Below are 71,021 nucleotides of genomic sequence, written 5' to 3'. Positions count from 1 at the left end.
TCTCCCCCCCTCGGTTTCCAGCTTCAGAAAAATACAAAAAAAACCCCAAAAAACAAAAAAACAAAAAAACAAAAACAAAAAACCTTTCCTATTTGATGAGTCATCGGGAACCAACGGTAAATGCAAAATGAAACGGCAAAGAGCGCGCTGATCGCCGCTCCCAGAGCTGCTCCTTGATAGACTGCTTGTGAGATTCAGAAGGACCGTGTCTCCGTCCCTGTGAGCTCTCACAGCGCAGCGTTCTGGTGAGTGACCTGGGCGGGGCCAGTAGGCCTTCTCAGGAGTCTCTTAAGGGTTTCTTGCTCCAGCCTGTGCTCTGTGCAAGCGAAAGCGGTTCCATCAGGGTTTATTAAAAGCCTGCCCCAGGGCGAGCACTGTTCTGGGAGCGGCTGGCAGTTGGAGCCGGGAGGCCACACTGGCAGCGACATCGGCCAGGTGCTCGGAGCAGAGATGGATCTTGCCCCGGTCAGGGCAGGTACGGGCAGACCGGGGCAAAATCCGCAAGCCCTGCCAGAGAGGTTTTAGTCAGGGCCCTTGTAACAAAGTACCACAAACCGAGTGGCTCAAAAAACATAATTTTTGCTCTCCCAGTCCTGAAGTCTCGAAGAACAAAATCCAGGTGTTTTCAGGGTCAGGTCCTCCTGGGGACTGCAGGAAGGCTCTGTCCCTGGCCTCTCTCCCTGGCAGGTAGATGGCCGTCTTCTGTCTCTTGTCTCTTCACATGGTCTTCCCTCCGTGCCCGTCTGACCCCACGTGTCCCCTGTCCATCCAGCCACACTGGGTCCGGCTCCCCGGTGACCTCATTTCAACTGGATTGCCTCTGCAAAAACCCTACCCCCCAAGAAAGATCCCATATGAGGTTCCGGGACTTAAGATTTTTTAACATGTGGACTTGAGGGGACCCCGTTCAACCCACAGCACAGAGCAAGGAGTATGGAAGTTGCTTCAGACTTAACAGGGACACCCTAAGGGACCCAAGCGCAGGATGGCGTGGCCGTCGCTCAGACTGCAGTGTGCGGGTGGACAGGCAGATAAACAGGTAAGAAGACAAGGGAGGCAGCCGTTGCATGATCTTATAAGAAACAGGTTTAAGGGGTGGAGAGAGGTCTTCTGGTTTGAAGCATTTATAATACATTATTATTATTATTTTTATTTTACCATTTAAAAATTTTTGAATGCCCATCTGTCTTGTCTAGAGACTTATCACATGAAAGCTATGCTATGGTGTTATCTCCCACAATAATTAGAAAATTTACAAAATACTTAAAACCCAGCGGAGTGACCTGAAGAGAGACGGGAGTTAAATCACGAGACAGGAACCAGTTTCTCAGGACACAAACGTGGGTGCAAAAACAGACAGATTTATTTTCCCGTAGCTCAACTTAATTCATCTACCTTTGCACCCGGTGGCTGAAAATTCAAGCTGGGTACTTCCAGGTAAACACCGCTGTGCTAGTTCTCTCTGTGGCCGCACCAGCATGCCACAAACTCTGGTGTTTAAAAAACAAATTTATCCTGTTATAGATTTGGAGGCCAGAAGTCCTTGACCAAGGAGCCAGCGAGCTTGATTCCTTCTGTTAGCTATAAGAGAAGAATCTGTCACAGGCCTCTTTCTTCAGCTTGCCCAGACAATGTGTTAGAGGATCAATTGATCACTGAAACTCCTGCGTTGAAGTCCTAACCCCGCAGGACTGTGGTGCTTTGTTATGGCGACTCTAGCAAACTGGTTTGGCATCTTCTCGCTTTTCCTCTCCACATTGGTTTCCCTGTATCTGTGTCTGTCTCCATGTCAGAATTTTCCCTTTTTACGAGGACACCAGTCATATCGTATCAAGGTCCCCCCCTAATGACCTCACGTGAACCTGATCTCCTCCACGCTGATCCTGTCTCCACAGGAAGTCACATTCTGAAGCACAGGGCATTGGGACTTACTTACCACATGGATTTGGGTGTCACAGTTCCACCAATAACACTTGTTATTTCAGCTTTAGGCACCTGTTAAAATAGTCGTTCCAAGCCACTCAAATCGGCCAATAAAAATTCCACAAGAGAATGTTTTATTTCCCTTAGTTACGGGGAGTGAGCATGTGACAACCGGGCGCTGAGTTCCTGTCACGCACGGACACCTGGACTTCCCTTACTTGCTCGCTCTGTTTCTACCCTAGAAAGCCAGCCTGAGAGTGTCTAGCTGGTCTGAAGAGACACAGCCTCTGGGTTCCCCTTAACGTCCACTTAGAGCAGGGGTCTCAAACTCAGCTCAGCATGTGGGCCGCAGAGCAAGATCACAGCCCTTCGGCGGGCCGCACTAGGTCTACAAAAGGCAACTGTTACGCAACACTTTTCTCACTGCAGTTGAAAACAAAAAAAAATCAGTATAACAAGCACAATCGTACATGCAGTTTACTCAGTGTCACAAAACAACCAGAAACTGTAGTTCACATCACAACTGCTGTTAACTAAGCTAATATCTAGCTAGGATGCTAGAGAAATGAAAAATACAAGTAGGCCCCTAGGCTTACTTAATTTTATCCAAAACATTTTGAACTTCGTGGATTAGTCTGCGGGCAGCACAAAATTGTTCGGCGGGGCCGCGAGCTTGAGACCCCTGACTTAGAGGGATGCCAGTGTGAGAATGCCGTGCTCCCAGCAGTGCTTTTGCTGTGGCCCCCACACACAGTCTTCTCGCTGGTGAGGTGAGCACAAGAGAGTGGCCAGGAACGGTGTCACAGGCGGCAGGGTTGGGTGGCAAGTCTGTGGACTCCAGCAGATGCCTGCAGGAGAGATCTACTTTTTAATTTTTTTTAAAAAATTATTTTTATTTATTTATTCATTTTAGAGAAGAGAGAGAGAGATAGAGGGGGGGGGAGGGAGAGAGAGAAGGGGGAGGAGCAGGAAGCATCAACTCCCATATGTTCCTTGACCAGGCAAACTCGGGGTTTTGAACCAACGACCTCAGCGTTCCAGGTCGACTCTTGATCCACTGCGCCACCACAGGTCGGTCGAGATCTACTGTTTGATTTTGGCTAACGTCCATCAGCCATGTCTGTCCCCAGTGTGAACACTGCTAGGTGACATTTTGGAGGTGTGGGCAGTCAGGCTTTGGACCGGACAGCCTTGGCCAATTCCTTGATCTCACAGCAGCTTGTGGCTGGTAACCCGCTCAAACCAACTAAGAAAAGCTCGTGATTCCTGTCCCCATGAGGATCCCCATGGAAAATTAAGAGAGATACGCTTGTCAAGGACATTTAGTCAATGTTAAAAATAAACAAAAACACAACAAAACAACAAGAAGACAGTGTGTCTTTTCCCTGTTGTACAATTTACACGAGCCTTTCCTGAAACCTCCATATGTCAGTAAAGCGTTCAAACAGGAAAGAAAAAAAAGACCCACCTTGCTTCCCCCCCACCCCCATTCAGTGTTTCTATATGAATAGCCTCTAATGAGGAAAGATCAGGATGATAAGCCATTTTGTTATAAATTCATTTTGTGACGTAGGGGAAGCTGATTAATGTGTTACCAGATGAGTGTCCTCACTGGTTAATGGATTTTATGACCTGGTTAAATTCTGTACCAACTCAATGAGGTTTCATTGCATGCGCGTTTGCTTAGTGCAGACGTTCACTTTGGAAATCTCACCTTATGAATATTTATTTAGCGGAGTTTTGCTCTTCCACACGTCAATGTCTGCTGCGCCCCTCTGTGAATTCTGATGCTCCGTGGAAACCCGTCAGACAGAAGGGGTGATGCCCGCTCGGTCCAGGCTCTGAATAGAGGTGAGGGCTCTGCTCCTCAGAACAGTGGCCTGGGAAAACACATGCAGAACCCCACCCGGGAGCTGGTGAGTGAGCTAGTCAGCTGACTCCTGTGGGGGGAAACAGGAATACCAGCAGGTGGGTAGAGGTGGGATTCTTAAAGAGCAGACCCCGCATATTACTGTTTACAAACTTATCTATCTTAACTGAATTTAACACTCAGTTTGCATGTATCCTGGTAGACATTATTGAGTGTCAATGCTGCCCACCGATTTCACTAAACACGTGACATGAATGAGCTCGTGTAATCTCTATACTGTTAATGATGCTAGGGTAGCCCTTTTACAGAAGATAAACATTTGGTTACAGATGAAGTAAATTTCCAAGCTCATTAAGCAGGGGTGAGGCTCAGCGAGGCCCTGTGAAGTCCAACCGGGTGAGCAGGTCACCATGCTTCGTACAGGATGGGGACAGGCTTGGAGCAGAGGCCATGGGTTGGGACTTAGTAACATGGGCCACCTAGAAGAAAAGAAAAAAATAATGTAATGATAAGTTACATTTCTTGAGAGTTTATTATGTGTCAGGGACTTTACATGTAAATACCCTGGTTGGTCCTCAAAATGAACTTTTGCAGATGAGGAGACCAAGGCACAGAGACATGAAGTAACTTGCCCAAGTTCAAAGAGCTACCAAGCAATGGAGCCTGAATTCCAGGATCACTGCCACTCAGGTAGATGCCCACTGGAGTCGGGGGCTGAGGTCAGGGTCAGGGCAGGAACCCTGAGCAGAAAAGTAGATCAGGCCCTGGCCAGTTGGCTCAGTGGTAGAGCATTAGCCTGGTGTGCAGGGGTCCTGGGTTAGATTCCTGGCCAAAGCACACAGGAGAAGCACCCATCTGCTTCTCTACCCCTCCCCCTCCCCTTCCTCTCTGTCTCTCTCTTCCCCTCCCGCAGCCAAGGCTTCATTGGAGCAAAAGATGGCCCCGGCACTGAGGATAGCTCCATGGCCTCTGCCTCAGGCGCTAGAATGGCTCTGGTTGCAACAGAGAGACACCCCAGGTGGGCAGAGCATCGCCCCCTGGTGGGCATGCCGGGTGGATCCCAGTCGGGCGCAGGCGGGAGTCTGTCTGACTGCCTCCCCGTTTCCAACTTCGGAAAAATACAAAAAAAAAAAAAAGAAAAAAAAAAGTAGATTAGACACAGGGACGAGTCTTCTTTTGAAAAGATGTCCTGGAGATGTGGGGGGGGGCACGGGGGAGGGGAGGATATATTCGGGAGGACACTAGAATCTATGTAAACACAATAAATTAATAAAATAAAAGAAAGAAAAGATGTTCCAGGGTCCCTCAGGAGCTGGGATGTCAGAAAGGCACTCAGGGACTGAGACTTATGGATCCTTCTCAAGAGCTTGAAATATGTATTTGATTTACCTTTTAGTTTATTATTTTTTTTGGAGAAAGACCCATGAGGAAAGGAAGTCTAACATGGCACACCGTGGCATGTAGTATGTAGAAAAGCTATTTGAACAAATGTGTAGTTCAAGGAAGCCACCAATTGTATCAATAGCACAGCCACGGTATATACTCTGCCAGCCACAAGCACATCTCACTGTGCTGCAACCACCAACTCAGGGGCCAGGGCCACCCCAGCTCAGCAATATGAAGGAATCATGGTGTGTCACATGCTTATGCTTGTCGACATCAAACCCTGCCATTCTCAGAGACATTAAGAAGTGAGTTAGACTCGTTCATGCTGTTACAAAAGGTAAGACTTCTTTCTTTTTTTCTTTTCTTTATGTCTGAGTAATATTCCATTGTGTAAATGCACCAGAGTTTTTTTTATCCACTCATCTACTGATGGAGACTTGGGCTGCTTCCAAATCCTCACCCGGATAATATTATGCTAAGTGAAATAATCCAGGCAGAGAAAGACAAGTATCACATGATTTCACTCATATGTGGCAGCTAGTGAACAAAATAAACTAACAAACAAAATAGAAACAGACTCATAGATAAAGAGAACAGATTGACAGCTAAGGGGGGGGGGGGAGAGGGAAGGCTGGATAAAAAATGTGAAGGAACTAGAAATAAATAAACTCATAGCCACAGCCAACAGCATGGTGGTTACCAGAGGGAAGGGGGTGGGGGAGGTAGAGGAAGGTCTAAGGGGGATAAATGTGATGGGAGGAACTTGACCTGGGGTGGTGAACACACAAGACAATATAGCGATGGTGTAGTGTAGAACTGAACACGTGAAACCTGTATAATTTTATTAACTAATGTCACCTCAATAAATTCAGTTAACAACAACAAAAAAGAAGTGAGCTAGAGAACAAAAAGTGAAATAACTTTAGAAATGATGACATGTTCAACAGAATAACTATTAAGAAGATCGTTCAATAAGGTACATTGTTCTTCAGAGAAGAGTGTAATTGTTCCAGAGCTCAGAGTAACAGGAGGCAGGACCTGCTGCCGTCTCTGCCTCACGAAGCAGGTCATTACCGAGGGACGATCGGGCAGGATTTCCCGGGTGTTCTAGCAGTTTCTAGTGAAGACCTTTAAAGACCAGGTAAGCAAGTAAATAAGCATTCAAAGGAATGTTATGTATGTTGCTTTCTTCACAAAACCTGTATTTGATGGAGAATTTTTTTTTTTTTTTTTTTTACTTAAAAAGAACAAAAACCTAAAGCAGTCGGTCTACTAATGACCGTCATCTTGCGTGGAACTTCCAAGTTCTCACAGGCCGTTCTAGACTCCTTGGAAATAAAACAATGAAAATTCTCTGCTAGAAGTTCTTGAAAAGACCGGCAAGTTTTGAACACATCGATCTGGAGAGAGAAGAGCCGGCCTGGGTGACGGGCGGATGGAGACATCGGGGGTGCGTGCCTCCGTGTGTCAGCAACGGGTTCCTTACGTCATGATTTCTCTTAGTGTGCATAGCAGGAAAGGAAAGCCATTCTCCCTGTCCAGTGGCAGAAAACACACAGAGACGTTAAGTAAATTGCCTAAGGTTAATAGACCTCGTTGGCCACAGAAATCCTCACCTACGTTCCTCTGAAGGTCATTCTATTCCCAGCATAGCGCACACTTCTCAGTTTCAATTAAAAAAAATGGCTTTAGACATTGTTTTTGAACTTTTACAGATGGGTTCAAACAAAGAACGATTAGAAAAAGCTGAAAGCAGAGTGGGGTTTCTTGTAGATCGAATGGTAATGAGATAAAAGGGCCTCCTTGACTCATTTTTATTCTCTTGGCAACAGCAGCTTCTGACACGGGCTCTGACAGTAGCTCAGGTTCTCGCTGGAACTTGACTATCAAGTTCATGAGAAATTCTGGGAATGAGATAACCAGGCTGGGAAATCACCACGTTTTCTCTTGCTCACAGGGAATAGACGGGGAAACGTCCAATCTAGGCAGAATTTCCCAACGGAATGCCCCGACCCTGTCCCTCAGAAACCTCATGATGGGGAAGGATAGGACAGTCCACTGTGGCCAGTGACACATTTTATGCACTTTTGGGCAACAGATTCACGAGCAACGTCACAAATAAATCAGAAGATGGGTCCAAATAGGGGTGAGGAATATTTATAAAAGGCTTTCTGCGTCAGCTAACATCCAGGCCCTTAAGAGTGAACTCAGTCCTCCACGTGACCCATGAGTTAAGAATGGACATTCTCATTTGCATATGTAATTAAGCAAAGCCTCAGGGCAGTCAGGGAGTCTGACAGTATGGTAGTGCTGACACCCAGTTATATTCACATCTGTCCCTCTTGCCTGGGGAGGGTGAGAGTTGAGGGTGAGGAGATGTCTGAGCAGGTGTCATCATGGGTAAGAGTGAAAACACCAGAGATGTTTTGCCGGAGGAGCAGAGTCTCAGGATACAACAGATGTCTGACTCCCAGCTGGGTGAAATAAGATAAAAGCACCAATGCTTTGTTCAGTGAGGATCCATGCTCCACAAAAGCATTCCCAGGCAAGTAGACTAGTCAGTAATGGTGGAAGCAGGGTAGCTTAGGGAATGGGCAGGTGGACCCTGGAGTCCAGCGGTCTGGGCTTGAGCCCTGCTTGGCCACGTGCTGGGTCTGTGAGCTCAGGCAGACCCCTGGAACTGCTGCTGTGGTCCGCTGAGAGGCAGACTCCAGGAGGAGACTGGACAGGGAAGAACATGTTTATTTGGGGTATGGATTAGTATCAGACCGAAATGCTATAACACAACACCACAGATTGGGTGGCTTAAAGAACAGACACCTGTCTTCTCAAAGTTCTGGAGGGAGTCCAAGGTCAAGGTACCAAGCAGTCAGGTTTCTGGTGAGAGTTTGCTTACTGGCTTTCAGATATCAGCTTTCTCACAGTGTCCTCAATGGGGTGGGGGGGAGGAGAGAGAGGAGAGAGAGAGAGAGATCTCCTTCTTTCTGCAAGGCCACAGTTTTATGGGATTAGGGCTCTATACCCTTGTGACCTTATTTAAATGTTTACTTGTCTCCTGAAGACCCTACTTTCAGATACAGTCACATGGGGGACAGAGCTAGCTTCAACACATGAATGAGGTGGGGGCAGGCATAGTGCTGAGCAGGGAGGCAGTCCGAGTGGCCAGGAGAGCCCTCCGCTTTCACCAAACTCATCCTGAGTCCATCACCCACGAGAGGAGCCCTGCATCTCACTGGGATGGGGGCGGAGTGCCCCGCCATGCTCCGCCACCGGACTGGGAGTAGCCCGAGGGCAGTGTGGTTTTAGCAAACGTGGTAATGGGTGCGAAGGGGAAGCAGCTGGGACCATCAGCGAAGTGTGCTTCTCACAGCATGGCATATGAGCAGTACACGTCCCGGGCTTCTTCTGTGCACAGACAAGAAGGTACCGGCCACAGTGCGTAGCTCCGAGGACTCTCGGCAGGATTAAATGAGTCCATATAAAGTGCATGGCTCAGTGCCTGGCACATGGGAACACTCAATACGCATTAGCTCTTATTAAAATGCACTTCTCCTACACCTGGTCTTGGGGTGACAAATGTAAAGAACTGTAATTGCATATTCATCTCAGGTGGTGTTTGTTGATCATCAACATCCATAGTTCAATTAAATATACCATTGGTTTTATTACTTTGTAAAAAAAAATCTTCCAGAGCTAATCACTGTGGATGTTTCAGAAGGTTATTGCTCTATAAAAGGGATAAAGTGCTCCATTTTTCTGCCTCCAGGCTGGTGACGGTAATATGCAATTGCAGTTGCGTGGGTGATTTATATGTTTCTAGTTCAGTTTGAGCTACCTTAAAATGACAAAGTCTCCAAATTCAATGGGAAACGTTTAAGCCATCTGGCCCGAACTCCATGCTCTACTTGGACTTCCCAAAGAAATAATGCTTTGTCCTCTCTTGACCCATCGGCGCGCAACGAAAACCCCGAAGGGTCGTGTAGGACGGTCGGGTCCCTGATGGCAGTCACAGCCCCTGTCCTGCAAGTGGATGCCGGTACCTGTCTCATCTTCTTCATTTCACGAGCCCAGGCCATTGCCTTATCCGCCTGTCTCTCCCCCGGGCCACCCATGCCTTTTTAATTAGTGCCATTGACAAGTGTCCCCCCCCACCCCCAAGGCATCCCAATTCCAGTTCGCCTTCTGTTTCTCACCTGTGACCCGGATCGCCAGGGACAGCTTCCCACCAACTGGGAGATCTCCCTTCTCAAGGCCGTAGAACACCATGTTTCAAGCCTTGGGTTCAGAGAAAGTCCCACCCAGCTGTCCAAAGAGTAACCCTTTACACCCTCAAGCCAGACCTTCACAGGAACCTAAACATCTGAGCTCTGCAATTCTCCAGGCTGAAGCTTTCAGGATAAACATTTCGAGTAGTATTTTGTGAAAAAAAATCAAATTCAAAAGCAAAGTGTTTTCCCTAAAAAAAAAGTCAACTGAGCTCAATGATCCTTCACACACTTCCTATTCAGAGAGTTCTCCAAGTCCTTTAACACCCTGTGGATATGCGTGGTCCTCCCCACTTCTTAGGGAAACGCACCGGCCCTGTGCCTTCCTTTATGGTCTCTTGGAGCGTGCGGAATGAAGTGTTGTTACAGCCTTCAATTTGTCCTCGACTGATGGAGCTCAAGCTTGCCCTGAAGACGCACCGAACGTCTTCAGTGTTATGATATCTTTATTTTAAACAACCGGTAGAAGAGCCAGGGGGCAGGAGGTGGAGGAGAGGAGGAGCCTGGGAAAAGGAAGCGCAGACATCTACAACCTCACCCGCAAACCCCTGAAGTAAAAGGTCTCTCAATAATTGATAGTCTTCTTCGTGTAGAGAAGCGTTATTTGTTTTTACATATGATAATTATATACTCTTTTGTGTGTGTGTGTGTGTCCTGCATTTTCCAATTAACATTACAAGCATTTTCCCATAGTTTCATGGAGCTTTCTGATAAATCTTGCGTTCAGACTGCGCGATGCAGTTATATAGCAATGCGTGTCTGCGTCACCAGTTCCCGGACCAGATCCTGTCATCCGATATGGAGCTTGTTCCTATTTGATGTGTGTATAAGTTTTACAAATACTGTTACAACAAGTAGCTTTGGAAGGTAAGACTCGCCATGGTTGCCCTTTTTAAACATGTTCCTGTCTGAAAGGACAGAAAACATGTTTCATCCTTAGGATTAATCCTAAATGTTAAATGTCAAAACATTTAAGCATCGCTCATCTCCAGTATGTTGAGATGTTTAAGAATTTCCGTATGACCGTATCTTGGCTAGCTAGACATTGTCGTCAATGTCAATGGTATCCCTGCTTCAATTTCAACCTTTCTGGCATTGCTGGTGGTTGTGTTTAATGTTAAATTGGTTACAGAAATGATTGCTGACCCAGAGGCTTAGAATAGTAACCAGTAGAGGGTGTTTTCCCCAGACCAGGATTGGTTCCTGACCTTATGCCAGAGGCATTGATGTTTAAAAAACATTAAGCAAGATCTCTCATTCTCTCTCTCATTTTTTTATGATAAATCATCTTTTACTTTCTTTGTATAAAATATAGCACATATATCTTAGCAGACACATTTGTTGCTTTCAATATCACTTTTATGATACCAGTAATACAAGAACACCTTAATGCGATCTTTGTTCGAAAGTCTTTGCTTCTGGTATTATAATTTCCTGAAGAGAGATGTATTGCTGCAGAATTAGTCAGCAAATGACTCTAGTCATTGTTAAGAACCTCGATACATACTCTTCAATTGCTTTGTAGAACATTTTTTTTACCACTTGAACTTGAAGTCGTATCATCAAGTTCTACTGATAGATCCTTTTATTTTCTTTTAATTAATTAATTTTTTAATTAAGTGGAAGGTGAGGAGGCAGAGAGACAGACTCCCACATGTGCCCCCAACTGAAATCCACCCGGCAAGCCTTCTGTGGGCTGATGGTCTACCCATCTGGAGTGTTGCTCTGTTGCTTGGCAACCAAGCTACTTTAGCACCCGAGGCAAAGCCATGGAGCCATCCTCTGTGCCTGGGCCAACTTTTGCTCAAACCATTCAAGCCATGGCTGTGGGAGGGGAAGAGAGAGAGAGAGGCTGATAGATCTTTATTAGTCTTAAACATTACACGTACATACAGCTTATATATAAACATTTAATAATTTGATAGATGAAGCAGTCACTCCTTTTCATTACAGTTAACTTAAAATACTTCTAGAGCAGTGGTTCTCAACCTGTGGGTCGCGACCCTGGCGGGGGTCGAACGACCAAAACACAGGGGTCGCCTAAAGCCATCAGAAAATACATATTTATTATACAATTCATTTTTAAATAAAATATGCATTTCCGATGGCTTTAGGCAACCCCTGTGTTTTGGTAGTTGGACCCCCGCCGGGCTTGCGACCCACGGGTTGAGAACTGCTGTTCTAGAGTGTTTGAGCAAGTATCTTTTTATTTTCTTTTTATTTTTTTGCTTATTTTACCTTTTGGAAATACTGTACACATATTCTATTCTCCTGTTTAATTATGAGCCTCAATGAAAAGCCTCATTATTCCGCTTATGCATTTCCTAAATTTGACCACAGCCTCCCTTGGTTTCACACTTTTTGAAATGTAGAGAACACACTTCACAGGCGCCACGGAGGAGGGCACCTAGCTCTCCTCTGGTCTGTGGTACCAGCGTGTCCTGCTGGTGTTCCAAGCCCAGCCCCTCTGGTTTTGTGTGTGGTTTTTCTCATGCGGACATTTCTCAGTTACAGAAATTTTTCCTGACCCAGAAATTCCAGACTTGAAGCGCCGCCCACTGTGCCAGAAAGCAAGCAGAAGGGCCTGTTGCTTGCAAAAAATATTTCAGTGAAATCTAGCATCTATCGGTCAGGGGCCCCAGAAAGTGCTCACAACAAGTAGGCCTGCGTCTTCTGAAAGGCTCGGGCGTCGGAGACAAACACGAGATGCAGAATGGGGAAAGACTTCCCTCTTCAACGTTTCTGCTAAAAGCCCCAGACTTACATTCCCTCGCCTCGTGCTCTTTAACACCTGGCCCGGTTGAGAGAAAAGACAATGCATGCAAAGCGACTTTCCACTGCCTAGCGTTTCCTCGGTGCTTAGGGAAGGGTCACACATCGAGTAGCTTGAGCATGGCCGCTGAATAACTGTGGCCACAAGCGAGGAAGTCAGCCTCTCTGAGCTTTAATTGGCTTCTGCGTTGAATAAGGGGCCCGGATGATGCGATGCTGGCGAGTTCAGTGACTGAATGGAGTCCGCACAGGCAAACCGCTCAGGAATACGGTCCGGAAGGGGAAAGTGGCTGTGGGACCCGCATCGGTTGGTTCATCTGGACCGTGTGGCAGGGAGCGGGAGGCGCTGCTGGACAGGAGAGGAGAGACACGGAACCCTCCGTCTCGGTTCCATACCCCATTCCCACATTCTCAGAATCAGCAACAAAGAAATGGCCTTCCAACAAAACACATTCTATTTCTTTCTTTTAATCAAGTGAGAGGCAGGGAGGTGAAGAGACCAACTTCCACATGTACCCCAACTCAGGATCAACGCAGCAACCCCGGTCTGGGGCTGATATTCTGCCCACCTGAGGCTGCTGCTCCATGGCTCAGCAACTGAGCTATTTTAGTGCCTGAGGCAAGGCCTTGGAACCATTCTCAGTGCCCAGGGCCAACTTGCTCATTTGAGCCATGGCTGCAGAAGTAGAAGAGAGAGGTGGTGGGGGGGGGAGGTGTGGAGAAGCAGATGGTCGCTTCTCCTGTGTGCCCTGACCAGGAATCGAACCTGGGGCTTCCACATACAGGGCAGATGCTCTACCGCTGAGCCAACTCACCAGGGCAAAACACACTCTATTTCTCTGCCAGGCTGTGGTCTCTGCCAGATAAAAAATACCAGGAGTGTGTGCAGAGTACAGCCGGACTGCAGGGATGGACCCAAGGAAAGGATTCAGAACAGAGAAAAGTCATAGCCAAGACCCTTACTGGGAACCTGCACGCGCTGTGGGTCCTATCACATCATCCCACCTCGGGGCTCCACACTCACTCCTCTCCCTGCCGAGAGCATCCTCCCGCCCTTCCCGCCGCTGCCCCTTCTCATCACTCAGACCTCGGTTCACCACCTGTGTCACCCAGACACTGTCACTGTCACTGACAGCCCCATCTAGGGGCAACCCTCCTCCACCATGGTCACATCATCCTGGGATGCGGTCCTCACAGCAGGAACCGCTCCGACAATCAACGTGTGTGAGTGTGAGTGTGTGAGTGTGTGTGTGTGTTTTCTCATTTTATATTCTGCCCCCCCCCAAAACTGAAATTCAAGCTCCGCGACATCAAGAGCTCCTCTTCCTCATTCTTCCCCGTGTACTGACGCCTGCCACGTGGTGACTGTGTACACAGTTGTCGAGTGAGGAAGGGAATAAATCAGGGAGGGGCCTTGGGGAAAGTGCTATAGAAACGGGGCGTGGCAGAGGCGTTCCTGAGCAAGGGACAGAAGGCCGCGTGGAGTGGGAGGGGCCAGGAGGGGTCTGCGGGGAGGCGTGTTACCTTCAAGTGCTCTCTCTCTCTCTCTCTCTCTCTCTCTCTTTAATAAAGAGCAGACCCACTGTTGAGTGCTTTCATGATCGTGTTTAAACTCTGTACAGGCGCTGCGACTGCTCCCTGGTGTGCCGGGTCTGCCCTGTCCTCGGTGCGCCCCTGGATTTAGAAGCAAGTCCGCCCCCTCGCGGTGTAGACTGCGATTGTGTTAAAGGAAGGCCGGTGGGGGAACACCACATCTCTCAATACCTGCTAACTACTGACACCGATATCTACTAACCATTCAAACAGTCTTTCAGCCACCGTCTGTTGAGGCCAGTGCCGTGTGAGGTGCAAGCTTTGTCTGGTTGGGGACTTGGGGTCAGAAGTGACCATAACACACAACGCTGAGGCTTGCGCCACAGACAGTATTTTATGCAGGGCTTTGGGGACGCCACGGAGGTTCCCGGTGCCGACTCGGAGGCGCGGAGAAGCTGAGCCCGAGAGGTGGCGTATGGGCTGGGCTCAGAGCGCCACACAGGCCCCTGCTGAGCGGCGCGGGGAGGAGAATGTTCTGAGCAAGTCACGCAGGTATAAAAAGTCCGGGCTGCTGGGGAATCCAGACTAGCTTGTCCGGCACTTTCTGAGGCTTGAAATGTGGGCACAGCGTGGAGGAGCTGAGAGAGCGCCAAGTACCAGGAACATAAAGCTGGGCCAGCTTACAAGAACCGGGAAGCAAACATGCCTTCCATCAAGGGGCAGCCATCCAAGCGTGGGTAGGAGAGACCCTGTGAAGACCACGGTCCGCACGGCACGCCTGAACTCCGCGGACGCGGGCATGTGAGGATGCGGACCACAGGACCTCCTACGCCCGCTTTCTGCCTTGAAGGTCCCGTCTCTTTATTAATAATCACCATGTATCTTAACCTCGAAAAGCCATCCATGCTTATTCACAACGGCCTAGAGCTCATCGCAAGCGTGACAGTGAAAAGCTTGAGAAGGTTTGAATGATAAGATTGCCAAGGACACAAATAATTCCTTCGCGTTCGGAACCCTCTCAAGTCTACCAGCCTCGCCCCTGCTCAGAGCAAGAGCCCACGGGTTTTCAGACTCCACACGGAACCTTCCGACGAGGAGGACCCCAGCGCGGAGTATCCCAGAGGAGAGCTGTCTTTCTGTACATGGCCGTCCGGGTCGGAGTTGTCAGCAGGAAGGCCCCTTGTCTCCCGTGTGGTGAGAACCACACACATAAGGTACCATACCTGGGCGTGGGTTAAATGCTGCCCAGGCAGGCACAGGGGCCAGAGCAGAGCGGCCGGAAGACAGAGCTGTGTGACTGGCCGATGCTGGCCAGAGCACGAGACAGCCCTGAGCTCAAACCCCAGCCTCAGTTTCCCCCCCATCCGAAGAATCACTGTCAAGGTTCAAGGAGACAGAATACACCGAAGACATTAACTCTTGTGTCCAGCAAGGTCACGTGTACAGTGAATCATCAAATCCTCCTAACCTGAGAACAGGGTCTCAGTTTCTCTCTTCCTCTCACTTCCATTTCCCTCTTGGGGCCCCAAAAGGTATAGATCATATGCCTATGACTACCACCTCATCATCACTGCCTGTGGGTTGTGAATCCGGTTAAATTTAGCTAGCCTCACAAGACCTGAGGTTTCTGACATAGCAACACCCCAGGACCTCAGAGGATCCATACAGCAAAGTTTGTTTCTAGCTCACATGAAATCTGTGGAGAGACAATGTCCCCCTACGCCACTTGCTCCCACTCTCTGTATGGCTGCTGCACCCAGAATGTCCCCAAATCGTTCTTGAAACCAGCTCCCTCAGGGGCCCCCACCCATACCCTCTCCTGCATGTAGTCTCAGAAAACACACTTTCAGACACTCTCGCCATGTCTACCATGATAAGGTATAGTTTTCAAAATAATTCTAAGTCCACTCTGCCTCAGCCCTGGTTCCAGACCACAACAGCCGGACCGAGCCTCTCCCACCGCGCAGATCACGAGCAGCGTGGCGTGGGATGTGGAAGATAGGTTTATGTGGCTACCCCCCCACCCCCCTCCGCCCCGACCTGCACCATCACGGCGCAGAGGCTGACGGTTCCAGAAACGAGATTTGTAGACAGAGGGCTCGGAGCAGAGGGAACAGGGCTGCAAGGGAACCCTCCCGTTTCCTCGGCTAAGGACATCACGAATCGGTTACAGCTCAGAGATTAGTCCTCTGGCTTCTGCCCAGAACGACTTCACGCATTGAAGGTATGCGTCTCAGAGCAGCTTGTGACTTCACATCTTGGCAGGTTGAAAAGAGACCAAGAAGAAGAAAGGAAAAGGGAGAAAAAGGGAAAGGAGAGGGAGGGAGGGAGAAAAGGGGGAAGGATGAGAAGGGAAACAGACCAAACTTTCCTCTCTCTCTCTTTCTCTCTCTCTCTCTCTCTTAACTTAGGAGAAGTTAAAACATTTCAGACCTTGCCAGGAAGTTAAAGGTCACCTCGTTCTATGACCTTCTTCAGTGAAGGGAGCCTGAGGCTCAGAGAGGTGAGGCTGTGTGTCTGAAACCACACAGCGATCTCACAGATGGGCTAAAAATATTGTGCACACGCTCACAGCCCCATGTCGTCTAGACAAACAACAGCTGAGAGGAGAAGAAGGTCTTCCTGGGTGACTATCTCCCCCAATGTTTAATGAGAGAATCCAGCCGCCTGTTTGTACAAAGTTCCTTCATTTCAGTGAAGAGAGGAAAAAAAATAGTGTTTGTTTGAGCCTCTGGCCACCTTCCAGGGTTGGGGATGGGGGCATGGCAGTGAATGGGAGGGAGGCTCCCAGCTGGGGGAGGGGCGATCTTGGCTCTCCACAGAGAAATGCGAAGCAATCCTTCACAAAAAACAAACAAACAAACAAACTATTGAGAAATCCATCCAGGACCATGAACAACAGCCAGTGCCCAACTGCTGGCCAAGGATCAAGTACGAAGGTGAACAAAAAGCCAATGAAAGGCCTTCCTTCATTTCTCTTTTTCTCCCCAGCCTTCGCCTTCTTCTCTTTCTTTCACAAGCCCTAAGGTGGTTTGTTTTTTTCTGATATCTGAGCCCCTAGGTGTTGATAAATCCCACATCTGTTGACCAGGAGTGGGGGGCGGGCCCACCGTGCAGAGACTTTGTGTGTAGCCAAGGACTTTGCCAATCCTTTCTTACTCCCTCTGCTCATTAATTAACAAGTGGGTTTTGTTCTGAACAGGTACAGTAGGTGGAACATGGGTCTGGTGGTTAAATAAACCCAGCTTAGAATTCAGACTCTGTCCCTCTTTGGCTGTGTGTCCCGGAGAAGGTGTTTCGATGTCTCCAAGTCTCACGTTCCGCGGCTGACCGCAGGGACAGAGCATGGACCACGGGGACGCGTGAGGGTGGGGGTGAGATGCGTTCTGTCGCCAGTTGTCTGTCAGTGAGAGATTGTCAGAGATCACCTCCCTTTCCTCCCTGGTGTCGATTTCTATGCACCAGATAAAAAGATGCTCTGTGCATTCATGCACTGAGTTTTGATAGTATGGGCCAGGCACTATTCTAGACTCTGAGGATTCAGGAGTGAACAAAAGACACACGTCACCACCCTCAGGGAAATGGGGATCTAGTGAGAAAGATCAGTAAGCCAGCACCAGAGGAAAAGCTGTGTGACGGAAAGGGCTTTGCCTGTTTCTTACTGCTCCATGCCCAGTCCCGTGAGCAGTGGCTGGCACATAGTAGGTGCTCAGGTCACACCCATGGAATGATGAAACAAATTACATATGGCACGAGGAAATTGAAATAAGGGAGAGCATTTAAAAAACATTGAATCTACAAATAAATATATATCGTAAGTCATAATCAGTTATATGAAGAAAAATAGAGTAAAAGAAGCGGAAAGTAGTGTCGGGGAAGTCCTTGCAGGGGGGGTGATATGTGCATAGACCTCTGAGCCATCACGGTGAACCTTCACGAACCACTTCATTACCAAGCACAGTCCTCAGGGTTCACCATGTGTTCCATGACTCGGGGCTTATCACTACCACTTAATGTTGATGACACGAGGCTCGAGGAGTTAAGGGATCTGTTCATGGTCACGCAGACAGAAGAGAGGCGGACATTTAATCTCAGCAGCCTGACTTTGGTCTGCGTCTGCCATCATGGGGGAATCCTGTCTCGGCTTCTGCAAGAGGGGATGCCTTCTCGAGCCTTGGACCCTCCAAATCCAAATTACAGCGCAATCTTCTGTGTGTTTCAGAAAGAGCTGTGACACTTAGAAAACAATTCAGATTCCTGAGACCCAGCATCATCCCTGTGGATGACAGCCTCCTGGAAATGCAGTCCGGTTATGCGTCTTAAAAAGGCTCCTCAGTGACCTGTACACACGCCCATCACTCAGCACACTGGTGGGGCGGGGAGGGTGGACGGGGTCTGAGAAAACCTCGTGTAGTCAGGACTCCACTGAAGAATAAGGGTGGTGGCCAGTGGTGGAATGGAGACAAACGTGGATCACATGTCTTCTGTGTCCTGAGGTGCCTTCCCCGATCCAGGTGACCAGGCCACCATGTCCCTCCTCTCTGAGTTCACCACTCTGGCAGGGCCTGCTGGCCAGACATCCCTGTCTCCTGCCCGGGGCCGTGGGCTCCTCCCAGACAGGGAATGTGTCTGAGCCCGTTGTCCCTGTCTTACAGATATCAGGGGCCTCATGCGATGGATTGAAAGAAGGCCCATACACCAGGATTTCGGGGTGCAGACCACGAGGCCCGAACTATGAAAAGGGAAGACAGAATGGAATGATCTGGGCAGGAGAGACACTGAGCAGAGACGAGCCTGACCCGGCTGGCCCCGTCTCTCAGACACCTGGTATTAATGGACCTGTGTTCTTCATACCTCTCTCTCTCTTTCTCTCTCTCTCTCTCTCTCTCTCTCCAGCCCCTCATGGTCTCTAACTTGCCTTTTGTCTCTGTGATTATTTTCATTCTAGAGATGCCATATAATCGGAACCCTATGCTATTCACCCTGTTCGTTTCAGTGGGTCTACTGTTTCCCAGGTCCGCCCGGGCCCTGGCACCCGTCAGAGCAAGGTTCTCCTGGTGAACAACACCGCATTGTGCGGACGGACCGGATGTGTTTACTCAGTCATCCACTGGGGAACTCTTGATTTGCTTTTACCATTTAGTGACCGTGAATAGGTCTGAATTTTAATAAGTATATGGGCAAGGCTAAAATATCTCTTGAATTTGAAAACTCTTTTTAAAGTTTCTTCCTGAAGGTTGCCATAACCACCTCCACTTCCTGGGGGGTGGCAGAAAGTAAGCAGGACATTGCACATTGACAGAGGGGAGAAACTGAATTTTAAAGGAGTACTTTTGTTGAAAATGGGAGAAATGGCAGCTAATTAAAAAATAGTCATTTCTATCCTTGGGAAAATAGTTAGGGTCTTCTTTATGAAAACAGGTACATTTCCAAATGATTAGTAGAAATTTTTTTTCTATTCAAATGACCTTTAATTGGCATCTGTAATGTGTGAAGAAAAAAAGAAAAAAGAAAGACCAAACTTTTCTTTTTCTTCTTCCTTTTGTGTGTATTTCAGAAAAACATAAAGACCTTTATTATTCAGGTAATTGTCTCAAAAATTGTGTTTATTGATTGCTTGGATTTATAGGAAAGTTTATGTTTAGAGGCACAAAGAAAAAAAAACATCATTAACTTTAAAAGCATTGGCCTTGACATTCACAGCGGGCGGATAGAGCTGATGGAGGGCTCTAATCCCAACAGTGAGGCCTGAGTCACAGAGCCTTTGGCTGTGTCCACAGAAAGGGCATTAAAACAACAAGAAATGCTGGTCAGGGCACACAGGAGAGGCGACCATCTGCCTCTCTCCCTCTCCCTCTCCCCTTTCTCTCTCTCTTTCCCTCCCGCAGCCAGTAGCTTGATTAGTTGAAGCATAGACCCCACATAGGGTTGCTGGGTTTATGCAGGAATAAACCCAGTGGGGTTTACTCCCCCAGGGGGGGGAGTATGCAGGAATCTGTCTCACTATCTCCTCTCCTCTCACTTTAATAAAAAAAGAACAATAAATGCACATATATTACATGCCTGTGTGCCTGGCTGTGTCACCCACCTTTCAGATACACAGTAATTTCTTAAATAAAGTCTTATTCCCTTTTAACATACAAGCCAACCGACCCTCTGAAATGGTTAATCAAATGTGCTCGTGTTACCCATGTTTTAAGTGGTGATGTCAAGATTCAAAACCCAGCTTTCTCACTGGGAAGCAGATAAACAGATGCATGGGGGGAGGGGTGTAAATCGCAGCTGAATTGGATACTTGAAGTCCAAATTAGAAGTGGGTACAATCTTTAATTGTGTGGAAAATGTAAATTGCTACTGAACATAGGACTTCCAAATCGCAGAAAGTGGAAATGGAACCTGCCACGCGTTCTTCTTTGAACTTCGCGTTCAGTTTTTCCCGTGTGGCCTCAGCACACTCTTTCATGTTTGATGAGTCATCTAAGAGGTCTTGTGGGGCTGCCAGGGTTTGTGCCCACACGAGAGAAAGTTGGCCACGCTGCCCCGTCTCCAGCTTGTTTTCTGAGTGTCTCTTCCTCCTGTGGTCTGCTTGGGCTATAAACTATACAGGAAAAGCTTCACAGTGTTCATGCCTGTATTTTACTTACGGGACAAAAGATGTCTGCAAAATCGCTTACTCGCCATCACATACGATCAGATGATTGGACTGAATCTAGTCGAATGCCTTAGGTCGAAAGAATGGAAGTTACAGAGCCAGCCCTAGGACATATAATGACCTATAATGGGCTCGTGAAAGCTTGCCTCTCTATTAATCTCCTTTTCAAACAGGACCGAAGGTCCATTCGGTAGGTGTTCTGTCCATTTGGTTGTCAAGGAACAACCAAGTGTAGGGCCTCCACTCCAAAGAGGCCCCCCAGTGAGCACGCCTCCCCGCCCGGATTCAGCTCCTTGTGGGGTCCTCCCCCGCACCGAATCGGGGCTGGTCCCACGGAGACAACGGGAGGGGCCACTTGTCTCCTGTGTAACCCTTGCGACCTCTGCTTTGGTCTTTTGGAGCATTCACTCTGGGTGAATCAAGCTACCACATCCTCAGTGCCGCCACCGACCCAAAGTCCACCATGCCGAGAGGAAGAAGCTGGAGTTGGCCACATGGAGAATGAAAGAGGGGACAAAGGCTAGGCAGCCCCCAGGTGTTTCAGTCACCTTACCTGAGGCATCAAATATGTCTCCAAAGAAGCCATCTTGGACACCCAACCCAGTCTAACCTTCAGACAGCTTCAGCCCTAGCCACCACTTGGTGATAATGAGGTGAGCACCCAAACAAGACCTTCCCAGTGTTTCCCACTCCCCCCCTCTACAAAACTGAGAGATACTAGATTGCTACATTAAGTTTTGGAGTAGCTTCTTTTTAGTTTTATTTTTTTATTGAGAGGCAGAGAGGCAGAGAGATAGACATGCGCCCCAACAGAATCCATCTGGCAAGCCCCTTACTGGGCAATGTTCTGCCCATTTGAGGCTGCTGCTCTGTTGCTCAGCAACCAAGCTATTTTAGTGCCTGAGGTGAGGTCATGGAGCCATTTTCAGTTCCCAGGGTCAACTTGCTTGAATGCAGTAGAGTGTCAACCCGGTGTGTGGATGTCCCAGGTTTGATTACCAGTTGGGGCACACAGGAGAAGAGACCATCTGCTTCTTCTCCTTCCTCCCCTTCTCTCTCTCTCTCTCTCTCTCTCTCTCTCTCTCTGCTCTTTCTGTGGCCATGGCTCAAATGATTTGAGCAAGTTGGCCCTGGGCATTGAGGATGACTCCATGACCTCGCCTCAGGCACTAAGATGGCTCAGTTGCAGAGCAACAGAGCAGCGGCCCTTCATGGGCAGAGCATCACCTGGTAGGGGCCTTGCTGGGTGGATCCTGGTTGGGGCACATGTGAGAGTCTGTCTCTCTGCCTCCCTGCCTCTCACTTTACTAAAAATAAAAAATAAAAATAAAATAAAAATTGAAAGTATTAAGAAGTAAGTTCTGAGTTCTCACCTCCTGTGAAATTCAGAGAGAATAAGACATTTTTGCAAGTTGACTATCTTAGATTGGATGCCTGAGAAGCCGAGCCAGAGATGTGGGTTTCTGTATTCTTGGGCAAGTCAGTTGCTGGGAAGGGGATTGCAGGAGATATGGGTAAGGCAGTAGAGGCACAGGAGAAAGGAGAGGACTATTCTCTGCCGGAGCCATGAGAGCTCTGGAACACGGCTTGTACCATGGAGACCAGGAGTCTGGGCTCCACATCCCACGTCAGTCCATCGTTAGTCACAGGCAGTCCCCAGGAAGGTGGAGGACAGAGCAGACATAACATCCCAGGCACCCTCAGCGAAGGCAGCTCCTGCCAACTCAAGGATACTCATCAGCAAATAGTGCTGGGTGAGCCACCTCTTCTGGGGGTGGGCTGGGGACCCTTCCCAGGTAAATGTGATCTAGCTGGGACACTCGAGCAATGGCTGAAGTCTCACAGATGCAAGTAGATGGGGAAACAAAGGTAGTGGGTGTGTGCTCTTCGGTTCAAAACCAGTCTGGGTTTGTCTGCCAGAGTCCTAAACGCTCTTACCCACTAACCCGCATACCCAACAAGTTTACGGTTTCTACCTACTGGAATTTATTATTTTCCCCCAAAACAGACTTAAGTAAATATCAGCGCATTGAGCATCATTCACAAGGAAATTGAGGTTCTGAGAATGTGAACCTAAGGCCACGTGGTCAATAATCAATCAGTACAGTCAAGATTCACCCCCAGGTCTCCTGGGTCTAATTACTTTTTTTTTTGTCAGGTTACCTAACAGGGAAATTGGGGGGAAATGGGTCTTCACAGCGGGGTGACAAGCTAAGGCCGTTTCCTACATCAAAATACTCCATAGAGCAACTCCATCAGTGCCTGTGGCTCGGGCCTCCCGGTCGGCCGTGTGGAGAGCACTGTTGTGTTGCTCTGGTCTCTAGCTCAAGTCCAGGCTTCCTCAGCGAACTTCTGTGAAGACGGAGCACGCTTTGTCACGGCCCAGCTGCATCTGGTCTCAGTCTTTCGCTGGAAGACGGTCTGACCCCGTCAAACCCCGTCTGTGCGCCCCCACATCCCGGAGGCCCAGCACTTTCCTCCTGGGCTCTGCTAACCAACAGCTGCTCACGTAGGACTGCTTCTCCTCTTTACCCTACACTGCACGGACTTGATCGTAGCCGGGCAAGGAGGTCAGAGACTCCATTCCACTTCTAACAATCAATGAGTCGGCCATCGAGGGCAAAACCTTTCATCTCGGGGTCTGAGGTTCTGCCTCTGTCAAATTAGTACTATGCCATTTCCTATTTAAAATTGTCCTGCAGATTAGAAGAAATATATTCAAAGTCCCAAGCACATAGCTGGCGTGCCGTACACGATGGGTACTTTTATGTGACAGACACACCTCCACAGGAGACGGAGAAACACGAGTGCCTGCTAAGTAAGCTGCCACCGTCGGAAAGCGGATGCCACGACCACGGCGGGCTGCTACAGAGCGAGTTCGCAGTGTGTTGAACCCATTTGCATGCCCAGCAGACAAGTCTCTTGCCTGCATGCCCCCTGCCTCCCCCCACTCCCCATCATCACAGTCTTAATTCCTCAAGGTCTCCTTGTCCTGAATGCCCTGCTCGGGTGACATCCATCACCCTCCATGGCCCAGTTCCCTAGCACATCCTCCAAGAAGCTTTGTGGTGGGCAGAATAGGGGTGCTGGGGCCCATCAGTTCTGATGATCTGGGCCATAGCTCTGCCAATGACCTCTGGGAAGACTGTTGACCTGTTACTACTCCTGAGAAATGGCATTGGGAGTGACATCTCTGTCATCTCTCATCTTTTGTTTGTGACCCTCAGTGACAACATTCCCCGTCTCCAGGATAACTATCCCTCGAATGTGAGTAGCAGTCCTCTCTTTCTTTAAAAGCAACAGGGCAGGTCCAGTTCTTTCTCTTTTCTTCTTTTTTTTAGTTGTTTTTTGATTACTTCTCATATGTGTCTTGACTGGAACCAGTGACCCCTTGCTCAAGTCAGTGACTTTGGACCTTGCTCAAGCTGGAAACCCTGTGCTCAAACCAGCATGCCTGCACTCAAGTCGGCAACCTGGAGGCTTCGAACCTGTGCCTTCAGCATTCTGGGTTGATGCTCTATCCACTGAACCACCATTTTGTATACCTCGGTTTCCTCCTCTGTGTAATAGGGCTAGTTGTTCCTAAGTTAAATGAGAAAGTACTGGTCAGTTTACAAATCTCATTTTCCCTGTCTTCCTGGCCTCTTCCATGTTTTTTTTTTTTTAATTTAAGCCAAGAACAGTTAATAACTATGAAGTTCTGGTTGCTTAATTTTCTTTTATTTCCTTGGATATAAAAGAAAATACAAAGTCCCTACTCTGTGCTTAATAACATGTTAAGCACAGAGAAGGGGCTCAAAAGACAAATACAATTTTAATGAACGTCTGAACGCATGGTCGTGATCTCTGACTCCCCCCGGAAGTGGCAGGCACCTGGGCATAGGTCCCTTCTTCCTACGTCTCCCGTTAGTCTCCTGGAACAGAAAGAGCAAGCACCCTGTGCTCAGAGGCACAGTGTCATTTCTGCTGAACTAGCAGATTTTCAGGCTGTGAGTGATAACTGGTGTTAACAGGATTTCAGCACTATCTGATTCCTGGGAAAAGGGGAGAGGGCAAGGGTTATCTTGATTCAGAAACATCACGTGCCATGAATATTCTAAAACTAAGAGCTGAGGGTTTTGCTCAGGTGCTCGCCCAGAGGACCCCACCTGGAGCCCAGCAGGTTATCCCTGGGACTGGACCCGTGCAGGCAGGAACCTCCCTCCCTCTGGTTGGCATCTCTCTCTCTCTGTTAGTAGAATCGGTATTAGGTGTGTTTGGGGAGGGACCAGGTGCCCAGCTCGCTCCTGAGTCATGGCCTCCGGGCCTCTACGAAGGCAGGCACCGGTCAAACACAGGGCATCCTCTGAATGGGACAGTGTTCAGGTGACATCCAAGTGCCTGGGCTAGGTCTGGAGCGATGGTTTCTTACTTCCTGTACCTTACGAAGAGACGTAGCCATAGAACCCCAACCCTTTATCCATAGTTGACATCCATGAACGTGCCCCGAGTCAAGACCCTGCGTTCCCAAATCAACAATTATTAAATTCACACCCACTGATCATTTCACACTGGACAGCCCCCTCCCTACCGGTGCGGCCCCAGCAGCCAGACTAGGTCCTCGGTCTGAGTCCTTCCTTCCGCCGTCCCCACCTGGCGCCTCTCGCCCCAGCAGCCAGACTAGGTCCTCGGTCTGAGTCCTTCCTTCCGCCGTCCCCACCTGGCGCCTCTCGCCCCAGCAGCCAGACCAGGTCCTCGGTCTGAGTCCTTCCTCCCGCCGTCCCTACCCAGCGCCTCTCGCCCCCACACTCCCTGCCCCAAGCCAACACTCCCTGCCCCGCCTCCCACCCCCGTTAGGGTCCAGGCATTCACAGGTATTGTGCAAAGACCATCCTCTTGGGAGTTGAAAAACTCACACTGGGGTCTCCACTTTGTCACCAAATTCCTGGGCCGCCTTGGAAACCGGATTTACCCTTTTCTGGGACCCTCCTTTCTTCAGCTCTCCAACTGGGGTGATAACAAGGAAGCGCAGTGCAGAGCGCCGCCTCCGGGGGAGCCCGCTCCGGGATCTCTGCCTCAGCCTCCGGGGAGCTGGCTGTTAATGACAACCCTGCTGGGCTCTGGAGAGGACGGCCTTCTCTCTGCTGTCCGGGCAGGGCCTGGGGCGGCTGTGGGCCGGGCTAAGGCCAGGCGGGGCTGCAGGTGCTGAGCCAGGACCGAGGTGACTCACTGCCCTGACTGCCAGGCTGAGAACTCTGGCCCTGCCCTCTGGCTCGGGCACACGCACCTGTCGGGAGAGAAGACCTCGGGCCCCAGGGAAGGAATCTGTCAGGCTGAGTAGGGAAGGACTGTCTCTGAGTCTGGGCCTGTCCGTTTGCATTCTGTAAGAGTTGTGCAGAGAGAAACAAAGTGCGAGCGCTCAAGCTCTCTGCGGGGCCTCCAAGGCCCGGCTTACCCACATCCATGCGAAAGTGGGCACGGTCCTTATCTTCTCCGCCCCTGTGTCTGCCTTTTTGATCTTGGCATAATGACTCCTGCTTCCTGAGGTTCCGCGGGGAAACAGTCCCATCAGTTCCTGTGTGCAGAAAACAGTTGATTATGTCCATCTCACTCCTCTGCCTTAAGTGTACACTGTCAGGAAATGGCTTTATTTTGCCCATCTGTACTTTTCGTTTTACTGTAATGAATATGTTTTTGCTTTCGTGAGGAAAAAAAAATCCAATTTATTTAATCCTGTAAAAGGCTGACTGAAGGCAGACGGCACGAGAGAGAAAGCCCAGGCTCCTCCGACAGCCCAGCTGTTCGGGGCCGAAGCGGAGCTGCAGCGGGCCCCCTGCTTCTCAGAGCAGGTGTCCTGGCCCCCGGGCCCTCACGCTCTGCTTTGCGCTTCTCTCCTTTTTGATTATCACCCTTGCGGGTTAAATCTTTCTCCTTCAGGACTCCAAATTAAGAACTGATTTTTTAAACATACACATATCTGCGTCTCAAAGCATATGGCAGGTACGTCTATAAATGCGTGCTGGGCTTTCAAGAAATAGATAAACAGACACCAGCTTAAGCAAAAGGCCGTATACCCTCTTAGTCAGCTTTTCAGAGAATCCACAAGGCGGGGGACACAGTGATTTCGCCGTTATCCTTTTCTATTCTAAGTGGCTCTGCGGAGGCCCACTGCCACCTGGGGCGGCACAGTCCCAAGGTCATTCTAAAGGCCAGTGCTTTAAACTCTTTTTATTGTAGGATTTTCCCAACTTGATTGTAGGTTTCACCCATCTTTATTGTACGTTTTGCCCGCGGCTGAGGTCAGGAGGCTAGGCAAGCCCTCTGAGTCACAGGTGCATTGTAAGGAGCTTCTGACGTGCTATCCCCTGCTTCTCCAGTCTTGACATCGCCTTGCTTTGCCCACCTGGAGGTCACATGGTGTTAGAACCCACACTCAGGTGCCCGCTGAAGTCAGGAGCGGGTGAAACTGCCCCCTTGAAGAATAACAGTGGTTCTCAGTGAAAAGAAACCTTACAATGTAAATAACAATAAATCTGATGACCACAGTGAAACATTAAAAAGTAAGAAAGAACAATGAAGAAAAACAAGGCGAAAAGATGAACATAGTAGCCATGTAATTTCTTTTTTTTTTTTTTTTTTTTTTTTTAGTAACAAAGGAATATGGATTCTCCAATGAGTGCAACACAGACAGCTAGCTAGTTTGAGTCAGGGCCAAGTTAATTATATTAAAAAAAGACAGCATCTCCAGAATTTTCTCTTTTCTTTGTTTTTTTTTTTTTTCTTCAGTGAAATCTTTTAAGCTCCTTCATATAGAGACATATTACGCAATGTTAACAACCATGAAAAACAATACAAAATGCCCTCAATTTAACAAGTAGAAAAATATAACTAGTATATATATGGCAATTGTGAATCTAATACTGTACAGAAGTAATTTATGGATTTTACAAATAAATTATAGTTTAAATGCCCTTTTAAAATTACTTTTCCCCCACCCCTAGACGCACACGAGAACTTACAGTAGGGAAGGTTCCGAGCCTAGCTTATTGCAAATCAGTGCCAGTCAAATGTCCTGCCCACAAGCTCAAAGAACTTCTTGTTTGGCTCGTGGAAATATTCGTGCAGTTTACTGAGGAGTTTGGGGTCCACGTGGGGGTGCGCCCGGCCTTTGGACTCGTGTAAGCAGCGGTCCCGGCCGCTGTCCCGCAGGCAGTAAAAGCCCTTGGTTTTGTTGAAGTAGAAGTTCGAGGCGTTGATCTGTGGCGACAGCTTCAGAAACCTCTCGACCTTCTGGATCTCGGGGAAGGGGTCCCTGATGAGGCGGTCGCCGTCCACGATGTGGATGTGGCGCAGCGGGAAGAAGCGGAGCCAGTTGCGCAGGTGCACGTGGTAGAGGCTGCGATTGAGCGCTTTGTAGTCCACGTTGAGCCGGCCGTCGCGCACCAGGAACTCCTCGATGGACGGATAGGGCTTGCGCTTCTGCACGTGGTTATACAGCACTTGTGTGTAGTCGGACAGCACGCGCTCGGACGGGTCCCGCAGGATGAGCAGCAGGCGGATGGCCGGGTTCATGCTGTGGACCCGCTCAGGCACTTGGGGCGATGTGAAGTACGCGGGGGTCTTCTCCACGGTGAGCTGGTGCGGCGCAGAGAGGGGCATCTGGCCCAGGTACCAGCCCAGGCCTTGGCTGTAGTGCTCTTCCCAGTCGAAGAAGTGCACCTCGTTCTCGGCGGCAGCCACGTCAGGGTGCAGGCTGAGCATCTCCAGCAGCGCGCGCGTGCCGCCCTTGCGCACGCCGATGATGATCGTCTGCGGCAGCTGCTGGGCCGAGCCGTTGGGGGCTGCGGCGTCCAGGGCCTCGTCCTGGACGGAGGCCGCTTTGCGCACAAGCTCCGGCTGGCTCTGCAGGGCCCCTGGCGCGCCGGGGCGGGAAGGCACTAGCTGGAGCTGCGCCACCAGCAGCACTGCGCCCAGGAGCAGCGTGGCCATGCTGGACACCGCGGTGGCTTCACTGGGCCGGACGTCGCTGGGTCATGAAGCGTCGCTGCAGGAAATGCCTCCGGATCAGTGACACATGGGTGTCGGGGGCAGCCAGTTACTAGGAAACAAAGTAGGGAAAATATTAAACCCCAAAGCCACAGGCTTACTGGAGCTGACCAAGTCTATAGTCTCGGGCAGGGCACTCATTTCCTTGTTCTCTCTCAGTTTCTGGATGCTATAAAGCAGAGTGGTGGCAAAGTTTCTGTGCGGGGCCAGGCAGGTGTGGTTTAGGCTCCAGGGACATTCTGTGGCAACTCCAAGTATGCTGTTGTGCTCGAAGCACCCAGAGCCAGTTCACCAATGAACGGGTGAGGCTGTGCTCCAACAAAACTGTCGTGTGGACACCGAAATCTGAATTTCATATCATTTTCATGTGTCCTTAAATATTTTTTTCTTTTTCTTTACAACAATTTATGTGTTTAGTTCTCTGTGCAAACAACAACAACAACAAAAATAGATTTGTCCCAGAAGCCAGAGCTGGCCAAACTCTGCTATATGGAAATGGTGGGAAAGGTATTCTGGACCTCAAGAAACATCAGGGAAACATCTACCTGCCATCTCCAGGCAGAGGGGCGAGCGATATAGGAGCAGACATTCCTCCTGCCTGCCATCCAACAGGGGGTCCTGATGCAACGGGGCAGGTGAACCTGCATCGTTCAGTTCCAATTCTCCACCCCACCCTGCGTCCAGTTCTTGCTACGGCCTCACTGTGAGGGGAATGTGCTTCCTATCAATCTGATTTGGGTTTGCGGGCATGTGGGCAGAAACGATAATTTGTCAGTCCCCAGTCTGGGCATTCAGAGGCCTCCTGTGTCTCTATGTCTCTATTGACCCTCTTGCCATGAGAATAATGAGCCCTGGCCATCCTCTGGTCCAGGAGGAAGAAGAGAGACAGGTGCAGCAGAAAGAAATGGCTCGTTAGAAAGAATGCCTCAGAGAGGCTGTTAGCTACTGTGCTCGGGGGTGGTTTATATAGCAGCACAAACCCGGGAAAAGTTAACTGATGTAACCTGACTGTAGGCACCGACACGTTACGTGTTTAGATTGTATTTTAGGCGGTGTACCATGAGGGCAGGGTATGTTCAATCATTCTGCTTGAAAGAGTTGGGGAAGGCTTCCCAGTGGAGGAAATGTTTGAAGTGGGGCTAAAGGGATAAACAGGAGAGGTTACTAGAAGGAACAGAAACCTTTCATGTGTGCAACGCCTTACTTTTTATAAAGGAGTCCTGCAGTCTGCTCAGTTGACCTGCCAGCACGACCTGACAGTGTAAGGTAGGAAGGTAGGACAGTTATTCATGGGAGCCTTGCCCAAGGACACCAACATTCAGCTCATTTCCAAATTCAGAGCCCCCATTCAAAACTCTAAACCCAGGGCTCTCTTTCCACAAACAGCCTCCTTTATACCTTCTCTTCTTCACCCATCTGGGACTTAAAACCCCTCAGGCACACGGGCGCAGCTGGGCAGATAGCAGGGGTCCCCAAAGACACGAGTCATGGTCTGCGTTCTCTGTGTGCTGATGAAAAACAATCTGTGTTTGATCCTCTCCAAGAACTAGGAGATTGGAAGCTGTCTTTTAAGAAATCCCTGTCTAAACACAGGGGTGGCTCGGGGACTGTGGGATTTACAGAAGCAATAAAAATGTTCTGCATCCAGAGGTCCTCTTTAGATCAAGTTTAAAATTCTCTTAATTAGTTTAAAACTTGTCCAGAATGTATAAGCAAAGAACCACATCCAGAGCTTCCGTTTTAATGGTCAAACCAGTTGATCTATTTCCCTTAAGTATCGACGGTATTAACAGTTTGGGGGGGAAACATATATACAAGATCAAGCAATTAAATGGGTGGAAAGGTTTATAGAACCGCAGGATGCTGGAGAAGAGATGTGCAAGCTCAGGTGGCATAACTGTTTTGGAAAAAAAAGAAAATGTGCAAAGATGGCTGGCCGAACAAGATGTGAATCAAGGTTGGCCCTACTGATTGGATAAGCTCAATTTAATGGGCCATTTGCTTTAGTCAATTGAACATTTCAGTATGTTTCAGACAAATTCCATTTCCTTCTCAACTGCCCATGTGGGTCAACAGAATGGAGCAGCGGTGACTGCCTTGTATATGTTTTTGCGTGTGTGCGCGCCCATGCATGTACACGTGTGCTCTTGTCTGGGTGTGTGCGTGTGTGAGCCCGGGTGTGTGTGTGCACCTGTGCAGGGGCGGGGGGGGGCAGTGAGCGAGAGTAGCTCCTCTACACTGGATCCCCCCCCTTTGCTGTGGGTGGGGCTGTCTCCATCTCACTGCTCTGTACTCGGACTCAGGACACATCTACAGGTCCCTGTCCTTCAACACCTGAGTGACAGAGTCAGAGACCAGGATCTGAAAGTCACAGTGTCTGAATATTCTTCCCACTCTAAAACAGGGCCTCCTGGTTAGCACACTGCGCATCTGAGATCTTTATCCTGGTGGGGAAAAAATATATTTTTGCTAAAGGGGACTTACCAGCCGTCACAGAGAGAAGAAACTAAATAAAGTGTGTCCTTTGAAAAGTAGAAATATAAATAAATGGGGCAGCTAGAAGTTTAAAAGCTTTTCATTTCTACTTTAAACTTTTGAAAAATGTGTTTATTTATTGTAAGCCTTCTACATTCGAAAAATGCTTACTATTTGAGCTATATGGAAAATAAAAGCTTAGTTCACGTCTCATACACATTCAGAAAGGAACAGAGAGAGAGAGAAGCACATATATATATATCATATATATACTATATATCAACAGAGGTATATGTACAATGTGCACATATGAAACTTCAGCTAAGTCATATATACGTATATATATATTATACATACACACATATAAAAGTATATCTAAATGTTAAGTATAAAATATATTACACACCCACACACAATGGCCAGCAAGAACCAACTTCTTCTTGTGGCAGCCTGGAAACTTTAATTTCTCAGTGGCAGAGACAGAATTTCCAAGCCTCTTAGTAACACTCTCAGAGAAGCAAAGCTCTCCACACTCAGGTGAACGTGTAAGCCAGGACATCTGAGTCACACGAATCTTGACAATGGGATTGATTGTCAATATCAAAACAAAAGAGAGTCCCTGCCTTTCATTTTATAGGTCAGGAGGCCCTGAGATGACTTGCCCAAGGTCCCATAGTGAATCCAGTCCTAGACCTTGTGGCTCCTGAATTCTAGTTCTGTCTGTCTGCTACTCCTGCTGCCTCCCAAGCATGTCCTCATCACATCAACTAACGGCAATGGCTTTGGGGCCTTAAACAGGAAATGTTCCCCCAAACCTACCCAGCAGGGACAACCCCCTGGCCAAAAACTCCAGAATCAGCTGATACATGAAAAACATAGGGTCAAACTCATTAATTTCTTCTCAGCAGAAGAATAAAAAAGGAATTACAGAGCTACGGAGTCAGTCTCCTTCACTAGGTTTGACTTTAGTCAGAGTGCCCTGACCTCTCCTGTCTCAGTCACCTCATCTGTACAATGATAATAATTCCACCCACTTCGAACGGTTGCCTAGAGACCGTGTATCACCGAGATACTGCATATCAATGAGCACTGGCCAGTAGAAACACAATAGGAGCCATGTATGCACTTTTTTCATTTTCCAGACATTTATTGAGTGTATGCTCCATATCTGACATCTTAGCTAAGTACTGAGATGGACTTCCCATTTTCACCAGGGCCTCCTCCCTGCCTGCACCATGGCAGTCACGCGGCGGACCAACTGCATTGGCAGAAAATAGAACACAGTCTCAGAAGAACTCAGCTCCTCACAGGCAGCCAAGGGACGAGCACGAAGGTGACCCCAACCCTTCCCAAAGGCGACAGCAACCACTATGTCCTCGCATGTCTCTGCTCCTTAGTCAAATCTGGCCTTATGACAAATCTGGTATTATTATTGCTTCTATTATTAAATGTTAAAATGACCCACATATGCACTCTAACATTTTCCAGGAGCCATGTTCAAAACAATGCAGTGTACAGAGGATATACAATAGAATTGTACACTTGAAACTGATGTAGGTTTATTAACCAATGTGACTCCAATAAATTCAACACAATGAAGAAAATACTTTATGTAGCCCCATATATCCAAAATGTTATCACTCCCACACATAATCATCACATACGATTAAGGGAGGTATTCTGCCTTTATTTTGCAGTAAGGCTTCACAATCCAGTATTTACATTTATTCTTACAGCACATCTCAGGGCCACATGTGGCCCGTGGCAGCTGCTGTGGCCAGCACAGAGACCCGGAGCTATGCTGGGGGCCCCAGTGCTCTCAGAGGGCGGAAGGCGCTCTCTGACGAGCAGGAATCCCTCCCCACTCACAAACCAGGAGCTTCTGGAACAGGAAGAGGACCAGGGAGGCATGTTCACCTTTGCAGACATCACAAAGATAAATTTGTTATTCTCTCTCCAGCAGTAAACCTTTGGAGCGTCTGAGTTATGAGCAGGCAAGGACAGGGACAGGGCGCTGGACAGCACCTAGAGCCCAGGGCACGACCCTCGCCAAAGCGATGGTGGCAGCCGCCATCCGTGGCATTAGCTGCCAAGTGGACTCCAAGCGGGCGCCTTTGCACAGAGGGCCCTGTGAGGCTCAGTGCAGGTCCTGCAGAGGACCGGCATCCTTACGAGCAAGTGCGGTCTAAGAGAAATGAAGTCAGCAAACAGTCCAGGCACGCAGGGCCAGCCTTCCCCCTTGCCCCATCTCCCACTGGCAATGCCCCGTCAGAGTGGCAGTAGGCACTGGGCTCCTGGCGGTGAGCCTCTGGTCCCGTTAACTTGTCCTGCCTGGCACCGATGTTTTGATGAGAGGCAGAGCTTCTTAGAAGGCCCCAGACTCCCAAGGATGAACAAAGTGAACCCTGTCTTTCTCTGTGCAGGTGGGCGAAGAGGCCTCAGAGGAAAACCGGTCCCCTCTTTGTTTACGGTGCTCCCCTATATCAGGAAGGCCATGCCCTTTGTCCGTCCTGCACTGATAAACAAGCCCTGGGTCTCAGGGACTCTAAACAGCAAGTCTTCCCCATCAGCGGCACCAGGCTGCCTTGGGGATGTCGACCACATACCAGACGTGGGGGCCTCCAGGGAGGGGCCGTGGTGTTTTCTCGGTGGAGGTTCCCTTGCGCTTGGAATTAAATGCAAACTCCTTCCAGGCCCCGGCGGGACCTGCCGCCCTTCCAGCCTCCATGCACTCCTGCAAACCCAGCTCCGGCCTCCCTGACCTCGCTGCTGCTCCCGGCATGAGGAGCTCCCGCCAGCGCTGGGCACTGGCATTCGCTGTCCCTCCCTTTTCAGGAGGCAGGGCCCCGGGTTCAGAGGCCTGGCTCTTTCCTGCTGTTCAGATTTGATTTCAATGGCTGGCTGCTCCGGCCAGGGACCCCACCTGCTCACTTCCCATCACCTTCTTCCTCACCGTCCGCTCACAGCCTGCTTGTGCTGTCGGGAGCCGGAGGCGTCTGCCTCCCTCTGTCTGCTTCTCAGCTGACGATGTCCATTCTGTGCTGGCTCCTTGGCAGGGTCCAGGCTTCCCTGTTATGCTCCCCGCCCCCCCAGGGACTGGTGTGATTTCCGGGACACCGTTGGGGCCAGAGATCTTATCTGCCGAGTGGACGTGTCAGATGGAGTGGCCAGTGAGGTGAACGTCCGGAGGTACCGAGAAGGACTTTCAATCGACCCAAAGGGAAACTCAATAGTGTGTCGAGGAAAACAACTGCATCAAAAGGTACTGAGTGTGTCGTCCCTAGAGAGTCGAGCAGAAACCAGAGGCAGACATGGGGAAGTGGGACAGGACGGAAGGGGGAGGGGGAGCTCAGCCTGTCTAACGGTCATTGGATGAGGCCACCTGAGAATCTAGAAAATACGTTAATTAAAAAAGGAGGGGAAGCAGTAAAATAAGCGTGCAAAAATATTTTAATTTCGTCCTTAAGTCTTCGTATTCCATGATTCACATCGTGACCCAGATTTCAAATGTAATTAACTACAAGACATCCTCCGAGTCCCACCCCTGGAAGAATTCACGAGTCAAATGAAATACCAAGAAGTATGTCACAAGAGGGACACTTAACCGTGTTGGGAACAGTGGTGTCTGTGCGCCATCGACAGAAACACCACCCCAGCCTTCCGCACCAGGCCGTGACACAGCTGTCACCAGCCAGAGCGCCTCCGGGGGAACAGAGAGGATCAGAAAGCTCAACCACACACATCCTTAAAGGGATTTAACCGAAGGGTCGGAAAGGATGAGATAACGTACAAGAGGGCCCACCAAGTGCCCGGCAGGAAGCGCTCACCTGTAAAATCACCCCTTCCAGTACTTGCAACAATATACGTGGGCGGGGGTTACTCTCATTTTATTTTACTTTTCTTTTTTTAAACAATGGGAAGGTAGCATACGGGTAGTGGCAAAACAAAGTCGTTTTTGCACTTGGGCAGATTCGGGCTAGAATTCTTATACTTAACTGACCTCCAATAGGTTTCTTCCCCATCTGGGTTCAATGTGCAATTAGGCAAAAGGAGCTAAAACATACTTTCTACAAATGCCTTTGTGATTAAGGGGACCCTCCACAGCACATAGGCAGTGCGGGGGCCTTGCTCCCCAGGACAAACAGGAAAACATGCTGTTCAGGTTGAATGACCTTCCCAAAGGTTACAGGCCCCGGGAGGGTGAAGAATAAAATTCCACAGGCCATCTCTAAGGCACGCTGCACGCCTTCTCCTCTGACCGATGACGCCTCCTGTGGGCGCAGGGGTGCCGGCAGGCAGGGGAACGTTAGCGGGCACGTGATGGGCTGGCAGAGAGGACCAGGACCCGAGCTATTCGACTGCGGCGCCATGCAGAGCCGGCCTCTCTGCAGGCTTCCCGGGGTGCGGAGTGATTTAGTTTCCCCGGAATGTACTGAAACCTGATTAAAGACGGTTTAAACAACAGAACTGTCACTCCCCTGTCCAGAGACATCAACAGCGTAAGATCACGTGTTCACCTTCAAGAGTCCCGCGTCTTCACGTTCTCCGCTGCACAACTACTTATGCACACTTTGCAGCGGCATCAGATTTCCCTCGTTGGCAGGTCCTCTTGGAAACCAAGAAAGAGGAAACAGATTCCCCTTGTGCCTGTCAGTCCGAGGCAGGCAGTGCGCGCTCAAGCCTCGCATACATATTTATTTTCTGGAAATTGCTTACACATGACACTCTTTTCAACAACAGCTGACATTGGCTTTTGTTCGGATTTACTTACGGTAATTGCTGTGAGGTAGGATGGGTGGAAAGAGTTCAGAGTAGAAAGGACTCAAGGTCAGTCCACAAAACGTTCGTAAGTTCCCCTGGACCACATTTACTATCTGAGACAGGAAGTGTAATTGGCCCCCTTTCCCCTTGGAAGAAAGGGTGGGACCCGCCCGTGCCCTCCTCTGGCCCTTCTACCTCCCCTGCGGCCACATGGGCGGTGCTGGGAGGGTCCATGTTTACAAAAGGGGGACTGGAAAATGAGGGTAACTGCAGGACGGAAGGAAGGAGGCACCCAGGCAAGCCAGGGAGGGCAGCTCGGTGGGGGGACAGGAGCAGGGCTTTGGGGCCAGGAGAAATAAATCACAGTGTGGTTTCTGAGCCTCTGAGAGCTCCAAGGACACAATGGCCCGCGGAGGGGGGGGGGGCAGGCAGCTTGTCCCACAGGGAGCCGGAAGTCCACCGGGCAGCACTCTTCTCCAGGTGAGGTGAGCGGTCAGGGCAGAGGATCAGGCTTAGGAGATGCAGGTGAGAGGTGACTTAAGCTTCCCGCTCAGGAGCTCTGGCTGCCCCGTAACAACTGCCCAGCCCTACGCTTTCCAAACTCAGACCTCAGACGTGCACTCCAGTCCCCTGGAAATCCCCATCAGCATGCGGACCCTGACCGGGAGGTCCGGGAGAGGCCCGGTGTCTGAGTTCCCAGCAAGCTCCCGGGGAAGGCGAGGGCCCTGTGCTGGGACCCTCGGGGCACCTGTGCCCACTTGGGTTTGGTTTCTGACCGCCTTGGCCGTGAGCCGGGGTGGCCGATTTTCCTTCGGTTTTTGTTTCTTACTGTGGTTGGGCAGTTTGTTTTTAATTGCAGGATAAAAACTGTGGTAGAGGGATCAGCCTGGCCACCAAGGTGGTCTTGTCCTCAGAAGGGGTGGAGGGGGATGTAGGGCTTCATAGAGGAATTAGAGCCCCCAAGCCTGGCTCAAAGCTCAGCTCTGTAACGTAAAATCCTCCAGGCAGCGTTGAAACCGGGAGTCTTAGACCGACTGCACCGGCCGTGGGTTCCCCGTGTGAGGATTAAATAGAGTCGTCTATGTGCGTGCTGGGGATATGACCACATCGCCTGGCCCATGGCAAGCCCTCCAGTCGTGGTTGCTATTTTTGTTCCTGAAAAAAGAAAAAAGAAAAAAAAGAAAGCAGTGTGGATGGACTAAATGGGATCCAGGGACAATAATTAGCCAAACACATTTGTTCTCGGCCCAAAGTACTGCAGTGGTTTAGCCAATCAAAGGCTCAAGGAAGGAGGGACAGAGACCCCTGGACAGGGTCCAGGCTCGCTGCTTAGACGGGGTACGCAGTGGGCGGGTCCTTTGTGAACGTCGCTGCATGAATGACGGGCAGGCAGGGGCCCGCGCCAGTGAGAAATCCGGAGGAGGAGCCCTCTCTCGTCAACATGCCTGGTCTGCGCCGCTGTGCACGCAGGCGGCGGTGACCTGAATAAGTCCTTGGGGAGAGGCAGGATTCACGGCCCAGGCAGCCCCCGCGGAGCGCCGTGCAAGGAGGGCGGGAGGGCCCCCCTTGTTCCTGGGAGCAGCTGAGTGGAAAGGGGGGTCGTGCCAGCTGACAGGGAGCAGAAGCCACTGCCTCCGCTCAGGCCAGTGCACGTGGCTTCAGTTCCCGCTCCAGGTGAGCCCCAGCCTGCACACAGGTGCCCTCTGCCTGGGGGACCCTCCCGGCCGGGGTGGACAGGTGACATCACTTCACGGATGGAGATTACTCATGAATTCCATGCATTTCCCCAGAAATGACCAAGAGAGACACATGAGACATTGGAGGCCAAAGGGCCATGAGTCATTACCTTGTCATGCCCTGATCCCTGAAGAAGGGAAAGTGGAGGTAGGCAGAGAACAGGAACCCCAAGGTCCAGGCCGCAAGGGGTGAACTGGGTCAGAAAGCAGGGTCTCCTTGGACCTGGACCGCACAGCATGGGAAGCTGGGCTTCCTTTGTGTTGGGGTAGCAATCATGAAGCAGTTTGCTGCTATCAAGAATTATGTACAAACCAGAGTATGCTCTCCTTCTGGGTTGGCAAGGGCAGGCGAGGACTGGTCTCATCTCTGGGGCCAGACTGTGTGGACTGCATGTTTGTGTTTTCCCAAATGCGTGCATTGAAGCCCTCATTGCCCAGCGATGAAATCTGCAGGTGGGGGCTTTGCGCGGAAGTTAGGGTTAGGTGAGGTCTTGGGGTGGGACCCTTGATGAGATGAGCATCCTCATTAGAAGAGGAGTGGAGACCAGAGCGCTCTCTGCCCGGAAGCTCAGAAGGAGATGACAGCCATGTGTGAGCCAGGAGAGAGCTCCCAGCAGGGACTGAGTCTGTTGACATCTTGATCTTAGACTTCCCAGACTCCAGAAGTGTGGAAAACTAAATCCTGTTGTTGTCTGAGCCACCCAGTCCATGGTATGTTGTTATGGCCACCCGAGCAGACCAATGCACAGCCCTTAGAAGAAATAGTCAAGTGTCTGTGTGTAAATCTTTCAAGGGGTCATGCTTGCCTGTCTCCTGGATTCGGACAGGTGACGTCAACTTACAGAGTTGGTTTGCTGGTGCAGCCAGCGGCCAGAGGCAGTGTATGTGGGCTGTCCAGCTGCTGATCGCTCTGCAGATGTTGCTGGAGGTGAGGGCCCAGTGCAATCTGAGCTTTTGCTTTTCTAAGACTCAATCATTGCTATTTACGTGAAAACTCCTGATTTTTATGAATGTAATAAATGGGTGTTCATTGCCACGTAAGAAGAACTGGAGGGGAAAAAAGACCAGAAGGCAAGTCTGCAGAGACTGATGCCTGAGGTCGGTGCTCTGCCCACAGGTGTTCACTCAAACGTGTACCAGGCACCCACAATGCCTGGCAAACAAGGCTGCACAGAGTTGCTGGGGATTCAGAAATAACCCAGTCTCTGTCCCCAGGAGCACCCCGTAAAGCGGCAGACACTTAGGCGAGGAAACCAAGCCTCGTGTTTAGCGGGATACAGATCTAGCCGCAGCCCCACGCCAGCCCTGAGCGCAGACCGAGCTGGTGGAGGGGCAGGGAGAGCCGGTCTGATTCCCTGGGAAAGGCCATCATGTTCAGGCACAACCTGGGTGGAGACTCGAGCCCGCTGGGCCAGAAGCCCACAGGGATGTGCACGCGAGCAGAGTCTGCAGCAGGAGCAGGGCTGGCAGGTGTGGGCACCTGGCCAGTGCTGAGCGTGGCACTGGGCACAGTCTACGGGAGGCAGGGGGACATGAGGCTGTGCCGGCTGGCAGGACCACAACCTGAGATTTAGATACACAGGAGACTGTCGGAGCGGTTGTGGAAAATACAAAAATAAATAACAGTGCTTGCGAGAATGAGGAGAACAGGGAACCCTCAGGCAGTGTTGGTGGGATTGTTTTTGTTTGTTTGTTTTATTGATTTTAATTTATTTTGCTTACATAAATTCTAGTGTCCCACCGAATATATCTCCCTCCCCCCTAATCCCGAATTCTCCTTGATTCCCCCTTTGTCCCCTCCCCCCAACATCCTCCCCCTTCCCCTTCAGTATTTGCTGTCCTGCTCTCTCTATATCAGTGGTCCCCAAGCCCCGGGCCGCGGACTGGTACCAGTCCGTGGGCCATTTGGTACCGGTCCACAGAGAAAGAATAAATAACTTACATTATTTCCATTTTATTTATATTTAAGTCTGAACAATGTTTTATTTTTTAAAAAATGACCAGATTCCCTCTGCTACATCTGTCTAAGACTCACTCTTGACGCTTGTCTCGGTCAAGTGATACACTTATCCGTCCCACCTTAAAGACCAGTCCATGAAAATATTTTCTGACATTAAACCAGTCCGTGGCCCAAAAAAGGTTGGGGACTACTGCTCTATATAATGCCGTGAACTGGTGCAGCCACCATGGAAAACAGTATGGAGGTTCCTTAAAAAATAAAAACTGAGCTTCCATACAACCCAGCACTGGATAATTTATTACCACTTCTGGGTATTTATCCAGAAAAAGAAAAGAAAACAAAACAAAAACACTAACTCAAAAAGATACATGCTGTGTTCTTTACAGCAATATTTACATTAGCCCCAACGCAGAAGCAACCGAGGTGTCCATTGCTAGACGAATGGATGAAGACGTAATAGTTCACACAACTGAGTATTACTCAGCCATAGGAAGAATGAAATCTTGCCATTTGCATGAATGGACCTAGTGGGGATTCTGCCGAGTGCACTAGGTCAGGGAGAGACAAGTACTCTCTTGATTTCCCTTGTACGGAGACTCTAAGAAAACAAGACAAATGAGTAAACAACACAGCAACAGAGCCACAGATACAGAGAACAAACTGACGGTCGCCGGAGGGGGTCATGGGGTGAATGAGAGGAAAAGAGGAACAGTGGAGGGAAGAGCACCTCGGCCACGGGACACAGCCCTGAGCTCGAATCCCAGCCCCGCCCTGTCCGGCTGCAGGTCGGGGCGGGACTGGGAAACCGTGGAACCCACAGCTCAGCCGTGGCTCCAGGGCTTGTTTCTGTCTCTCCTTTTGGAAATGCCTGTCCTTGGTTTAACCTGATTTGAAAGCATACATGTCAGGGGTCCCTTAGTATATACATGCAGCGTGACAGGCACCGGGGATGGGACAGTGATCAACACATCCCTGCCTGCAGGGTGTTGACAGGAAGGAGGCCCAGAAGGCTGGGAACACGGCACCACAGATGGTGTGGGTATTACGGTGCCCACATCGGCTCCTTCTCTGAATGAAACCGTTGCAGCTCACGTGACAGGTTAAAGTCCAGGGCCCAGCCTCCTCCCCTCCCCCCCACACATGCACGCACGACTGTGATGTCTACTTGTCCCTAACTGGAAGATGCTTAAAGACCACATCCATGTTGACTATTCCTAAAGCCTTCAGCTCCAAGGTTCTGCAAAATGACTTAGTATTTCATTTCCTTCTGATTCGAGCACTAACTGATCTAGAATATATTCGCCTTGAACGGGGAATGCCTGTCTTATTATCTGACTCACCGCGGAAACTTTAAATGCCATTGGACCTCTTCAGAAGAACTGCACCTCGATACTGCACCTGATACAAACATTGCCTGAATTCCCCATAGACTCTTCTTCTCCGTTCAGCCTCTGCAGACTAAATACAATACTATACGTTACGTCCAATCATCTCCAGACTGACCGCCTAGTCCTTCTGAATGTCAGTGCAAAATGATTTAGATTTTATGCTTTTGAACTATTACTTATTTATTATTACTGAAAGTGGCATCAGGGGGACACGTTCGGGAATCGTCAGGATGAATGCGAAGAGCTTGGAGGGGCGAGGCTGTTGGTTAAGAACGCAGACCTGAACTCTGACTGTCCCTGACTCCCTCTGGATGGCCAACAGCAAGTCGGGTGACCTCCGTGGGCCTCACCGGCTCACCTGAAACAGTATCAGCTTCTGGGAATTATTGTGGGAATTAAAGGAGCTATTACTACGTAAAGTGCTAAAAAGAGAGTCCGGTACATGGAAAATGCCACCAAATGTCACCGTCATCGACGTCAGATCTCCATCTTCCCGGGTTGTGGCTGATAAAGATTGCATTCAGATGCCTGATATTGCTAACGAGGCTCACCTCAGGCACACAGAATGCACCGCCACGAGGTCTCGCTGGACAGGGCCAATACCCAGGAGGAAGCAGGCTGCTGAGCTGGGTGTTGGAAGCTGGGGTCTGGTCCCGAGTCCCCCCCGACCTCTGTGTGACCTTGGCCAAGACTCAGAAATGCTCTAAGCCTCCTTTACAAAGGGAAACAACTGTGTCCCACATACTAAAGATCATCTGCCCTCTTATATCTATCTAAAATATGAAGGATTTAGAGAACTAAGAAATATATTTGTGTGTCATGGCAAGATGCTATGACCTAAAATTCCACTACGGTTACAAGTAAGCCATAAAGTTCTATCACTTGGACTGACAGGGAAAGACCAGTATCATCTGATTTCATTCACATGTGGAAAACAAAACAAATGAGTAAACAACACAGAAACATATCCACAGATACAGAGAGCAAACTGACAGTTGCCAAGGGGGTGGGGATAATGGGTGAGTGACAAGAAAAGACCAACGGTGGAGGGAAGAGCACCTCGGCCACGGGACACAGTCCTGAGCTCGAATCCCAGCCCCGCACATTCCGGCTGCAGGTCGGGGCCGGGACTGGGAAACCATGGAACCCACAGCTCAGCCGTGGCCACAGGGCTTGTTTCTGTCTTTCTTTTTGGAGATGTATGTCCTTGGTTAAACTGACCACTTCATGGGCCAAAGGTGGCAGCAACATAGATGACATTTCCATACCGCTGAGGTTGTTTCGATGAGGAGAAATAATACAGCTTCTAGTAGGAAAGATGTTATTTCCCTTGGATCTAGTCCCTCGAATTGCATTTGCTGTCCTGGTTCTATTCAGATCATACCCAATGTGCACTGAATAAATATATATTAGTTGGACCTAGGACTTGATTAAGAGGTGAGTTGGCTAGAATAGGGAACAGTCTATAAAGCATGCTGAGCCATCACGGGAACAAAACAAGACAAAGAAAAACAGCATTGTATGTAAAGCTTCTCAGTAACAATGAACCAATTAGAAGAAGCCCTTCGGCCCTGGCTGGTTGGCTCAGTGGTAGAGCGTTGGCCTGGCGTGCAGGAGTCCCAGGTTTGATTCCCGGCCAGGGCACACAGGAGAAGCGCCCATCTGCTTCTCCACCCTTCCCCCTCTCCTTCCTCTCTGTCTCTCTCTTCCCTTCCCTCAGCCAAGGCTCCATTGGAGCAAAGTTGGCCCGGGCACTGAGGATGGCTCTGTGGCCTCTGCCTCAGGCACTAGAATGGCTCTGGTCACAACAGAGTGATGTTCCAGATGGGCAGAACATCGCCCCCTGGTGGGCATGCCGGGTGGATCCCGGTCGGGTGCATGCGGAGTCTGTCTGACTGCCTCCCTGTTTCCAACTTCAGAAAAATACAAAAATAAAAAAAAAAAATAGAAGAAGCCCTTCAGCCTGGGGTTGGGGAAGAGGGGTTGGTTGCATGTGATACAATGAGATTCACCTTCACCTGACCTCAAAGGATCAGCTTAATGACCTTCTAGGCTGGGTGGAGTTGGCTCACTCGAGAGGGACAGGACTGGAAATGGTGTACTATTTTCCTTGCTCAAGTAGTATGTAAATCTGGGAGTGAGCGGAATTGCTCAGAACAACACAGAAGGACTGGGAGCTGCCGCTGGGGACCAGCTTCTTGGCTCTTACCACATATAACAATCAAGCTCTCCCTAAATAAATGAAGAAGCAACCTTTAAAGAATAGGATGTGAGAACACCCAAGTGTTAACCTGCCCAGAGGACCCACAGTTCAATCAGGATCTGAGTAGACTTGCAGCATATCAGGCACTGGGCAATTAGAGATAGAGTCGACATCCTGACCCCTCCCTCAAACACCACAGGTGCATGCAGGGGTGTAGGGCTGCGCTATGAGCTTCTGCAGGAGAAAATTATTTAAATTATATGGAGAAGTAAAGGCAAGGCCAAACCATGCGGTGATTATGGGGGGGGGGGTGTCAGGGCTGTGAGGGGGCAAGGGCGGGCTGCTTGTTAGCCGGGCAGACAGATTCACAGAGAATGGACAACTGATCTGCATCTATCACACATCAAGTTATTTTTGGTCCTATAACTGTGTCGAGAGATGAGGAAAATTGCAACGGAGCTGCAGTTGGAAAGAGTTTGTGTGTTAAAATCAAAGAAGAAAAATGGTGTGGGAATGAGTGATCATGTCCCAACAACTGGCTTTCTTCCTCCAGCTCTGGGTGACGAATGCAGAGAAAGCACGGGCACTGAGGGAGGGGCTGAAGAGCACACACCTGTCTGCAGGGACTTCACACGTGGCTCCTCCCTGTGCCGTGTCAACTGAATCCGAAGGGACCTCGCAAGGGTTCACTCGTACCGTATCGCATTTCCAGTCCCTCCCCAGAGGAACCTGTCCCACAAGGTACGTGTGCGTTTGCGTGTGGCACACATGTCTGCGTGTGCAGAGGTGCTATAGCCCCCAGGACGAACTTCGTTTTCAGGACTTGTTGCCCCTCACTTGTGCGCCTGAGACCTACAGAGTTTTATTGACTGGTGTTGCCCCCAATGAATTCAACAAAAAAGAAAGAAAAGAATAATTAATAATAATAATAATAATAATAATAAAGACTTGGTGCTCCTCTCACACCCCCTGGAGGCCATTCATGCAAGCAGGAAGCTGGCGCGCGCTGGGGGGTCCTGCATTTGTTAGCCCTGAGGACGCTTCCAGGAGGGTCAGTTTCCAGAAACACCAAAAGAATAAAAACCGACTGTAGTCGCATTGTTTTTCTCCTTGGACAGTGACCTTCAATCCCCCACAGCTGGTGTGAACACGCAGGCCTGGTTTCGTACTCCCGACGGGGACCAATCCTAAACCAGCGGGCTCACTCCTGTCCCACCAGCCACGGGAAAGGAGTCAATTTGGCCAAAGAATGATGCTTCAAGTTCAGTGAGGCTTTGAGGGCTGTGCTGAGATTCCTGGGTCGGCGCTCCAGAATTTGTCTTCAAATGCTTGGATTCGTAGGGAAAAGGGTGTGTCACGCTGTGTGTCACTAAACTGAAGTCCAAGATTTCGTCTGACAATTATTATTCCGCCCCCTCAGACGTTACCCAGGAGCATGTCATTCCCGCAGGACCTGTCCCCGGGAGCACTGTCCAGGGATACAGCAGGAAGACAGGCCCCTGCCAGCCCCCAGGGCCCCCTGGAAAGGGGAAGGTGGGGAGGGAACCAAGCACGTCCTGCCCAGTGAGATGAAGGGGCTTCAGAACAGACACTATTCTAGCAAGTTACAGGCGGCCAGGAAGAGGAAGTGAGGGACACACTTCGTGGAGAAGGCTCTTTAGAAACAGACAGAAGTCTACTGAGGACAAAAATCAAGTTCACGGGATAGTTTAACTCAGCGGGGCCTGGTGGCATGGGGGACCCAAGTCCCAACAGGTGGCCAGATGTCAGCCAGAGCCCTTCCGCTGCTCTGTGCCACCTGGGCCCCGCGCCTGGGGGTCAGAAACCAGCAAAGGCGGGCTTCTCCTTCCAGACGACAGCTGTAGACATGTAGCTGCACACGGAGCCGCCAGGAGAGAGTTCCGGGAAGGACAGAACAGAGGCTGACCTTGACTTTGCCCGGAGAACATTTCCTCGGGTCACCTGGATCCCTTTTTGGAGCAACGAAGAATGGCTGGCTGCCCAACTGAGCTCAAGAAACCCGAGCCTACTCATCCTCCGTTGGGCGAAGGCTGATGTTTCCATTTATAACAATGGTATTTTTATTTCCCAACGCCCGGGATCTGAGACCCTCCGCCCACCGCCCACATAAATCCACTCTTCATTTGGCAATCGTGCTGAATATCCTGGATCAAGCACGAGGTACAGGGGACCCGGGGGCAGGCGGAGCTCCAGGAGCCCTGGTTTGTCCTGCAGGGGAGGCAGGAGCTGTTTCCTAAGGGACACAGCCAAGCCAACAGCACCCTAACAATGCCACCTGTGTGCCGAGGAGCCTCCAGGACAGCTGAAAACAGTGCCTTACTGTGGCCGTGCTGGTAGACGCCCACATCTCAGGGCCTCTGCCTGTGTCCCCCAAGGGCTGGCGGTAAGACTGCCCTCACCCAGGTCTCTCCGAGACCCAGAAAGACAGAGTGCCTGTGGACAGGAGGAGCACGGATCACCAGTCCCAGAGGGGAAGGACGCGGATGAAGCAGGAGCGCCTCTGCAGGCTCCAGGCTCCAGGCTGGCCAGGACGCACTAGACCTCTCCCAGCCCAGCCCACGGGGCCCCGTGGGCCCCCAGAGAGGAAGGCCAGTACAGCCCTATCGCGTGCCCAGAGGAGCGCTCCCCGATTTGTCATGGGGCGGGGAGGGGGTGGGTCAGGAGGGCGTCCCAGACAGCCCTGAAAGAACCGTAGGATATGGCCTGAACCTGCTGAGAACGGAGACCCAGGTGCAGGGCTTGGAGGCGGAGGGCACAGCCCGTGCGTGCGTGCGGGGTGGAAATGTCCGCGTCCCTGAGGAACCATGGGTGGCAGCGTGTACAGAACAGAGGGCGCGGAGAGAGGATGCTGGAACGCCGAGACTGTGGCTGCCAGGAGGTGGGACTTGAGTCTCACCATTACTTTTTCTATGAAAAACAAAACAGGCAGAGGAGAGCCCGCACTGAGCACGCCCCCTGCAGCGAGGCTCCGGCGAATCTCCGCCTTTAATCCTAAGGTGTCAGAAGTGCTGGGTGCTTAGGTTTTTCGTTCCACCCGTACTTCCTGGGTGCCAGGCACTGGTTCAGGCCTGATCCAGGTTTGGTCGCTCTCGACGATGTCCCCACATCCTCCTACCATCTAATCTACTGAGTCAGATTAAGCATTAAAGTGTATGAAAATGCATAATTAAAAATCACTCCTACGGGAGGTTTAGAGTGACTGTAACCTAGTGGCGTGCATGTCTGGGCTCAGATCTCTACTTGAGGTCCCAGTTCTGTAAATAATGGGCATCCGTGGGACATTCTGCAGCAAGGGACAGAGCAGGGGCCTGATTATGTTCTGCAAAGTTTGCTCCAGGTCAGAGGAAAGATGAACAGACAGAAAGACAGAAGTGGGCCAGCGCAGGCTTACAGCTAGCTGTGAAGACACGAAACAGTTTGTTTCCACCTTATTATTTACTTATTATTGTGTTATTTTCCATGCAATAGGTTTACCCGCCCCCTGTACTGCAGGTCGCAAATGGATGTAAAAATCACAGAGCTGGGGAGGAAAAAAAAAACATTGCAAAACCCGGAGAAGAGCTTTGCATTTCAGCCGAGGGCAGCGACAGAACAAGCCGTAGAAAGCTGAGCGGCAGCACTCACAACTGCAGTGTACGAGCGTGAGTGGAAACAGGTGCTTGAGGGCAAGACTGACCAATGCAGGGTCCCTGACCGCCACTGGCCACCGACCGCCCTCTTCCACCATTTCCAATGACTGCGTGCCTCAGTTTCCTCTTCTGTAATTTCAGCCTGGGGGCATGTGACTACCTTGGTGGGTAACGGGGCCCACGGGGAAATCTTCTGCCGGCGATTGAGAAAGAGTTCCTTCCCTGATTAAAAGAAGAGAGCCTCCCCCCACCTTGCCCTCTCCCCCCATTAGAGTGGAGATGAGGGACGCTGCCCAGGGCTGCTGTGGCGCTCTCTGCAGGGGACAGGGGTCAGCCAGAGGAGTGGGGAGGATTGAAGAGGCTCTACAGTTAGATCCTTAATGACTTTCCTGATCTGCTTTTCAAACAAATGCCGGCTTATCAGAGAGAAAAGCTGATGACTCCTACTAAGTGTTACATTATAGACACTGACTGGGTACCAGGCTCTTGACTGGGTGTTGGACAGACATTAGAAAAGGTGACCCTCCTGGCGAAAGTCCAGGAGGAAGTATCATTCCATCCAGCAAGCAAGGCCATCAAGACTCGGGAAAATGAAATCATTTCCCCAATGCCAAATACCTCACAGGATCCGCACCCTCTGGAAGCAGGGGGCGTTCCCCTTGGCTGAGTCACCAGGAGCTCCTCATGGCCCCGGCCCCAAGGATGCGCTGGCCTCCCAGAAATGGTCGTTTGTCAGGATATGTGTGAAGACGGGGCTTAGGGATTAGGAAGAGGTCAGCATTTCACAGGGAGGAGCTGGGGCGGAACAGACGCTGCTCTGAGACTCTCTTTAGTACGAGCTGATGATTAGTAAACAGGAATGTAAAACCAAATCGAAAGAAATAGCCTTCTGGGAGTCAGAGGGCAGCAAGGGGCACCGTGGCTAATCCCTCCACAAGATGGTACTCGGTTCCCTTGTCTTCGGTGTTTGTTGGTGGTTTTATGCCATCGGAGAACCATGGAGTTTATATCACGTTCCATATTCTCTCCAGGTTCACCATTAAAGTCTTGGTGTCCTTCCCTCAAGGTCATGGGCATGCAGTTGGGGTTCTGAACTTAAAGGACCGTATCTGGGGGTTTAGCCAGGGACTCTGCCAGGCTGCCCTGCCTCAGAGTGTCGCTGGATCTCCGTGTTCTTCAGGTCCTTGGGTCTGCCTGTAAGAATGTCCTTGTCCTGCTTCCCCTTCTGTTCCCTGGCCCCCCACCCCCGGGCTCCGTCCCTCTCTCCCTTTCTCTCTGGTTACTTTGTGACTTCCCTGAACAGCAATTCCACACCTTTCCTACATCACTGCTTCTAATAGGTGGGCCCAGGAAATGAAATTGTAAGGTTTGCTTCAATCATATCAATTATGACCATAGAAGCAGGCCCTGGCTGGGTAGCTCAGTGGTTAAAGTGTTGTCCCAAGGTCGTGGGTTCGACCCCTTAGTCAGGGCACGTATGATAAACAACTAATGAGTACACAACTAAATGGAATACCGAAGTGAAACAACAAGTCGATGCTTCTCTCTCTCTCTGAAACCCATGAAAAAATTAAATTAAAAAAAAAAATCATAAAAAGACTAAGAAACAAAGGACAAAAAAACCCAGATACGGTCCCCTGCATACCATGCTTGAGAGGCAGCCCATGGTCTCTGTGACAATGACGCCAAGTGTGCAATGAACGGGCCGGCCTTGCTTTCATCGTCTTATGAATAGCATCTCTTTCTGGGTTTTTAATGCTGACTATGAGCCAGGCACTGTGAAAACGCCCGACATAACTCCTTTGGTTTAATGCACGCTAAGTGACCGTCTGCTGTCATTTTAATTACAGTATGTCCGTTTTCCAGATGTGGAACCTGAGGCTCGGAGGCGAGCGGTCACTCACCCCCCATGACGTGGCTGAGAGACAGCAGAGTGGACTCTGACCCAGATCACTCTGCTGCCGAAGCTGCACGCTGACCATTAGGCTGCCACGTCCTCTTCTTGGCCCACACCCCGTACAAACACGCTGCTAGGAAGCAGTCCAGGTCACGTGAGGAGTTAGCAACATCATATGCAACAGAAACTGATTATTTTTTGGCACGAATCACATCTCACTACTGAAGAAAGCACAAAACCCTTAGAAAGGTCCACATACAACAAGCATCTTATTAATTTAGTTCCTCACCAGGTGACTACCTGAAATGTAAATGAGCCATGTTGACATGTCAGAATGCCATGCTCCAGCAGTCACAGGGGAGATGTTGAACTCAGTTTACAACCCGAGGTCATCTCCCCGGAGCTGGTGTGAAAGACCTTTGAACAGCTGCAGAAGCTTTGGACTCACTGGTGGAGGGAGCAACTGCAGGTGTGAGCTTGCAAAGCCCAGGGTCCCCCTGCGGTGAGTGCAGCGGGGCCTCGTGTGAGCCCGGCCGCTGCAGGTGCAGCCCTGCGGCGGTGTTCGTGTTGAGTAGGGTGCTGCCCTAGTGGTCTCATGGGTGCAAAATAGCTTCTCCCCAAAGGGCGTGGGGAATCACCTGTGTGCGCCTCTAGACACGGGATAATCCGGCTCACTTCGTAAATGCACTGAGAATTCTGATTGGGTCCACAATTCTTTCACTTCTTCCAGCAAAAATAAATAAATAAATAAGTAAATAAATAAGATCTCCTTGGCTTGATCTGTCTCTCAGCTTCGTAGAGCAAACAACTCTTCCTTTTCTCCTTTGGACCAGACCTGGCTAAAGCATTTCACCTTCAAGAGTATTGGACTCTTGCCCTGGCCGGTTGGCTCAGTGGTAGAGTATCAGCCTGGTGTGTGGAGGTCCCGGGTTTGATTCTCCATCAAGGCACACAGGAGAAGCGCCCATCTGCTTCTCCACTCTTCCCCCTCTCCTTTCTCTCTGACTCTCTCTTCCCCTCCCGCAGCCAGGGTTCCACTGAAGCAAAGTTGGCCTGGGCACTGAGGATGGCTCCATGGCCTCCACCTCAGGTGCTAAGAAGAGCTCAGTTGCTGAGCAATGTAGCAATGCCCCAGATGGGCAGAGCATCACCCCCTGGAGGGCATGCCAAGTAGATCCTGGTCGGGTGCATGCGGGAGTCTGTCTGTCTGCCTCCCCCCCCCCCCCGCCCCGCTCCCCCCCCCTTCGCTTCGCACTTCATAAAAATACAAAACAAAAAAGACTATTGGACTCTCTTTTAACTATGTAGGGTTGTAGAACTTTCACCAAAGTAACCGCTCAGGACTGTTGCCACAAGACTAGGGATGTTTACTAAAACATAGGCTTTCCAGTTAAATTTCAGAAAAAATAAAAAGAATAAGTCATTTCTTCATTGTTGGTGTCTGGACTATACCTATACCAAAACATTCTCTGTTGTTTGTCTGAAATTGAGATCTCTCTGGGTGTTCTGTGTAGTTCTTCGGTAAATCTGGCAACTCCCTACAAGAAGAATGCATGTTTTCTCGAGCATTCTGTGAGGCATTTCCTATTGGCTTCTCTTTTAATCCTCATTAAAAAAAAAAAAAAAAAAAGCAACCCCGCGAAAAACCGTTTATTTCTCGGGATGCCCGCAAGTCCGTAAGCAGGAGATGAGCAATTCAAACAGATCTGACTTCACAAGCCAGCCTCCTTGTCCACAAGAATAACTCTAACATCTAATCCGGAAATCTGTAACTGACACCTTCTCCCTCCTTCCTACCCAGGGCGCTGGGGAAAAAAAAAAAAAAAAAAAAAAAAAAAAAAAAAAAAAAAAAAAAAAAAAAAAAAAAAAAAAATCTGGCCTCAGACATAATTAAAGTAAAACGCAAGCGAGTTTTCCAGCCGCGCCACCGAAGTGTTTATTTTTCTCAGCACAGCTCGGAGATGTGCCTTTTCATTCCGGCCACATCTGCAGCCCACCGTCCTCCCCCTGGGCTTTAACTGCTGATATAGGGCTCCCATTTACAATCCCAATGAAAGAGGGCGCCCATTTACATAGAATCACCTGCCGGGCAGTGTACCTGATCTGGGGGAACTCCCGGAGAGAGGCACCAGGCGCCCAGGGTGCCGGAAAGCGCTGGAAGGAGGGAAGTTCTCGCTGAAGGCAAGGAGACCCGCGCAAAGGTCTGGAATCTAAATCTACTTCTTCGCTGACGGAACACAGGGGCCACGCGGTCGGTCCCTCCAGGGACCTCAGGGCAGGTGGAGAGTCGCGGCCGCGGGTCTGGGGTCTGCAGCCCTCGTTCTGAGGGTCTGAGAAAACGTGTTTCCGGTCCAAACCTCCCTTCCTCAAGCCTAAACGGAAGATGCCATGAGCTTCCACCTCCCGGGTCGGGCCGGGTACAGGAGGAAAGGAGACAGTGCACCTTATCATACTATACAAAAGAAAAAAAAAAATGATCATTTTCATCCTCTTTCTTCTTTCCACAATTTTTTTTTTCATTGTTCTTTAAAACTGGTTTCATTCCTTCCGCCGCATGGTGCTTCCGCGCGGCCCAGAGTCCACTCGGAGAAGGGTTCTGTTACCGTGGCCGTGCACCTGGGCTGACCACACCGGGAACCCTGGTGTGGACACAGGAGTTCTCAGGCAGGGCTGGGGGGCTCCCTGGGTTTCGGCTCTGTGTGACCACCGTTCTTCGGCTCTTCTTTCCAGGCCTCTCTCTTTCCTTAAGGATGTTTTCCCGACCCAGATTCCCCCAGGCAGAAATGCTTCCTCAGCTTTATTTTCTGAGCAACGAACGACTTGGGCCCTGAAACCCTGAAACGGTGTTTCAGAAACTGGTGGGAGAAACGAAGAGGACACATACTCCTGGGGGTGGGGGTGGGGGTGAGATGAAGTAAGCAGGGGAACCAGGGACCAGTGAAGTAACAAGATAAACGCTATTGTAACAAAAGCTTGCGGTGGAAGAAAGTGTCGCAATTAAAGAAATAAATGAGTGATTGGAGGGGTGGGTTCTCAAGGGAAAGGTCTGCTTAGTGAAGGGGTCAGGAACCTTTCTGGCTGAGAGAGCCATGAATGCCACATATTTAAAAATGTAATTCTGTGAGATCCATACAATGACCCATGTACCTTACGCATTATCCAGTAAAAATTTGGTGTTGTCCTGGAGGACAGCTATGATTGGCTCCAGCCACCTGCAACCATGAACATGAGCGGTAGGAAATGAATGGATTGTAATACATGAGAATGTTTTATATTTTAACGTTTTTTTTTATTATAAATATTTGTCTGCGAGCCAGATGCAGCCATCAAAAAAGCCACATCTGGCTCGCGAGCCATAGGTTCCCGACCCCTGGTTTAGTGCATGACACAGGCAGAGGCCAAACATTATTATGCATTGACCCCCATATAGGAAAACTTGCTAATTTATCTGACTGCCATACTAAATATTAACCTGTAGGTTCCTCAAGATCAAGAACTATTTTTTATCATTTTATTTATTGATTTTAGAAAGAGAAGAAGGAGCCCTGGCCAGTTGGCTCAGTGGCAGAGCATCAGCCCAGCGTGTGGAAGTTCCGGGTTCGACTCCTGGTTTGGGCACACAGGAGAAGCGACCATCTGTTTCACTACCTTTGCCCTCCTCTCTCTCTTTATCTCTCCCTCCCTTCCTTTCCCGCAGCCATGACTCGACTGACTCAAGTGTGTTGGTCCCAGGCACTTAGGCACTAAGCCTCAGGCACTAAGAAGAGCTCGGTTGCAAGAATGGCCCCAGATGGGCAGAGCATCAGCCCCAGACGGGGTATGCCAGGTAGAGCCTGGTCAGGGCACATGCAGGAGTCTGTCTCTCTACCTCTCCTCCTCTCTCTTGGCAAAAGAAGGAAAATAAATAAATAAATAAATAAATAAACAAACAAACAAACGAGAAGAAGGGGGAGAGCGAGAGAGTAACATTGATTTGTTGTTCCACTTATTTATGCATTCACTGGGTGAGTCTTCTATGTGCCCTACTGGGGATCAAACCTACAACCTTGGCATATCAGGACAATGCTCTAACTGAGCTACTCGGCCAGGGCTAAGAATTTTTTTTTTTTTTTTTTTTACTTTGGGCACAACTTCCCTGGCAACAACATTCAACAACAAGGGCTGCGCAGATCTGAGACAGGGTGTATCAGTTTCAAGGGCACAGTACATTTCACACATAGAACACATTTTTAAAATACTTCTATCTTGTGATACAAAGATGAAGTTTCGTAATAAAAAAGTGTCTTTGCTGGCTAAAAAAATCAAAGCTTCAAAAAAATCTTCACAAATGATAAGGTCCAGGCTTCAAGTGGGTTTAGGAACACAGATCTAAAAGATTCCTGGCACAAGTCAGATGCTTGGTGAAAAAAGATGTTGGATGCCGGACTTCTGAGTCAAAATTCAGTAGTAAGGACCTCCTCCCGTACTCCTCGCTCACCTGTGGTACCTGCGCTTTGTGATCATGTCTTTCCTGCTGGTCTCTAATTTCCTAGAGGACTGGCCCTTGATCGGTTTGGTTCATTAATATATATAATATATTCTAGCACTTAATATAGGCATACGGTTAGTTCTCTATAAATGTGTTCAATCGTCAATTTTATTGAAATTAAGAGTATAGGCTGTTAATGGGGGTTTACCCACAATAGCCACTTTCAGAATATAATCAAGGGTCCAAACTCTCACACTTAAAAACCTTTTATGTTGGCCAATGAAACTTACCAATAGTTATGAGGGCTTTGCTTATATTGAGTCGGACACTAAACTCTCAGATCCCTGGTTTGATCCCAGCTCCTTGACATTTCGTACAGGCCCTCTGCAGACGTATTGATATCCTCGGCACACCACTGTCTAACACGGGATAGATTTTACTTATCAATCTCCCGCCATCTGTCTCTTCCACCGGAAGATACACATGAAGGCAAGGATTTTCACCTGTTTCTATTCCCACAGTGTCACCAGTGAGTAGAACATCACTTGGTATACGGTTGCAACTCCATAAACATGTGTTAGAAGAATAAATTTGGGCTGTTGTAACCACTTACTAGGACATAAAACAGACCACCACAAACAGTCTGTTAATGTGCAGGTTAACTCACTGGAAGTCTGTCTACACTACATTCTGGACACGCTTTTGCCCCGTTAGTCTGAGTAACTGATTTTACTAAGTCTCATATTGCAACCAATTTCTAATTTCCTGTCTATCCCCCCAAATCAAGAACTCATAGATTGGAGGCCTGTGGGACAGATAAGAGGCCCGCCTCAAAGGTTTTTTGTTTGGATCACATGGTATTATTATTTAGCAATACTGAATTTAGGCCCTGGCTGAGTAGCTCAGTCGGTTAGAGCATTGTCCTGATACACTAATATTGTGGGTTCGATCCCCAACTGAGGCACAGACAAGAATCAATCAATGAGTGCATAAATAAATGGACAACAAATTGATGTCTCTCTCTCTCTCTCTCTCTCTCACTCTTGCCCTCCCTCTCTCTCTCAAATCAATAAAAATATATTTTTTTAAAAAATTAGAAATATTGAATTAATTGCTAGTACTTAAAAATCAGCAGATTCTATACAAAATTGTGAATTTATAACCTATCTTGAAAAAAAAAACCTATCTTGAAAAAAAGAAAATAAAAGCAAAAACAGATCTGGCAAGACTGGGCCTGAGGTCCCACTGGTCACCCCTGCGCTGGGTCTGAGCCACACCACCCCCTTCACCCAGGGCCAGGCCCCAGGCCTGTTTCCAGGGCTGTTTCTTCCCGACAGCTGAAATGCAATTGAGTTTGCGACCCCTGCTGGAAAGCTACCAAAAAACATGCAACGCGGAAGAAAAAAAAAAAAAGGAAAAAACAGATGCCCACTGGGATCTATTTCCATTACGTTCAGGCTATTCTTGGAAGAGTAATGCATTCATTTCTCTAGAACTCTCATGGTTCCCCATAACTATTGACAAATTATGGCCCAGTAAGTATTATTCTAACGGCCCTGGAAAGAACTAGGAGCTTGTTCCTGTGGGTAGAGGAAGCTGAGAATGCCTCATGCCCGAGGCAGGCCCGGAGATGAATCGTGAGAGGCTGTGCCTTGGCTGGTTACAGATGAGACTAACTCGGAGAGGGAGGGAACTGACTCGGAGACCAGGGGCCACCTCCAGGAATTGAGGAGCAGCTGCCAGGCCAGCCTTGGAAAAGGAGATGGGAAGACCGTATCGCCAGGGAACAAGCCAGGATCATGCCACGGACACTGCACCTCTGGGACATCCTGGGACATCCAGGCTGCTCAGCACGTGCCTCTTGAGTCACGACCCACGGTGATAAGGAAGCACTCAACTGCCGTAGGGACCGTTAGCTAGTCCTTCAAGATTTCGGGTCCCATGAGGGATCACCAACTAAGCCCCAGCTCCAGGCCTGGAATTTGGGCAAGGAAGGAGTGCCCCATCTCCCACCGAAAAGTCTCTTTGTGCCCTCTGAATAAGAGGGCTGTTTGGTTGCTGGGAACCTTCCAACACGCAGAGGTGCACACGGGTTAAGAGGCCTCTGTGTGGGGGCGGGAGGGCGAGGGCAGGGCCGCAGGGGGAGTGGAGGGAGGGCAGACAGACCTGCATCCCAGTCGGGAATCCTTTGCACCTTCAGAACGTTAATTAAGTTTTCTGATCTGCAGATTCCACATCTTTAAAATAGAAAAGATGCCCTCTGCCTGTGCGCAGCACAGCGTCGCCGGGACGACCCAGGTCAAGCCTCCGTTCACTATTCACAGATACTCATCAGACCTCTATTAAGAGCCAGACACTTCACAACGTTCTGGGGACAAATTTTTGAACACTGAAAACACAATTGAGAGCCAGGACTTTATGCTAATGACAGATTTAGACAAGGAGGACCCGGGTCATTCCTGAAACTGATCAGGTGGCACTTTTCCCCAAGGGGTACACTCAACTTTCTTCTTTATTTCATTTTATTTTAATTTTTTTGATTAATCAATAGTGGGCCCCTTCTTCCAAACTATGTTATCTTAAGATACGCAAAATGCATCAAGCTAAAAATGAATTTTAAAAACCTCTATAACATGTTACTCTGATCTTAAAAACAAGGAACTACTGGTTCTGAGAAGCAGTGAGGCCTGGTGCTGGTGGATTTCAGGGAGCGGCTCACAAGGTATACAGGTGCATTATATGACATCTTCTCTTTCATTCAATGTTCAGTCTGTGTAATTCGGACAGACACACACGAACTGCCATTCACATTGAAATAGACGAAGTACAACGTGCAGGAAAGGCTAATTAAAGAACCCTGTTCTTTTTTTTTTTTCTGGTCAGTGTTTCAGAGTTGTTGAAATGCCCTTCATGTGCATTTTCTCACTTTCCCATAATCTGTCCATCTCTGTGTCGCAGAGGAAGGACCTGAGATCCGAGAGAGAAAAAATCATTTGCCTAGGGTGCTGGTGGAAGAAGCTGCCTCCAAATTCAGCTAACGCCCTTGTGTTCCCCTGCCGGAAAAGGGCAGCTGAGCTAGAAAGCACTGGGTCATCAGTGGGCTTTGAAGGAAGGCAGAGACGTCAAAGTGAGGGAGAACAACCCCGGACTTTTCCAGACCAGATGGAAAATTACAGCTTTCCACAGTTGCTGGAAAGTTATTGCATCCACCACCCAGCAGCGAGAAAGTTGGTAACTCCTCACTCATCCACAACTGTCTCTCACGCGGGGACCCTGGCCAAGAGGCACGGCCGCCCGTAAACCTGGTGTCTGAGCCAGGACCCTGGATACATGCAGGCTCAGTTCCATCAGGACACTGATACATGTTACCGTCCCTCCCTCCAAACTCTAGCTGCCACAGAGGGAGCATGACTCCGTACTGACAGCGGCTGTGTGCCACCCCGGTGGGTGCCGCGGTCTGGGAAAGGCGGTGGGCACGGATCTGGTGGGTTGACACCAGCCAGCGTATCCTCCCAGCCTTTTTCTGCTCACTAGCATATTTTAATTCAAGAAAGACTTCCACATGGCTTTTCCTCTGAAAGAGCTCTGGGGACTTTTCTGGTAAGAGAAAAAAAAATTTTTTGACACTAAAAACACAAACCCCAACTATACTGTGGAGTCAAAGTGAAAGGTTCTCAGACATCCACGCTATGCAAAGCCCTGAGTTAGACCATAGGACTCGAGGTTTCATACTGGGCACGCCAACCACAGAGCCAAGAACCCTGATGACATCTGCAAGTTCAAGGTACCTCTTTCTCACCAGTGTTCCAAGCGGGCGCGCGCACGCGCGCGCGCGCGCGCACACACACACACACACACACACACACACCTCCCATCTTAAAGCTGCAGTGTCTTCTACACCAGGCAGGCTCGGCCTGGTGTCGCAGCCCAGAAAAAACTCTCAAGAAGCCTCAGTAAAGGGCCTTAATTTGATGCCACAGTTGTAATTAACTGCCGAGTGAGGAGTGCTTAGTCACAAAGTTGTCACCCTTGTCAAACTCGGGCAGAAAAAGTTGGACGCACTGACGCCAGGGAAAGGCTAGCTTCCAAGCTGAGCCTTTTCTGTGGAGCGCCGGGGGAAACCTTATGTAACACAGTGGTCCATTTTAGTAAGTCACTTCTGCAGTCTAACGGGAGGAACACATCTAGGCACTGGGAAGACAAAGCATAACGCACGCGGTGATTTGCAGCCCAAGTGTTCATCTCCTGGAATTCCACTAGGTCGGGCTTATTGTAATGGTTCCCAATTGTCACTGAGAAAAGAGAAAGCAAAAATAAGAACTCCCAGTGCCAAAGCATGGGCTTGAAAAATGCAGGGAGGCAGAAGTTGGGTTATCTCTTTCTCCTTTTTTAAAAAGGTGGAATTCTTGGAATTAACCCTTGAGTATAAATTGGTAATTGCATTTCAACAAATTAAGGTGCCATTTGGCTGCAAAGCGAGAATGCACAATTCAGGCCCAGAGGACCCTGCGTGCTCACTGGCTGCAGCCACAGAAGCCGGCAGAGCACCCGCGCCCGGGCCTGAGGGACGCGTCCCGGCCTGGCTCCACCGGCAAGCGGCAAGCGGCAAGCGGCGGGCGGCGCAGAGGAGCGGGTGGTACCGGGGTTCTCGGAGTTCTATCTGCTGGAGGAGGAGCGGGCGCACTGCGCTCCCTCATCCCTCGGCTGCTCCTGGCGGCTGCTCCCTGCTAGCAGGGTACCGCTTCGAGGAGCGCAACGCGAACACAGCGGATTTGGTTCGCCTCCCCAGAATTCCTCCCCCCCCCCCGCCCCGAAAGCATTTTGGTACAAGTACTGGATAAAAATAGCCGGCGGATAACGCTGGGGGAGGAGCGAGACTCGCGCAAGGCGAGGCAAGGACGCGACTGGTCCTGCGAAGTAGGGGGCCAAGAAGGAAGGAGGGATGCAACCCCGCCCCCACCTCAGGAGAGAGCGGTCTCTGGGAGAGAAATCGCGGACGCCCACCGGGCGAGTCCGCGAAGTCTAAGACCTACAGCGCCGGCCACAAACGCGTCGCCGAGAACACCCCGCGCCCTGCATCCCGGCTTCTGATCCCGCCGCCAGCCCATCGCATCCCGCTCTGGAGAGCCGCGCTCCGGCTCCCAGGGCAGGTGGGGCCAGACCAGAAGCGGCGCGCAGTCTGTCGCCCAGCTCAGAGAGCGCACCTGGAGATGTCGGGCTCCTCGAAGGTGTCCTTCGCTCTGAGCTGGGGCTACAGACTCCCACCGCGGGTTGGCGCCCCGCCTCCCCTCACCCGCATGCATTGCCGCCACCCATAGTACTCGAAATAGAAACAGAGGCAGGAAAAAAGAAAAAAAAAAAAAGGCGTTGGAGGGGCGAGGGGCGGAGGATTAAAAAGTGATAGGAAAATTCAGGACCGTGTATGATTGTCATTCGGGGAAAGAAGCTTCTTACTGTCAGGCCTGTTGCCTCACTCCCTGCTCGGAGCATCCCTGCCCCTCGGGAGGTGCCCCATCCTTTCTCCACTCCGACCGAAAGCAGAGGCAAACCGGACCGAGGTTTCCTCACCCTGGATGCTCCCTCAACCGACTGACTTTCTTGCTGACTGTATCCTCGCCCCAGTTCCCAGTCCAAGTGGTACCCGGGATCCACTGCGCTCTGCGCTGCTGCGTTCCTGCGCCGTAACAGGGAGCAGCGGTGCGCAGAGTCGAACCTCCGACTCGGCCTGGGGAAAAGAATCCACTCCACTAAGAGTCAGAAACCCGGACACCTGCGGGCAAAATAGAAACCGTCTCTACGGACTTGCAGAGCTGGGGAGCCGGAGCAGGGGGTGAGGAAGGCAGGAAAACCCCGAGTTTCTATTTCCTCGTTTCCCTGCATCCACTACACTTGCTCCAGCCCCGACTCACCTTGCACTCTGCGCTTGCCCTAGGTGCGGGACGCCTGGCCGAGGCACCTCAATCGCCCCCTGGCTTGCCGCTCCCCAGACTGGTGGCCCCCGTCCGGCGCGTTCCGCACTCACCTGAGCTGCGCAGCTGTCCAGCCGGTCCGTCGCCCGAAGTCGGTTCTCGGGCTGGGCCATGGGCAGCGCCGTCGAGCACCAGCGGCCGGCGGAGCGAGCTTCGGGACACCCGTATCAGGCGGAAGAGAAGGGGCGCGGGCACCCAGGAAGCCGGCAGTGGCGACGGCTGGCAGCTGTCCGCGCTCCGGCGACTTTGCAGGCGCGAGGCTCAGCGCGGAGTCCGGCGGAGGGGAGGAGCAGGAGGAGGAGCAGGAGGAGGGGACGCTGGAGGCCGAGCCCTCAGGGAGAGCGCGGAGGGCAGAGGAAGAGCGCGAGCGCCCACTGCTGCCAGGCGCGCTCTGGTGCCGCCCCGAGTCGGCCCGCTGGGTGCTCGGCTCGCTCGCTGCTCCGCGCTCTGTGCCGCCGGGCCCACCGAGATTCCCGGCTCCAGCTGGCAGTTATAGGAGCAGTCGGTCCCGCCCACCTGGAGCGGCGGTTCCTTGGGTTTCAGCCCAAGGGGGCGGGAACCAGCGCGACCGGGAGGGTGGGGCGGGTTGCGGGTTGGGTGACTGTGCCTTCGCTGCAAACCTGGGGCGTCCGGTCTCCTCCGTCACCCTGCTAGGAAAGGGCAGGTCCGAACCCCGAGGCCACCTCTTCCTCCACTCTCCAGTCCCGCCAGGTCCCCGATACCTGCGCCCCTCCTTCGCGCGTCCGCAAAGCGTGTTCCCTTCCGGGCAGGTGACCCACCTTAGGTTCCGATTCTGCCTGCGCCGCCCGGGAAGCATGATGAGCCACCCTCGGGCGCTCACAGCGCTCACGGAGCGACCGGGCCGGGACGCCAGCGGCACGGCGGCCTGAGTCGGGCTTCTGCTCCGGAGCGTTCCCGGTCGCCATTGAACACGCCCGCCCCCTTCGGTTTGGCGCCTGGCAGTGGAGGATGATTTACCAGGAGAGCGCAGAGAATTAAGCTCTGCTCTGCTAGTGCACGGGATTGCAAACGTCAGCTCTGAAATGCAGCAGGGTCTGCCCCACCACCTGCCCCCCCCCCCTCCCAGTTCCCATGGATGGGAGGTTTTGTGTGACAACTTGGCCATTCAGTAGTTCAAGTTAAAATTTAAGATTTCCCGAGGCAGGAGATTTAATCCCCTTACCCAGGCCAAAGCCAGTCACCTCAAAGGCATATCAGCAAACATGCTTTAAAAATAAATGCCAAAGGAACATCAAAGTACAGCCTCTTTTTAAGATGAGATTTCAGTAGGTCTTCCATATCTTAAACATAGGGAGATAAATATTTGGGAGAGTTTGACTATGTCACTTGAGTTTTGAAACTCTTTCACTTACTTAGTTTAGTTTAAAAACGCTGTCCCACCTAAGGAATGGTCCTCACAGGACACTGAACCCCCTGCTCACAGTAATGCCCCTGGCTGCCCGTTCAGAATGCAATGACCAGCACTTTCTGGCTGTCTGATAAAACTAAAGCCGGAGACCGAGACCAAGCCTTAATCCGGAAAAGAAGCTCTTAGGGGTTTTAGTGACTCTGGCTACTTCTCTGAACCAGGTTAATGTTGACATGCCTACTTTATATATAGGCAACTCTGTTAACATTAGTCTGGTACAGATAGATGTGTATACCCACACATACATATATGTATATGTATGAATTTTATATACATGTGTACGTATGAATTTTTAAAAGTCAACCTAAAGCCCCACCTCAAAAAAAAAACAAAAAAAAAAACAAAAAAAACCTTAGCACTTAAATTTAGATTAACTTTAAAAGAAGTGCATCCCCCCATCCCCCCACTATACAAAGCCGTGTAAAATCACGTACGAGGTTGTGTGGGTCAAATGATAGTCTAAGATTAACCTCTGCCAATTACTGGTGTCCTTAAGCTCCTACCAGCAGCTAAACCCAGTGCAGATCACGAGTTCTTCAAAACAGGGAGTGGCTTTGATGCTCTATGTTGCTGTGATTGCTTTTCCGTGCTGGTTCGAAGTGCTTTTGTGCCGATAGTCAGAATCTCACAATTGATTTGCCAGATGTGAAGGGAGGTTGGCACTGTGTTGGAATCCGGAGAGCCAAAGGCAGGTTAACTGACCTGCTGAGTTAACCACTACACATTGTCGTAAAAAGGAGCTGGAACCCAGGCCGCAGGCGGGTGTCTGTTAGAAGATTCACTTGCAAAACGTAACTCCAAGCAGATCTGGCAAGTGATGAGAATCAGCGGACTGAAATTCTACCTTCTTTCATTTTTTAATTTCAACCAGCATTCATTGGTCAATGATCAATGCTCTTATGTTTAGATAAATATGACAGTATTCATTGGTTCTTCTGTTCTTATTTAGTTTTATGTCTCTGCCAGGACATTGGTCATTTCTTCTAAACCCCCTTCTTTGACCTCTGCTGGGCATGCGTTAGGTTTCCTAACAAGCATTTACATGTCACCCAAACTCAGCTGTGTTAGAACATAAACATTTTATTGAAAATATCCGCTTAGAGATCTGTCTTCCCCACTAGATTTAGAAGGATTTTGTGTATAGGGACAACAATTTAGTTATCTCTCCTTAACTCTTGCATGGCGGCTGAAACACAGTATACTCTCAAAAATAAAAATAAAAAAAGCTTCTGAACTGAAATTCTTTCAAGGAGTCATGGTTCAAGTCAGACAGGCCTCCGTGTCAAAGCTGTGAGTGTCAGAATGGAGACTCATCGGAGACACAGGAGCTGTCAGCTGGAGGACTGGCCGACACCCTTCAGTGTGTGGCCGGAGACCCCCTTACTCAGCATCATCACTTTGAAATGAGATGCCCTCTAAGCTGCTAATATTCCAACGAACCAGAGTCTTCATTGAGCACCTAGTATGTGCTCCACACCAGGGTACTATTACAAAGTTAAGACATTGCCACCACCCTGTGGGAGCAGAACATTGTATCTCAAGGCGAGATGAGACTAACCCTCACAACCCGCTACTGACAAAACTCACTAACACCAGGCAAGTCCTATATTGTGTTCCGCAGAAGATAAAGGCAGAAAGAGCAAAATGGAAACAAAGTGACTGACCTATGGGTCTGTTCAACGATCAGTCATAACACTAGCTGAGAGGCATTCCAGGCACCGAGCAAAGTGAACTGCACGGGTTGCACGTTTGTCCTTGTGCCGGCTTTCTTAGAATGTACGAGGATTTCTTCATCCCCCCAAAGCAAAGCGCCGAAGTCTCAAGTCCTGGCATCCGTGAGTGGGAGTGATTAGGGCACCAGAGGAAGAGGTGATGTATTCAAGGTAGCTGCCTTTCCAGTGAAAACTAAACTCTGAGTCCAGTGCTCTCTCTAATTGAATGGTTTGCTTATGCTTTATTTTTGATTGTCTTCTCCCCTCCTCACCTGGGTATGTGGTGGAAGAGGGAGGTCAGGAGAAGGGGAGGTGGGAAAGGAGAGAAGAAGAGAGAGCTGGCTCTTTGGGCAGATGTCCAGGCTCCACAGTCGTCATACCTGCCTGAGCCCACTGTGAGTTTATCTGTAAGTTCTGTCTGTGGGGCTCTCCTGTAGAAGCCTCTGCTCCCATAATGGCCGTTTGAATCTTCCAGGTTAATAGCACGAATATTAAGCAGTCCAGTGGGATTCTGTATAAGCAGAGGAAATTGGGATCAGGTTAAAAATCCAATTTTAATAAACTTTCCAAGTCCTGATTTAGATGGCACCCTAATGGCTCTTCCTGCTAAATCACCTGAAAAGTCAAGTGCATTTTTAAAAGGTCCTTGTTGTATGGGAAGCTTGATGCGCATTGTCGAAGGGTAATTGTGTGTCCCTGTCTTCACAGAAGAGTGCCTGTGTAAAACTGAAGAGACAAGGTACAAAATGCCACTGTCCCTACAGCTACTTGGGTAGAGGGGAGGACATTGGGCTTGAAAGATAATTTTTTACTCTTTTGACCAAAACAAAGAGAGCATGATTATACTGTCTGAAAATGGTCTCCTCAAATGCCTCCCCTAATTGGATGGTGCTGAGGTCTAGAATTCTTTCTGTTTCCTTTGATTTGTTATTTAGCTAGTGCAGTCGGCTTGTGGGAGAGAAAATGAGGGTCATATCTCCAAAACATATATGTGAAGGATTGTTGTTCCTTCCAACTCAGCTCACCCACCACACGCCTTCCCCCACTAGCCAGGGGCAACTCCCCCCACTTTTAACTGTACGTCTGTACGTCTTTGGAAACAGTCCAGCTATCTATGGTTAATAGATTGATGTTTTTCTGAAAATTGGCTTTTTATTTATCCCCTTCATGACACTGATCTACTCCTGTCATACACACACACACACACACACACACACACACACACACACACACACACACACACACACACATATATATTGGGTTACTGGTTAATTACAATGCTTGCCGTGGTGGGACCTGTCCTTCAACAAAACAAATAAGTTAACTAAAAATTACATCTCATGACTGCATTGCTGTACAGATGAACATATTGTTCTTACTTATTAAATATTTTCTGAAACCAAGAAGCTCATTTTTCTTCTGATTTAAAAACAACAACAACAACTTAAAAGACTTTGGAGAGGTCCTGGAAGTACCGGTGCCGTCTGATGGACAGGCTGGCCCTGCGTAGCCGATGACGTCACAGAGGACGAAGGCTTCATTGATTCAGGGAAAGTACGTAGGATCGATGCGATTTCAGGGACGTATCTTGCGGTCTCTGTTGTGTTGGATAAACAAATCCAGACAACACGTGACTTTTATTTCTGATCCCGAGTCCAACTTTGCCCCAAATCGTACACATCGGTGCTGCAAGGATTGCAACATTGCAGGCCCGGAGCCGCCCCCTTCTCACGTTGTTGGACCCTGTGGGTGACGGAACGCCGCAGGGGCATCGGGAAAACCGTGGCCCGCGCCGCTTTTAGGTTTGCTGGGCCTACAGCCGGCGGATGCTCTCATGAGCTGGTCTTGCTGCTTTTCTCTTTCGGTCCTTAGTCAAGGATATGCGGAGGTTCAATCTCTTCACAGAATATAAAGATTAGTCAATCAACCAACCAATCAATCCATCAAGTCCCAGCCCCATCCCTTGAGTTGAAACATTTACTGGGTGTGTCTTATATAGCAACCCTGTGGTTGGTAGATGGGCAAAGATTTCTAAAAATAAAATGAACATATAAAATGATCTATTTTATTAAGTTTCATGAGATTGAAACCCTTCCCTAAAGGAGCTCGCAGATGTGCACGGGCAGAAGACTGAGTTCAGCTGGCTAATTGTAATGAGCTTCTGGACCTCGGTGTCCTGGGAAGGCCAAGGAGCTCTGGGGGCCTGTTGCTCCCACTCTCACCTCTGCCCTGAACCCTCAGATTCTAGTCTCGTGTGGTTTTTCAGCAGCTCTCCCCTCTTGGAGTTCCCCACTGAAGTCCTCTAGACTAGAGTGTGGCCCCATTGTCTCTGAAAACTGACAGAGCTGTCTCCTCCTTTCTGAGCCTCAGTTTGAGTCCAGACTTAAAGGACAGCCAAACTCTGAGAAGGCTCTCTTCCCCATTTTTGAGACACTGTTCTTATGAAAGGGCTTAAGACGGCAGTCCTAGGAGCCAGCCATATACCGTATTTTTCGCTCCATAAGAGGCACCTGACCATATGACACACCTCGAGTTTTAAGGAGAAAAATAAGAAAAAAAAAAATCTGAACCAAATGGTGTGTTAAAATATTTAATAAAATACCGTATTTTTTGCTCCATAAGATTCACGGGCATTTTTGCCTCCACTTTTGGGGGGAGAAAGTGCTTCTTATGGAACAAAAAATATGGTATAGTTGTTTCTTCTTTCTGGCAGTGATATGTATTTCACAGACTGCTTTGAAGCTCGGACAGCATAGCTCTTACATGAAAAAAAATAAAGTAAAATAAAAAAGCATTTTATAGTTCAAATAATCAGGTATCAAAATTTATTGTACAGTAACATAAAGATGGCTAACTTGTTTCACCGTGCTAACTCGGTACTGTGAAATGCGATCACACTTTGGCGCTCTGTCCTTTTGTTTGGCGTTGTGTGTGAAATTCAGCCACTCCCGGCATGGAGCTGAATGAAGTTCATCGTTACTCTGAATAGCATGATGCTGTATGAGTACCCCGAAAGTTCTCAGACACTTTACTGTTGATGGTTTTCGGGCTGTTTCCAGCTTAGGACCTTCCCAAGTCACGCTTCTGTGGGCCCTCTCGGGCATGTGCTTTGGTGCACAGGTGCAGAAATGCACGCGGGAGTGGATTTTTCGCTGTGCGGGGCTTGCAAATGCTCAGCTTGAGTGGTTGATGCCCAAGTGTTTTCCAGAGAGGTTCAACCTCCTCATTCCTGCCAGGACCACGTGAGCCCCCCTAGCTCTGCTGTTTCCCCTGTGCTTGGAAACATCCTCTGTTTAATGTGAGGCACCTGTGAAGCATGCCGTGGGGTGTCATGTGGTGTTAACGTGGACCTCCCTGCTGGTGAAGTTGAGCACATTCCCTGTTTAATGACAGTTTGGCTATCTTCTTCTATGAAGTGCCTATTGACGCCTTTTGCCCATTTTTGTATTGTGTTCTTTATCCTTTCGTTATTGATTTGTAGAACTTTATATATTGGGGCAAGTTCTCGTGTCTTCCCTGTCTTACCTATAAAATGGGAAGACTAATAATGTCTATCTCACACAACGTCGTTATAAGGATTATACGAGTCAAGACATGGAGAAGTGTAGAACCACCTGTGGCCGATAGAAAGTGTTCAGGACATGTTCACTGTGGTGACAAGCCAAGGTCACAGTGCTGGCCAGCTGTGCAACGCGAAGGAGGCCTTCTCACCTCCACTCACCAGACTTTGCCTTGGACAACAGCGACTGTCCCCATATCCAGAAGAATAGGAACTCACCATTGTCACCCCGAATGGTGTCCACCCAAGGCCCCCAGAGTTAGCTTTGCAGGGAAATGCTGTTTTTATTACTTATTATTACTTTTTTTTTTTTTTTACCATCACCTCATTACTTTTACAATATGATGCTTCTCTCCTCCTCTGAGCGGAGCAAGGCGGCATTCAAATAGAAAGTCACCAAAGAAGCATTCGCCTCACGGCCACTGCATGGTGCAATTGCTATTTGGCATATTAATTCCCAAAGTTTTAATGCAATGACATTGAGCCAGTAGGTTAACAAAAACAAAACCTCTCTGAACGCCGATGGAGAGTGTATTAAAAATTAAAGGACGTGTACTGTGAGCGATGAAGTATTTTAGGCTAAGTGCCCGTGCAGGCCACCTCCGACTTCCCCTGGTTCTCCAGCTATGCTCAGGGAGAACGGGACCATTTTTCTTTTACCATATTGGGAAATGCTTTGCCCTTATTGCCCAAGGTTTTCTTAAAAACAAACAAACAGCCAAACAGTCATCAATCAGTCTGCGTTGGCTCCCTCCCTCTGTGAGATTTTCACAGATGGGTGAAATGCATTCTTTCTTTCAGAAGGGGGTGAGAGAGAAGGGCCATCGTTCGGGCCTTTACAACCCAAAATGACAGCCAATCTTTCATTCCTCCTTCCTCACCAAGAGCTGCCACAAATATCGTCCTTCTAAGGTCCGGTCATTAAATTTGTTTTTTTCTATTTTTCTCCTGCTTCTCTCTCTCTCTCTCTCTCTCTCTCTCTCTCTCTCTTTCTCTCTGCTTTCCTGGATTAGCCTAGCTCTTCCTGGCTGTAATTTCTCAACTGTTAAATTTCATTTACCTCATTTAAATGTCTATAGAGTTCCCTCCCCAAGAGTAAAGTTCCCATATTGTTTCAGTTCTCTCTCCAGGCAAGAAAACCATCCCGTTTAGATCAGAACTAACCCATGTTCAAACGTTCACACTGAGACCCAGGCATGCACAAAGGTAGGATTACAGTTGTGAGTATGCAGAACACAGTTTATTCTTGTGTTATTATTATGTATCAATTATTGGATTTACTTGTGCTACAATTGTAAATCTATTTTTTGCCCATCCCTGCCTGTGTGAGTAAAGAGTGAGTTTAGAAAGAGAGAATCAAGAAAATGGTCCCTCCATTCGTAGAGCTTCTTCTAGAGTCACGTCTTCCATAAAATCTTGTCCTCTCAACTCCCACGGTGTCTCCCAGGGTGTTGTAGGAAACTCATTTTTGCTGTTTTTCCCTCTCCCTTTCCTGTAGACTCTAGTGTAGAGGATTCTTCATCTGTGCCTGCTGCGGTGTAGCGCCCCCTTGTGGCAATACTGTGCCTCTCTGTCCTTTGATGTTCGGGTTGGCCATGTGATATGCTTCCCCCAACAAAATATGAGCAGATGAGCCTCACCTGAGGGGAAACTTTCTAAGGCATCAGCAATGTCCCCCAGCTTTATTTTTCTTCTCCCCTCCGAAGTTTCTTTTTCCTGGCTCCCAGAATGGAAACACACATGGAGTCACAGAAACCCAGCTGTGGCCTCCTTCATGTGACATGAGCGAGAGCTAAATGTCTGAGGTTTGGGGCTTATTGGCTACTTCTGGCAAGTGTTTATCCACTTGTCTTATTCAAGGGACAGTCCTCGAAGACAGGGAATGGTCCTTCTTTGGGGTGAGGGGGAGCTGCACAGATCAGCGCTTGGTGGTCCCGAGGAACTGTTAGACGTTTGCTGAGTAACTAAATGGCGCAATGAAGACCTCCAGTGAGAAGTATCTATCCTTTACTATGACAGCTCTGTCTACTGGGAGGTTTCCGTCACCCAGAGCAGAAATACAACCCTCCAGAGCTTCCATTATAGGCATTAGTCCTGTTCCTCAGGCTCGTTTCAGAAATCTAATACCTCATCTGTAAGACAGCCCTTCGGAGTTTGCCTTGATGGATAAAATAGTCCCGTCCTTGCCATTTCGTTACCTTGCATGGTCTCAGCCCCTCGCCCCGGCGGCCTCTCTTTGGCAGGTGCTCCCGTTGACCTACGTCGCTCCCAGAACACTGGCTGTAGAGTTAGCACCCGCCTCCGTGTGTGGTCAGAGCACAGAGAGGAGGACAGGGCCGTCTCCCCTGGATGGACACTCCATCTGGGCTCACGACACAGAGGCTGGCCCAGCCTCTGTTATTTCTGGCAGCTGCTCCTCGCTGCTGACTCACACGGAGTCAGCCAAATCCCTTAAGCCTTATTCACAAGCCTTTATTACCGAGCTCTGCCTCAACTTGTGCAGCAGCAGGTTTAAGGAACCCAAATAAAGATCCTAATGCTTTTCCTTGTTAAATTTCTCAGCTCATTTCATCTGGTTCATGGGTCCTGTCTATTTGGGAAAAAGAAAGGGCTTTATTGTTGGGAATGGAATTTCAGCTGCAAGCCAACACACAGGAGAAGCAACCTTGTCCCACCAACTCTGGCATGACTAATGAACCCCATGGTCTGATCCACCTGTACTTGACTAGCTCACATACTACAGTGCCTATGCTTGATTTCTGCAGGAGAACAAAGCGGTAACATTTGGTTGCAGCTCCAACAAGCATCTGTATTTAGGTGGGACAGGCTCAGTTCTCATGGCGTTCACCTCCTGGTAATTGTGCCATGGCTGATTGTTTTTTGCTTGAGTGTGTGTGTGTGGGGGGGGGGGGGGGGCTGTCCGCTAACCTGCATCAAACTACTAGACTACGGCCATGGTGACAGGACAGATGTGACTGCATCTGCATGATTATGTTGCATGAGGTTGTAACATGGCTGGGCTAGGACACTCTCTCCCTTGCTGGCTATGCAGAAGCCAGGCCTGTCGGGAGCTGCCTTGTGGAGGAAGTCAAAGAACGGAGGGTAGCTTCTAGATGACAGCAAAGGCCCTGAGGTCCTCAGTCCCATAGGCTGCAAGAAATGGATGGCCTGGAAGGGGGTCCTCCCCCCGTCGAAACTTGAGGTAAGGTGGCGACCCTGGCCAACACCTTGGTTGCAACATTCAGATGAGATTTCAAAGCAGAGTGTCTAACAAATTCAGGCCTGGCCTCCTGACTCGTAGAAACTGTGATGTCACATATGTGCGTTGTTGGAAGCTGCTGACTACAGCTTGCTGCAGATTCTTACTCAGCACTGAGTAGCTAACAGGCCATGAAACCACGTGATAGAAACCAAATGCAGTTGGAACCCAGCAACACCGTGAAGCCCAGAAAACACACCCATCGTCTTTTTTTTTTTTTTTTTTTTTTTTTTTTTTGCAGGTTAGGTCAACTTGCAGAACCTTAGCTGAGTCCCACGTACCACAGCTCCTGGATGTTATGAGGCCACTTACTATGCAACCTCAGACAATAGAATTTTTTTTCTCTAGTGTTTGCCCTGAATGACCTTCTACTCATCTCTCTCATTCAATCGTCCAGCTCTCTTTTTATTTTTATTTTTGTGATTTATTTATGATTGGGAGGCTACAGCAGACTGAGTGGTCCCTTGCTCAGGCCAGAGACCTTGGGCTCAAGCTGGTGAGTCTTGCTCAAACCAGATGAGCCAGTGCTCAAGCCAGTGATATCAGGGCTTCGAACCTGGGTCCTCCACGTCCCAGTTCGATGCTCTATCCACTGCATTACTGCCTGGTCAGGCCCAGCTCTCTTCATTTTCTCTCTGTTGGGTCCCTTTGTTCTGCACCCGGGTCTGAACATTTTGTCCTGCTTTCTTAGCCTCTGAACTCTGATTCTCTAGTGACTCAGCATTGGGTCTCAGTCTTCATGTCCCCCGCACTCTCATCAGGAGACACTTCCATACTGGTTCTGTTATATCCGCATCTCCCAGGTCTGGTTCTCCCAGACATCCTGCCAAAGAAGGAGCGCCTAATATTCTAGGCTCCTTCATGATGAAATGCTTCCAACCACCAATGTGACCTTCGACCTTCGATATTGGCGATATCAGTGAGGTCCCTGCAAGCCTTTTGTTAATGCACTGGGCTTCTCTTCCTCTTGAGCATGAGAGCATGAGCCTGGTCATGATCCGCATCCTGTTAGAATTCTGTGTACATCCTCACCTATCACAGGAAACCTGTGAGCTCCAGGGGCTGAGCCACTTGCATACATGCACAGATGGCCCGTTGGTGAATGACCCAGGCCACCGTTCGGAGTTCCCAGGGGAGCGCTTGAGGTCATGAGGCTAAGCTTGACTCCTGCTTGTCACTCCTGATGGCTCGCAGACTGGACGCCGGGGTCTGAGGGAGGAGCGATGACTCAGCCTTCGTGTCTTACTGGTCACGCTGTTTTTACAGGCGGCTGAGCTTGCCGGACACAGAAAGGCTCTGGCTTCCCTCAGGCCTAATGTACTTTAAATGCTGTGTATACAGAGATAGGGAGACCAGGCCGCCAGGTCCTGCTCACTCAGGCTTTCTCTTTCAAATCAGAAGGACCTCTGGGCTTCAGGACGTGGGGCTCCCTCTTACCCTGGACCTTTCAGGTTCAAGCAAGTTCCCTTGGTGTGTTACCATTGAGGCAGCTTGAGTGACGCAAGAGGTGGCCCCAGATTTAGAGACATATCAGAAACAGGACTGACCTAATTACTGAGTCAGACCCCCAATTTTACCAACAGAAAAGCAGAACCTCAGAAAGTTTAAGCCTCATTTTGCAAGATGGATGACATCCAACGTCTGCAGTTGATTCACGGCAGCGTCCAGACTTGACTTCAGACAGGGTATCCACGTCGTTCTGGGAAGGCCCAGAAAGAAATGAAGGGCCGGAGGAGAGAGTCAACCATTTCCAGGGACCTGGAGGAGAGGTGACACAGAACACAGGAGGGGGGACCGAGAGGGCTGGGCCCAGACCCCAGAACAGTCGTTCTCCAGGGCCGAGTCTAGACTGTGAGGAGTCCGGCAAACGGGTAGGGATGAAAATCGTAGCTGCTGAGGCCAGGGAGGCCAGGGAGGCCAGGGAGGCCAGGGTCTGGGAGGAGAAGGAGTCGGGCACGAAGCCCTTTCCCCAGGGGCTGTGTTGGATGGCAAGCCTCTTAGACCAAGTCCTGATACTATAGAACTGTTTATTTTCTTGATTCCTCTCCTGAGCATTTAGTCAAAGTCCTATTGATTTTCATTATTTTTAATTCCGGCCTCCCCTCAGCTGTACAGTGGAGGTGATCATG

At 49.7% G+C, this 71,021-nt stretch overlaps 1 protein-coding gene and 1 non-coding gene across 4 annotated transcripts; both read right to left on the bottom strand.

The window, feature by feature from the left end:
* Window positions 1-12,961: 12,961 nt before the first annotated feature.
* TRNAT-UGU (transfer RNA threonine (anticodon UGU)) lies at window positions 12,962-13,037 on the bottom strand. Its single transcript has one exon. It is a non-coding gene; the product is annotated as a tRNA-Thr (tRNA).
* Window positions 13,038-19,371: 6,334 nt separating this feature from the next.
* On the bottom strand, window positions 19,372-59,850 carry HS3ST1 (heparan sulfate-glucosamine 3-sulfotransferase 1). 3 transcript variants are annotated; one of them, XR_010731913.1, is made up of 3 exons: window positions 58,987-59,850; window positions 25,297-28,478; window positions 19,372-23,983 (listed from the first exon to the last, which is right to left on the bottom strand). XR_010731913.1 is itself a non-coding variant. In XM_066280063.1 (2 exons), the coding sequence occupies exon 2, from the start codon at window positions 28,367-28,369 to the stop codon at window positions 27,434-27,436; it is 936 nt and encodes a 311-aa protein (XP_066136160.1). In that variant the 5' UTR covers window positions 28,370-28,478; window positions 58,987-59,850; the 3' UTR covers window positions 25,271-27,433. The 3 variants fall into 3 exon arrangements, 1 of the variants encoding a protein (XP_066136160.1); XR_010731914.1 differs by having other exon boundaries at window positions 25,840-28,478; XM_066280063.1 differs by lacking the exon at window positions 19,372-23,983 and having other exon boundaries at window positions 25,271-28,478.
* Between the last annotated feature and the right edge of the window lie 11,171 nt (window positions 59,851-71,021).

This window comes from Saccopteryx bilineata, chromosome 5, assembly GCF_036850765.1.
Source record: "Saccopteryx bilineata isolate mSacBil1 chromosome 5, mSacBil1_pri_phased_curated, whole genome shotgun sequence".
NCBI lineage: Eukaryota > Metazoa > Chordata > Mammalia > Chiroptera > Emballonuridae > Saccopteryx > Saccopteryx bilineata.
The sequence above is the reverse complement of the archived record's forward strand: the minus strand, read 5'-3'. Positions and strand labels throughout refer to the sequence as shown.

Excerpts from the sequence above, each read along its gene's own strand:
- HS3ST1 (XM_066280063.1), bottom strand. The coding sequence starts at position 28,369 with ATGGCCACGCTGCTCCTGGGCGCAGTGCTGCTGGTGGCGCAGCTCCAG.